This window comes from Prionailurus bengalensis, chromosome A1, assembly GCF_016509475.1.
Source record: "Prionailurus bengalensis isolate Pbe53 chromosome A1, Fcat_Pben_1.1_paternal_pri, whole genome shotgun sequence".
NCBI lineage: Eukaryota > Metazoa > Chordata > Mammalia > Carnivora > Felidae > Prionailurus > Prionailurus bengalensis.
This window is the reverse complement of record NC_057343.1, coordinates 137,237,280-137,309,368: the sequence shown is the minus strand read 5'-3', so window position 1 is coordinate 137,309,368 and position 72,089 is coordinate 137,237,280.

Sequence of the window (72,089 nt, the reverse complement as noted above, 5' to 3'; positions counted from 1 at the left end):
CCCAGAATGCTGAACATTAAGACAAAAAGGCAAAGAAGAGAGACAGAGACAGAGAGAGAAGGTACGCAGGAACAATCCAACTAATAGGATTTCCAGAAAGAGAGAAGAGAGGTAACGTCAGGATGGAGATAATCAGCAAAGTAACAAGATAATTTCCCAAAGCTGACGAGGTACAGAAGCGTTTAGTTTAAAAGGTCTCATTTATTTTTTTTTTTTTTTTATTAAATTTTTTTTTTTCAACGTTTATTTATTTTTTGGGACAGAGAGAGACAGAGCATGAACGGGGGAGGGGCAGAGAGAGAGGGAGACACAGAATCGGAAACAGGCTCCAGGCTCTGAGCCATCAGCCCAGAGCCTGACGCGGGGCTCGAACTCACGGACCGCGAGATCGTGACCTGGCTGAAGTCGGACGCTCAACCGACTGCGCCACCCAGGCGCCCCTAAAAGGTCTCATTTAATGTTCAGAACAGGCCATTTTTAAAAGTCCTCTGTTAAATCACATCACTGTGGAATTTTGGAACATAAAGGACAACAATAAAACCCTTAAATGCATCCAGAAACAAAAAAAAGAAAAGAGAGAGAGAGAGAGAAAGAACAGGTTCTTGGTTGCAACAAAAACGATCAGTCTGGCTAACTTACACAGAACAGAAATGTGCTGGAAAGATGTTGAGCCACTATATATTGATGGAATAGCTGTAGAAAGAGGCCCAGAAAACAGAAACAAAGAAAGGCCAAAAAACAACAATACAGTCAAGGTCATGCTACACAAACAGCCTGGTTACTATAGAGCTGCCATTCTTGCTGGGTCCTGCATACCAATTCCAAGGTCAGCCCCACCACCCCCACCACGGAACTCTGAACACTTCCCCCACCAGCAAAATGAATTTTTGCACCATTCATTCGAGATACAAAGTCCCACATGGGAGTGTCTGATTGGCTACGCTTAGGCATACGTCACTACCCCGGTTTTTAGAAGTCAGAAAAACTGTCTGGCCTCCTGCATGCAAGTTGGAACCCTGCATCCCAACACGACTCACACAAAGGGAGACTCCTCAAGTTTCACAAGAGGCTAGGGCTGCCAAGCAGTTAACACCACCAAAACAATAAATGTGCACCACAGTTCATCCCTCTGACTTCACCATCCTTTGCATATATACCTCTCTCCATACTTAAAACTGCAAAACATATATTAAAATGTCAAACCTACCATATTCAACTATCTTCACATTCGCTCCCTTCATAAGAACAAAGTCTCATGAGTTGACGCATCCAGTAACAATTCAAGACTTTCTAAGTGATGTCCATTTTTCTTCTAGCTCTATCACAGTCCCCAGTGATTTGCACAACTTTTAGACTTATATGCCTTGTATAGGACAATGAGATGAAGAGAGGTAGGAAAAAAATATTTAAATACACACACACACACACACACACACACACATGAAATCTGGATAAATATTAGTCTGCATTTCTGCAACTAACCGCAAGGCCCTGTGAACTTTACTCCTCCTCAGCTGGTAATGGTAGGAGGTACAATGTAGGAATAAAAAATAAATCTAAACTTAAGAATTTATTCCAATTAAGACCAATCACTGCCTTCCCACATGTGCCTGGCTGCCCCTCTTTGAGCACCATAGCAGAGTCTCAGGGTTGTACTGTCCAATTGCACGCTAAGAAGCGGCAGTCAGCAGGGCGCCTGGGTGGCTCAGTCGGTTAAGGGCCCAACTTCGGCTCAGGTCATGATCCCACAGTTTGTGGCTTCAGGCCCCTCATCAGGCTCTGGGCTCACATCTCAGAGTCTGGACCCTGCTTCAGATTCTGTGTGTGTGTGTCTCTCTCTCTGCCCCTTCCCCGCCCACCTGTCTATCTGACTCTCTCTCTCTCAAAAATGAATAAACTTTTAAAAAAATTAATAAATAAATAAAAGAAGTGGCAGTCGGCAGATCAGCCTTTGTGAATAAAAGAGCTTCTATTCATCTGATTATTAAACCTCCCTCGCAACCAGGAGGCTTTGGTAAGCAGCCTCACGAAATACAAATATTCTCACACTTTGTTCACTCGGAGAAGCCAGTTCATGTAACTCTTCTCCAAATCTCCTGCCCTCCTGTCTTCCAGAACCTGAACCAGGGGCCAAACAATGTACCAGGGGCCATAAAGCAATGTACGTTCTTTCCTCAGGACACTCTCTTTCCATGCAAATGGACAATGAGAGGTACTATTCAAAACTCTGCCCACTAGGAGGATTTCTATTCCTCAATGTCCTTCAGGTGACCCCAAATGCTCCAGCCTACTTCTGAATGATGCTAGAGCATTCAGCGGTTTGCTTAGTGCTCAGTTTTCAATACTTGCTAAAAACCTTTCCCTCTGCAGCCATAGATATCCAGAGAGTAAGTTCTATCATTTTTCAGCCTCAGCTCCAGTCCCTGAGCACTAGGGACAAGATCCCCCTTTATGAATATAAATATATTGGTAGAGACACAATATTGAGGTTGCTGACTGGCTGACCTGGAAAGATGGATACCTATGGCCCCAGATGTTGGAGGTCCTAGAAACCCCCAGCATTTATTATACCATTTAAAAATAGATATATTATAGCAGGTTGGGTGCCCAGGAAGCAGATTCTGACATGGGTGTTGGTGGGCAGAACGATTATTGAAGAAAACTCTTTGAATTAATATTTAAGGAAGGGAAGAAAAAGATGCAGGATTGGGCTGAAGGAACACATGGACTGTGATACAGTATCAATAAAGGTTTCAGCAACCCCACTGGGGAGCTTAGCAGCTGCAATCGCCCTTCAGACTTGTCCTCAGTTGGAGTTCGGCAAGAAATTTTCACTGGAACTCACGGATCTATATTTAGATTGTATAAAATTTAACAATTTCCAAGTAGATTCATCTACCCACATTGTTCCAAACACACTTAAAAGTTTTCCAATAACTAAACTGCATATCAGTTTTTAAATTTAAATTGAGTCTGGGGCGCCTGGGTGGCGCAGTTGGTTAAGCGTCCGACTTCAGCCAGGTCATGATCTCGCGGTCCGTGAGTTCGAGCCCCGCGTCAGGCTCTGGGCTGATGGCTCAGAGCCTGGAGCCTGTTTCCGATTCTGTGTCTCCCTCTCTCTCTGCCCCCTCCCCCGTTCATGCTCTGTCTCTCTCTGTCCCAAAAATAAATAAATGTTGAAAAAAAAATTTTTTAATTTAAATCGAGTCGAGGGGCTCCTGGGTGGCATAGTCGGCTAAGCGTCCGACGCGTGATCTCTGCTCAGGTCATGATCTCACGGATCGTGAGTTCCAGCCCCACGTCAGGCTCTGCACTGATAATGTACTGTCTCTCCTTCCCTCCACCCCTCCCCCTCTTGTGTGTGCACTCTCGCGCTTTCTCTCTCAAAATAAATAAATAAAACAAAAAAAAAAATAAGTTGAGTTTATAAAATTTAAAATTCAGCTCCTCAACTGCGTTAGCCCCACTTAACATGTGGCAAGTGGCTGCCATAATGGAAAGTGCAGGTCTGTACTATGAAAGTCATATTCATGTACTACTTGTGCTCAAAAGGATATGGTGTTAGTCCCTAAGTGCCTCGATTTCCTCATCTTCAATTTGGGGCCAAAAATGTCGAGTATATATGCAGGTGGTTACCAACTCAACAAGAACCAATTTACAAAAACAAATGGAGACAGGTGGCTACCTCTGCCATCATACGTTTTAGACAGTCTGTGGTTTTAGAAATAGAAAAAAGATGAACTGAAGAGTGAGGCCAGCCCACAGGAGTGGACCATGGCAGAATCCAAGCAGTGTCATAGGCAAGACAGGCTTACCTATAGGGTTTGTCCCTAACCAAAGATCTCAACCCCCAATTCCCAAAGGTCAGAATGGCCTGCTTTGCTTTTTTGGGGTGCTCACAGTTCTACCAATCAGAGATTCCTCTGTTCAATGTCAACACTTTAAAGAACTCTAAACAATACAAGATTATTAGCCATTCATATCTTAAAAATACTTTGATCAGATGGTTTTCCTCTTAACATCTAAATGCAATTGGCAGTGAATTCAAGATCTTTCAGAAATGAAAGGAAACTATAGATTGGGGGCATAAAGCACATCCTGGGGGTGAGCGAACTTGGGTACAGTGCCTCCCTGGGGAGCTCAGAGCAGCCTGGGAGCACTGGGGAATCTAGGACAGGGACCTCAGGAGATGGAAGGGCACAGAAATACAGGAGAAGCAGCCAGGGAAATGTCAGGGAGAACAGGGCTACCTACAGTAGGAAAGAAAACAAGAGATGCTTTTTCCTCCTTTGCCTCTTCACTGGCTTCCTTCTCCTTCTCCTTTTTCCTCTTCCACCTCCTCTTCCTTTCCTATCCTCTCCTTCATCCTTTCCCCCTTTCACATTTCCTCCTCTTCTCTGTCTTCCCCTGCCCTGGCCCCCACCTGCCTCCTCTAAATGCTTCCTCCTCCCCGGAACCAGGAACCATGCTAGTATTTGCAACAATGCATAGTACAGCTACATACTGAATTGAATGGCTTTTTTTTTCCCCACTATCCTGGCAAACTACTACTGCATGTATTATTATTAGTGTAAGAAAATGAGTTGCTAATTCCAAGCAACTATTTGCTTAGCTGGCAACTGCCTATGTATAGACATTGGTACGCAGTGCCTCGCCCATAGTAAATCTCAGTAAATATTAATCTATAGGAAATAAGTAAAAGTGTTAACATCCTCAGACATGAGTATATTCCATCATGAAGAAGCATGTCAAATGCATTCTGCTATGTTTAGTGGCCATGTTTAGACAAGACTGCAATTAAAATATTCATCCATCAACTCAGAAGCCACCTTTTGTTATAACAACAAAAATCTTCCCAATAGCTGGAGGCCATATGTTAAATAAATTTACAGAAATATTTTCAGCAGTAAATGTCGGCTCCTTACCTCTAAACCTGTCAAAATGATGAGTTCTAAAACTTGATTTAAATCCAGTTTCAGATTTATAAATGGAAGGTTATTTTTCTGTTTCTGACACATGAAAATAAGCAAATATCACATTCAAATTTGACCAAATTCCCTGGTGAAATTTTCAAATTAGTGAAGAAATGCCTCTGTATAATTTGCCTAAAATGCTGGTTCGAGTTTTTTTTTAATCTGAATATACATGTGGTGAAAATAATTCTTCTGTTGTTTGGGGAAGAGTGCTTTGGTTTGTTTGAATTGTTATTATTAATTACATAAACAAAAGAGTTACAACAATATTAACAGAAAAATTTGGTCACAATTTCACCACCTCTGCAAATCCCAATGTTTTTATTTCTTTAACTTTACAACTAAAACTTCCATCTGGATAGAGGCAAGACTGTCATACACACTGACGTCATTAACAATTTAATTATGCAAACAAGTCCTCCTCAATTATTACCACGTGCATCACCATTCTCATAGCTTTGTAGCTGAGGAAGTAAGTAATATGGTTAAGGTGGACCCAGAGTACAATTCTCCCCAGGTTCAGGCTTGACCCTGCCTCCCAACCACCCAAACTCACCGGGGTCTCAGCAAGTACCAAGTCCCGCTTCTAGATTGGCAGAGTCAGACACGTGAATCAAGGAGAGTCACTCCAGCTTTGGAGCAGAAGCCTCCCTACCATCATCAGTGTAATTGTCTTTGGAAATTTAAATGTGGCACAGAAAATGGTCATGCACTGGAAAGTACTAACAATGGACTCTGCCAATCAAAATGATTGAACGTGTCTGGCTGAAGCCTGACGGGGCCCCACTTTCCGCTCTCACAAAGGACTTGCAGAGCCTGGCTGTACTCATTTACTGTACTGTCCCTTGAACCAATCAGTAAGAATGGACCTCTTCCATCCACGTGAGACTGACAAAGGGGTGAAAGGAAGAAAGAACACAGTGCCTAACACAATCTTACATACACACACAAGGTGCTAGTTGATCTACGTGGAGAAAAGTTCATCATCAATGAACTCAATAAATTATTCCAGAGTAATGACATCCCAGTCACCCCAATTCAATCAAGAAATAGAACATTATCAAAAACCCAGAAGCTCCCCTGCCCCGTAGTCCATACCTTCTTTCCAAAGGTAAACACTATTCTCATTTCTAACCCCAAAGTTTTTATAGCCATGGTACCTTGGAGACAAATACTTATTCTAACACCATAATTTAGATTTGCATGTTTTTAAGCTTTATATAAATGCAACTGAACAATATACATGTTTGTGAAACTCACCCACGTCGAGGAGTATAGTTATAGTTGACTCACCTTTTACCTATGTATTCAGTTGAATGCATTTATCACGAAACATACATGTACCTCTTCTACCATTTGGGCTACCAACAGACATTTGGACTGTTTCCAGCTTCGGACTAAAATAATGCGGCAATGAGCATTCTCTTTCATGTCTTTCGGTGTATATATGTATGCATTTGTTGTGTATATATTTAGGAGTAAACTGCTAGGTGCCAGAGTACTTGAAAATTCAACTTTAGTGGAAATTGCCAATCTTTTCCAAAGTGGTTTTATCAGATTGCACTCCCACCAGGAGTATATGAGAGTTGCAGTGGTTCTACATTCCTAACATTTGGAATTGCCAGTCTTTTCAGTATTCGTTATTCCGGCAAGTGTGGAAATACGTCATTATGATTTTTAATTTAAACATCTCTTGGGGCGCCTGGGTGGCGCAGTCGGTTAAGCGTCCGACTTCAGCCAGGTCACGATCTCGCGGTCCGTGAGTTCGAGCCCCGCGTCAGGCTCTGGGCTGATGGCTCGGAGCCTGGAGCCTGTTTCCGATTCTGTGTCTCCCTCTCTCTCTGCCCCTCCCCCGTTCATGCTCTGTCTCTCTTTGTCCCAAAAATAAATAAACGTTGAAAAAAAAAATTAAACATCTCTGACCACTAAAATAACCAAGCAGCTTTTCATATGTTTAATGGAGATTGAATATTCTCATTTGCAAAGTTCCTGTTGCCCATTTTTTATTAGACTGACTTTTTCCTTTTGCTTTGAGTCTATCTTTTTATATTCTGCAAATGATCCCTTTGCTATATACCCTGCAGATATCTTCTGCCACTCTGTGACTTGCCTCTTTCTTTTTAAAAAAATTTTTTTAAATGTTTTTATTTTTGAGACAGAGAGAGACAGAGCATGAGCAGGGAAGGGTCAGAGAGAGGGAGACACAGAATCTGAAGCAGGCTCCAGGCTTCGAGCTGTCAGCACAGAGCCTGACACGGGGCTCAAACTCATGGGTTGTGAGATTATGACCTGAGCTAAAGTTGGATGCTCAACTGACTGAGCCACCCAGGCTCCCCTTTCCTAACTCTTAATGGTATCTTCTGATGAACAAAAGATGCTAATGTTAATGTGGTCCAATTAATGAATCTTTATTTTCCGATTAATGCTTTTGTGTCCTGTTTATTTTTAACTTCCCGAGATCATGGGGACACTCTCAAATGTAATCTTTGGAAAGATTATCGTTTTACTTTTCACATTCAGTATACAATCCATCTGCAATTTGTTTTGTGAAATTAAAAAAAATTATTTTTTAATGACTATTTAATTGGCCCAGCACCATTTATTCAAAACATCATCTTTTTTCTTCTTTTTAAGTTTATTCATTTATTTTGAGACAGAAAGAGTGTGAGCAGGGAAGGTGCAGAGAGAGAGAATCACAAGCAGGCTCCACACTGTCAGGGCAGAGCCCAACACAGAGCTTGAACCCACAAACTGTGAGATCATGACCTAAGCTGAAATCCAGAGTCAGATGCTTAACTGACTCAACCACCCAGGTGCCCCAACACCATTTTTTTTCTATTGCTCTAGAGTCCCACCTTTGTCATAAACTAGGCGTCCATATACTTGTATGTATATTTCTAAAGTATATTCTATACCATTTACTTTTTTTAAGCTGGGGGGTAGACTATCATTGGACTAATACACTGCTTTTTATATTACTGACACTTAAATAAGATAAAAACAGAGGGGGAGGCAAATGATAAGAGATTCTTCTTTTTTAATGTTTATTTATTTTGAGAGAGAGAATGCCAGTGGGGTGAGGACAAAGAGAGAGGGAGAGAGAGAATCAAACAGGCTCCATGCTGTCAGCACAGAGCCAGACACATGGCTTGATGTCACGAACCATGAGATCATGACATGAGCTGAAACCAAGAGTCAGACGCTTAACCAACTGAGCCACCCAGGCTCAGCCCTGAACCATAAGAGATTCTGAACTACAGAGAACAAGCAGAGGGTTGATGGAAGGAAGTGGGGTGGGGGGAGGTGGGCTAAATGGGTGATGGACATTAAGGAGGGCACTCATTGGGATGAGCATTGCATGTTTTTTGTAAGTGATGAATCACTGGGTTTTTATCCAAAGGATATTTATCCAAAGATACTCCTGAAACCAAGACTATACTATATGTTAACTAACTTGAATTTAAATAAATTGTTGGAAAGAAAAAGAAATTATGTGTGAAAAATAAAATGAGACTTGGCATCCATTAAAGTAAGACCTCCAACTATCTTCTTCAAAATTAAATTGGTTATTCTTGGCCCTGTGCAATTCCACATAAATTTTAGAGTCAAGTTTGTCAATTTCTACCTGAACAGCTGCTGGAATATTGAATGGGACTATACTGAATTTATAGAGCAATGTGCAAAGAATTGCCATCTTTGTTAAATTGAGTTATTTAGTCCATAAGCATAGTGTATCCTTCCACTTACCTAGGTTTTAATTGATTTCCATCAAGAATATTTTGTGGTTTTCATTGGTGAACTCTTACACATATTTTATTAGATTACCAGGTATCTGATACATTTTGATGTTACTATAAATGACATAATTTTTAAAATTAATTTTCTAATTCTTTGTTCTTGGAATAAATATATTTTTACATCTTTACCAGAGCTTTTTAAATTCATTTATTAATGCCAATAGTTTATATGTAGATTCTTTTGTGTTTCCTATATACACAGTTATATCATCTATAATAATGATAGTTCCATCCATTTACCCCTTATTAAAAATTGTGTTGCTTTATTTCACTACCTAGAACTTCCAATACAATGTTGAAGAGATGTGCTCATATCAAACATACTTATTCCCAATTCCTGAAAGAAAAAATTTAGTATTTCACCATCCATATAATGTTTGCTCTAGGTTTTTGTACATACTTTTTGTCTGGTTAAAAATATTTTCTTCCAGGGGTGCCTGGGTGGCTCAGTCAGTAAAGTGTCGGACTCTTGATTTCAGCTCATGTCATGATCTCACGGTCAGGAGATCAAGCCCCGCATCTGACCCTGCTGGACATTGCAGAGCCTGCTTGACATTCTCCCTCTCCTTCTGCCACTCCCCTCTCTAAAAAAATATTTTTTCCACTCTTAGTTTTCTCAAAAGTTATTATTTTAGGTATAAATGGATATTGAATTATATCAGATTATTTTTATGCCTATGAGATAGCTATACAATTGTTCTCTATTTTGTTAATGATGTGAATTTCATTGATTTTGAATGAAAAATCAGTACCATATTAATAAAGTACAGTCAGGATATATTATCTTTTCTGTACATCAGTAAATTCACTTTGCTGATATTTTGCTTAGGATTTTTTATTTCTATTCATGAAAGGGATTGCTTTGCAATTTTTATTTTTTGTAAAGAAATTGTCAGGTTTTCAATATCTTAAAATGAGTCAAAAAGTTCTTTTTCTGTATGCTGAAAACTATAGAAAGCTTATGAAGGTAATTGAAGAAGATATAAAGAAATGGAAAGACATTCCCTGCTCATGGATTGGAAGAATAAATATTGTCAAAATGTCAATACTACCCAAAGCTATCTACACATTCAATGCAATCCCAATCAAAATTGCACCAGCATTCTTCTCGAAACTAGAACAAGCAATCCTAAAATTCATATGGAACCACAAAAGGCCCCGAATAGCCAAAGGAATTTTGAAGAAGAAGACCAAAGCAGGAGGCATCACAATCCCAGACTTTAGCCTCTACTACAAAGCTGTCATCATCAAGACAGCATGGTATTGGCACCAAAACAGACACATAGACCAATGGAATAGAATAGAAACCCCAGAACTAGACCCACAAACGTATGGCCAACTCATCTTTGACAAAGCAGGAAAGAACATCCAATGGAAAAAAGACAGCCTCTTTAACAAATGGTGCTGGGAGAACTGGACAGCAACATGCAGAAGGTTGAAACTAGACCACTTTCTCACACCATTCACAAAAATAAACTCAAAATGGATAAAGGACCTGAATGTGAGACAGGAAACCATCAAAACCTTAGAGGAGAAAGCAGGAAAAGACCTCTCTGACCTCAGCCGTAGCAATCTCTTACTCGACACATCCCCAAAGGCAAGGGAATTAAAAGCAAAAGTGAATTACTGGGACCTTATGAAGATAAAAAGCTTCTGCACAGCAAAGGAAACAACCAACAAAACTAAAAGGCAACCAACGGAATGGGAAAAGATATTTGCAAATGACATATCGGACAAAGGGCTAGTATCCAAAATCTATAAAGAGCTCACCAAACTCCACACCCGAAAAACAAATAACCCAGTGAAGAAATGGGCAGAAAACATGAATAGACACTTCTCTAAAGAAGACATCCGGATGGCCAACAGGCACATGAAAAGATGCTCAACGTCGCTCCTCATCAGGGAAATACAAATCAAAACCACACTCAGATATCACCTCACGCCAGTCAGAGTGGCCAAAATGAACAAATCAGGAGACTATAGATGCTGGAGAGGATGTGGAGAAACGGGAACCCTCTTGCACTGTTGGTGGGAATGCAAATTGGTGCAGCCGCTCTGGAAAGCAGTGTGGAGGTTCCTCAGAAAATTAAAAATAGACCTACCCTATGACCCAGCAATAGCACTGCTAGGAATTTATCCAAGGGATACAGGAGTGCTGATGCATAGGGGCACTTGTACCCCAATGTTTATAGCAGCACTCTCAATAACAGCCCAATTATGGAAAGAGCCTAAATGTCCATCAACTGATGAATGGATAAAGAAATTGTGGTTTATATACACAATGGAATACTACGTGGCAATGAGAAAGAATGAAATGTGGCCTTTTGTAGCAACGTGGATGGAACTGGAGAGTGTGATGCTAAGTGAAATAAGCCATACAGAGAAAGACAGATACCATATGGTTTCACTCTTATGTGGATCCTAAGAAACTTAACAGAAACCCATGGGGGACGGGAAGGGAAAAAAAAAAAAAAAAAGAGCTTAGAGTGGGAGAGAGCCAAAACATAAGAGACTGTTAAAAACTGAGAACAAACTGAGGGTTGATGGGGGGTGGGAGGGAGGGGAGGGTGGGTGATGGGTACTGAGGAGGGCACCTTTTGGTGATGAGCACTGGGTGTTGTATGGAAACCAATTTGACAATAAATTTCATATATTAAAAAAAAAGTTCTTCTTTTATTCTCTAGAAGAGTTTATGTAAGAGCAGTGTTAATTTTTTTTCTTTTAAAGTAACTTAGAACTTTTCTGACAAAGCCATTTCGGCTTAGAGTTTCCTTTGTAGGAAGTTTTTCTTTATGGATTCAATTTCTTTAGATGTATAGGACTATTCAGATATTTTATTTCTTCTGTCACTTTTGGTAAGTTTTTTTTTTCCTAGCAATTTGTCAATTTCAACTAAGTTGTCAAATGTATTGGCAAAAGGTAGCTCATTAGATTCTTTTATTATCTTCTGAAAGTCTGTAATTTTGTAGTTTTATCCTCTTTTGCACTTCTGATATTATTACATTGTACCATCTTTCTTTGTGTTTGGCCTTGCCAAGGGTTTGTCAATTTTACCAGTCTTCTTTTAATCAGGCTTCTCAATCCTGTCTTGTAAATTTTTTTCCTATATCATTCATTTCAGCTCTTAACTTTTATACATTCTTACTTCTGTACTCCTGGGGTTTAACTTGGTATTATGTTCCTACTTATTAACATGGATTCATGGATGCCTGGGGGGCTCAGTTGGTTAGGTGTTTGACTTTGGCTCAGGTCATGATCTCAGGTCTTTGAGTTTGAGCCCCACATCAGGTTCTGTGCTGACAGCTCAGAGCCTGGAGCCTGCTTCCAATTCTGTGTTTCCCTCTCTCTCTGCCCCTCCCCCACTCACACTCTCTTTTTCTCTCTCAAAAAATAAATAAAACATTTAAAAAAAAAGATGTATTGAGATGATTGATTTTTCAGCCTCTCTTTCCAAATATATACATTTAATACCAAAAAATTTCCCCTAAGCATACTTTAACTGCATCACATATTTCAATATGTCGTATTTTAATTATCATTCTGGTAAACATATTTTCTTACTTCCGTTGCTATTTTTTTCTTTGACCCATTGGTCAATTAGAAATTACTGCTTAACCTCCAATCACTTAGGGATTTTCTAGTAAATTTTGTTATGGGTTTCCAGCTAAGTTTCAGTGTGGTCACAGAACACAGTTTATATTACTTTCATTCTTTGATGTTTACTGAAACTTGATTTACTGCTCATCTCATAATCAATTTTGGTAAATGTTTTATGTGCACATGAAAATAATGTGCATTCTGTAATTGTTGGGTACCATATTCTATACATGTCAATTAGGTGAAAGTAGTCAATCATGCTGCTTACTAATTTTTTTGTGTACTTGTTTTACCAATTACTGAGAAAGATGTGCTAAAAATGTCCGCTATGAGAAAGGGGAACACTTTTGCACTATTGGTGGGAATGCAAACTAGTGCACTACTCTGTGAAACAGTATGGAGGCTCCTCAAAAAATTAAAAATAGAACTACCCTATAACCCAGAAACTGTACTATTAAGTATTTATCCAAAGGATACAAAAATGCTGATTCAAAGGGGCACATGCCCCCCAACATTTAAAGCAGCACTATCAACAATAGCCAAATTATGGAAAGAACCCAAATGTCCATTGACAGATGAATGGATAACACATACATACAATGGAATACTACTCAGCAATAAAAAAGAATGAAAGCACGCCATTTGCAACAACATGGACAGAACTAGAGTATATTATGCTAAGTGAAATAAATCAGAGAAAGACAAATATATGATGTCACTCATAAGTGGAATTTAAACATAGGGGAAGGGAAGGAAAGATAAGATAAAAACAAAAAGGGAAGCAAACCATTAAGAGACTCTTTATTTATTTAAATACATTGAAAAAAACAATAAAAAATAAAATTTCTCACTTTGTGGACTTGTCTAATTCTCATTTTGTTTTTGTCAATTTTTACTGGAACTCTAGCCAATAAGAAGCAAATAAAAAAAGAATTTAAGACCTAAAAACTGAGAGGAAGAAACAAAACTAACCTATTTGCAGGGGATATTGTTGTTTACTTGGAAAACCCAAGGAAGTCAATTTTTGAAAAGACTACCAAAGAAAATGTAAAATTATAAGGTAGAAAACTAAGTAAATAGTCAATAGCTAGAAGCTAGAAGATTATAGCAGAAGGAAAGATTCCATTTACATGAGCAATAGTTACAACAAAAAAGATAAATGTCTTAGGAATAAATTCAGTGATAAATGTACAAGACATACACTAAAAAGAATCTTTCAAGCATTACAGAAAAACACAGCAGAACTCATCAACAACTGGCAAAGCATAACCATACTTTTGGACAAAGATGCCTCAATGTCATTATCCCTTCTTGTATCATGATTATGCCAATCTTTCTAATTTGATTTTTAAAATTAGCAAAATCTCATTACATTTGTATATAGCTTTTTTTCAGCTAGATGAAGGAATTTTAAGGCCATATTGGGAAATAAGCCAAGAAGATTTGCAAGGAAGGCTTTGATAAAGAGACCAAACAAGAAGGATTATCAGATATAAAAATATTCACCAAAGCTCATAATTAAAGCAACATAGCACTGGTTCATAAATAGATTAACCAATAGAATAAAAACGAAAGTCCAGAAAAAGAACACAAATACCAAATCAGTGGATAAAACTGAACTAGTGAATAATGTTGGGAAGACTAGATAGCTATCTGGGAAATATTAATGTTGGACTCATATATCATTCTGTGTTCCATATGTTCCAAATAGATCAAGTCTTCAAATATAAAAAATAAAACAATGAAAGTAGTAAATGAATACATGGAATAGTGTTCAATAATCTTAGAGTGTAGAAAGCTTTTTAACTGTCACCCAAAATCCAGAAACCATGGAAATATATCAATAAATCCAACTATATAAATTTTTTAAATCTCTGCCTGACAAAAGTAAATGCCACCATTAAAAAAAAAAAAAAAAAAAAAAAAAAACCTGACAAACTGGGAAGCATCATTACAACTAATCATAAACAGAGAAAAATCTTCTTACTGTATGAAAGCCTTGGAGATTGATAAAAGGCCAATAACTCACTAGAAAAATGGCCAAGTATTATAAACAGCAATTCAAAGAATATGCAAATTGTTCTTAAATATATTTTTACATGCTCGATTTCACTCATAGTAAAAAACATGCAAATTAAAACTTCCCTAAGATATCATTTTTCACCATAAAATTGGCAAAAATCCAAAATTCGATATCGTGTTCTGTTGCCAAGGCTATAGGAAACAGGCACTTTCATCCTTTCTGATGGGAGTAAAAAATTTGTACAGCCCAGATGGAAGGCAATTTAGCAATAGCTATCAAAATTCCAAATGTATGTGCTCTTAGACTTAGTAACTCCACCCTGGGGAGTTTACCCTACAGATATATTTGCATATCTACAAAATGGCACACATAAAGTTTATTTATTGCAGCATTGCAGTCAACGGTGAAAGATTGGAGAGAACCTGGATACTTGTCAGTGGAAAACTAGTTAAAGAAATTCAATGAAATATTCTGTAGTTAGAGAAAGAAATAAGAAAGCTCTTTATATATTGATATGGAAAACTCTAAAATGTATTATTACATGAAAAAAGCGAGGTGCAGAATGATGTATACAGCATGCAAACATTTGTGTTACAAAAGAGGGAAAACAATACATTGGTATTGTGAGTTATATTTCTTTTATATTATTTTCAACATCTTGGAAGGGTAAATAAAAGACTAAAAACAGAGGTTGTCTGGCCATTGAGGCCTGGGAACTGCGAACATGAATGACCAATGTGGGAAGGAGATTTTCATCAGAAGGTTTTTCATACTTTTTGATGTCTTTATCATGGGAGAATATTACTGTTCAAAAATTTTTAAAAATAATTTAAAGCAAAGAACCATTCTTTTTTAAGTTTTTTTAATGTTTATTTATTATTGAGAGACCGAGAGAGAGAGACAGAGCTTGAGCATGGGAGGGGCAGAGAGAGGGGGAGACACAGAATCTGATGCAGGCTCCAGGCTGTGAGCTGTCAGCACAGAGCCCAACCCAAGTCTCAAACCCACAAACCACAAGATCATGACCTGAGCTGAAGTCGGATGCTTAACCCACTGAGCCACCCAAAAGCAAAGAACCAAAAGCAAAGTATTCTAACAATACTGTCAAATACATTTAATTCCACACACAGCTTAAATACGCTGCAACTCAAGCAACCCTCTGTGCCATTAATATAAGGTACATAAGTTCGGATGTTTTTGACTGTAAGTGGTAGAAGGCTTAAACAACGAAACAATTATTATCCCTAATAACAAAATATCCAAAGTCAGACTGTCCCAGGGTCTGAACTGTATCTGCAATTTCAGGCATCACCTGACCATGATCAGTCAAAATGGACAATGTCCATAACCTCCTGTGCATTGCCCAGAAAACCCCACTACATTTTGTCTCAGGTACAATTGGCCAGGAAGGTGTAGGTAGTATGTCCATACTTGAGCTTCAGGAGAGACTAGGACATAATAGCAGTAGTAACAACAGTTATCACTAACATTAATTGAGCATTTAATATGTGCCAGCTACTGTCATAAGCACTTTACATGCATTAACTCATTTGCTCTTCAAAGCCATCTATGAGGGAGGTAGTATTTTTATACTTATTTTACAGTTGAGGAAACTGAAGCATGAGAGAAGTTAAATAAGTCATAGTACATGGTGAAGCTGAGATAGCGCTTTGGAAATCTGGATCCAAAGCCACTGATCCCAACTACCATGCATGTTACTGGAGAATAAGTCTTCAATATATATCTTCAGTGGAAGAAGGCTGATTCTGCCAGCAACGGGTGCAAAGAAAAGCTATTGGATATCCTACCTGTAGTGTTTCTCCCTAGGAACAAATTGCCCAAATTTCAGCCCTTGACTGGTACCCACCAAGCCATCAGTGACAGACACTGGCCATGTTGTGAACACCTCCCATGGTCTCTTTAAACCTGTGTCTCCAGTTAACAGGAGCAAACCTTAGGATCTTTCTGGAAGGAACTTTAACAGCAGCTCTACCTACAGAAATCTCTAAACCAATCATCACTGTGCCTACCAGAGCACATCAGGAAGGGCTCCAGGGAACAGACAGCCTTCCACCCAAGGAGAAGATAACAACAGGGGGTGAGGACTGCCAAGGAAGATTCTGGGGTGTTCTTATGGGCTGTCACATACCCACAGCTCACCTACAGGCCAAGTGTCAGTGCTTCTTTCTACCCAAGCTAAAGTGGTGCTAGACAGGCGACCCAGTATTTTCCTTGTACCAGCAGAACTGCATCTTGGGAATCAAATGGCAGTTTTTGGCTTGTGAGAAAACAAGTCTTGCCTGGTTTTTCACAGACAAATCCCTGGGCCAGTCTACTCTGCTGTTGATAAGATCAATGCAGAGTATTTTCCTAATGTACAAGCTTCCCCCATCTCTGTGCCTCACTTACCACTCGAGAGCTCCCACTGCTAAATATGTCTAAAACATTCAAGACAAAAAGCTCGTGTTTCAAATCTAAGCTTCTACCTTCTAGGACTTTCCAGCAGCTAACTCTGCCCTCATGTGCTAAAAATAAAGATTTTTTCCCCCTGTCATTAATCCAGTACTTTTTTCATATATTTGTCGTTTCATAGAGTCAGAGACATGGTGAGTCAGTTTCCTCCCCTCCCAGGCACATCGCCCAAAGAAAGGGGTGGATATATTCTTAGCCTGAGGGCACTTTGCTCTGCCTTATGTAAATCCCCAGGAGCTGGAGTCTCTATACTCTGACAAAGAGGAGCTCAGGGTGAGCAGAGGAAACAAGAGAACAAAGCCTGTGAACAAGGAGCCCATCTCCCTACTGAGCTCACTTGCTGCCTGCAGATCTGAAATGGAGCCACCAGCCTGTGGGCTGCCTGGCTTCTCTGAGAGAGGAGTAGGTAGAGGAGGAATTCCTCTCCAGATTTCCTCCCCCAGAAGAGTCACAACAGTTCACATGGTGGGCCCCATGGCTTCTCAGCCTGGGAGGTCGAGGTGGGGGCTATGCCACCGAGGGATGAAGGGATCTGGCCGCCTGGACACCTGGGACTACCAACTAGAAAATATAAGAATTGTTACAACAAGATGGAGCATGTCTTGCTGCATCACGACCAACTACCTCAGGTTACAGAGAGGCCAGAGTCATGCTCATACATGCCCCCACCTACAGTGTTACTGATTTTGATTTCCTAGAGTCAAGAAGCTACAGTCAGTTTTGTCTTCAAGACCGCACAGTCTGGTTGATCCACCTGCCTTTGCAGGCTAAGTGCAAGAAGGCCAAAGATCCAAGAGACAAGCCCATGTTCTGAAAAGCCCCGGTCAAGTTTTATAATAGCTGCTTTCAGAACTCTTCAGCTCTGGTGTGGCCGCTGACCTTGGCCAAGTCATGTCACTTCTCTGGGCCTCCATTGCCTCATCCTGAGGGAAGGTGCAGATGCTGATCTCCACAAGCCTGTGCAGTTCAAAAGTTCTAAACTTCATAAAAAAATCTTGTTTCCCTTTGGACAGTGAAAGTGTCTTATGTCCACCCCTGCACCTGGCTCCAGTTTCCTTCACTTTCTCTATTCAGCTCTGCCCCACATCTAGTGGAAATGGTAGGCAGATCCATTGACAAATGCTGCAATAGCTTCTCACCCTTGGGTGGCCAAGACAATCAATGAATTATTTATAGACTGTGGTAGGCCAAATGCCCCCCCTCCAACATGTCCATGCCCTAATCCATAGAACCTGTGAATGTTTGGGGATTCACAAAAGGGACTTTGAAGATGAAATTAAGGTTATTAATCAGTGATGTAGAGTAGGGAGAATATTCTGGATTATCCAGGTTGGCCCAATCTAATCATATGAGCTCTTAAAAGCAGAGAGCTTACTTTGGCTGGAGTGCACCGAGATGCTGCAAAAAGGAAAATCAGACAGATTTGAAGCATTAGAGGGGACCACATAGAAAGCCTGGAATGGAAAATGGGCAGTCTTCAGGTGCAAAAGACCAGGCCCTGGTTGACAGCCACCAAGGAAACAAACCTTATTCCAACAACCGTGAATAACCAAATTCAGCAAACAACTCAAATGAGCTTGGAAACAGATTCATTCCCAGAGCTTCCAGAAAGGAACACAGCCCTACCAGTACCTGTGAGAATATAAGCAGATGACCCACTGAACTATCCTATACCCAGACTTGTGACCTGTAAACAGGTATTGTTTTAAACCATTAAATTTGTGGTAATTTGTTATATAGCAATAGAAAACTAACACACAGGCTATCCCCTGACAACTACATTACTTTAACATGGAAAGCTTGTCCTTCCAGAAAACCTTCTTCTGCATCTAGAAGCAGGATGGCAAATCCTGGTCCAGGCCACTGAGCTCTGTTTTACCTTCAGGAATTAATATATCTCAAAAGCTTGAAAGGAGGAGAACAGAATGAATGGAAAGAGGCAGGCAGAAAGGGAGAGAGGGAGGAAAAGAAGGAGGGAGGGAAAGAACTCACCCTGATAATGTTACTCCTATAACTCCCAGAGGCATCAAAGCCCCAAAAATGCCCTCTTCATAATTAAGAAATGTAAAGTTGGCTGCAGTGACCATATGGCAGAAGAGAACCAGGAGTGCCCTGGGGATGTTTTGGAATCCAGCAACTTAAATATCTGCAGAAAACATCTTGTGAGCAGCCCTTTGGCTGTGAAAATGCAAATGACCCAAGCTAGCTGCCAAGCATCACCTGGGAAGCCCAGCTGATAAGGAGTTCCCAGCTCCATTGTCAATGCTCTCTCCCGTAGAGCCAGAATAGTAGGACACTCAGCCCAGAGCCTGCCCAGAGATGCTCAGCCAGGGAGGCAGGGCACCCTCACAGGTTTGGAGCTGCCCACCTCACTTCTAGAAGGAGTGTGATGATATGAGGTCCCTCTCTCACTCTCTCTCTCTCCTCCCTCTCTCACCTTCAAGTTCTAAAATGAAAACCAAAACTAACCCCACCTTCTCCAGCTATCCTTACTCCAATATCCTCTCAAATTTATATAGGGAGATTGTAATATTAATTTCTATTCTTTACTAACAAGCAAAAGAGAAAAGATAAAATTTAAGAGGTCATTCAAAAGTCATCTTTCTCTAGCTCTGAATGTCACCCCATGCCTATATAGAACCATGCATCTCCAGTCACACTCACCCTGCACTTCTGATCCCTTTCCTAGCAAACTCCCACTGCCAGTCCATTCTGTAGGGAAGCAGACAGCTGAGGGAGCAGAGCAAGGCTGACCACAGATAATCTACAATGGAAAAAAAAAATTCTGAGATCAACAGTCTTTAGACCCTGAGAGAGGCTGAGAGTTCTTCCCATCTGGTAAAATAATTATAATGACTGAACTCATTCTCCAAACAGCCTAAGCACCCAGCAGGGACCTGTCCTCCATTTTAAAGGTCACAAAGATTGGGAATAACAGTCCATGACCTAAGTCAATGTTTCCTGAACTTTCAGTGGATGATTTGTTCATGAACTTCAGAGAGAGTAAAGAGAATATGATAGGAATTGGGAAACAGGACAAGGTTCACTTCCCTGGATATTCCTCTGTGCAGATAAATAGCACTTCACTCACTCATTCTTCCAAGTATTCCATCACCCTATATGCATGTGTGTGCACACGTGCATGCAGATACACACACACACACACACACACACACACACACATATTCCTGTCATACCTGGATCCAGTACCACCATGCAATGGGATTTAATCTTGACTCAATGAATTATCAAGGCTGCAGGGACACAGACCATTTTCCTTACCTTATTACCTTATGCTCTTGGGTATTTTAATGGTTCAATTTATGTGTCAACTTGGCTATGCCACACTATTACTGTTATGTCTATGACTGAGTAACAGAGGCTCTGACAGTCCCAAGAGGCCACATTTTCCTTTGAAACCAGAATTTGTGCTTCAAATACAGAAAGAAGGCAAAGGCATTCAAATGAACACAAGCCACCAAGGAACTCCATCATATCCTTTACGTCCCTACAGGTTATTTCTCCATATTAATTGACCACTTATTCCAAAAATGCTGGCATACAAGGAAGAAGATAGGCCCAACAATCCATTGTTCCTTTGTCTTTAGACCATACCTTCTCACTGGTAGACAAAGGTAGAGAGTGTTGGGAGCATATGTACATATGAAATGAAAACCATGGGGCTCATTTTGTGTAGCATTTCCATTGTTCTGGTAAGAATACAATGCATATGCATGTATGAGCTATGAAATACAATTGTGTGATTTCAGAGACTATATGGGAGTTAAATGTTCTTACATTTGAATTTAAAACTAGGATTGCACCATATAAAGATGAACTGTAAAATTCACGCTAACAATTTGAAATTTTAATCTTTCTTCACTTAGAATGACACTAAATAGGAAAAAAAAAAAAAACTAGGATGAGAGAGACTGTGAAAGAAAGGAAAAGCTTTATATTTTAGCATATACCTTTTTTTAAATGTTTTATTTATCTTTGAGAGAGAGAGAGAGTGTGTGTGTGTGTACGCACAAATGGGGAAGGGGCAGAGAGAGGACCCAAAGCCAGCTCACACTGACACCAGCAAGCCTGATATGGGGAACTGCGAGATCAAGTCAGACATTCAACTAAGTCACCCAGGTGCCTCAACATATACCTTTAACAACACGCTTTTTCTGCTTTTTGAACAAAGGACCCCCCCCCATTTCTACTTTGTACTGGGGCCCCCAAATCATGTCGCTGGCCTTGAGGAAATGTAGTCTATTCTACAATGATGTAATAATTGAAATAATTATAATTCCTAAGAACTCACATGTAATCAAAACAATGTATTATTAAAAGTAGTTGCTTCGAAGACCATTGCACCATGTGAGGACACAGCTAGAAGTTGCCGACTATGAACCAGGAAGAGGCTCTTGTCAGAATGTGACCATGCAGACACCTTGATCTTGGACTTACAGCTTCCAGAATTGTGAGCAATAAATTTCTATTTTTTTTTCAATGTGTATTTATTTTTAAGAGACAGAGCATGGACAGGGAAAGGGCAGAGAGAGAGGGAGAGACAGAATCCGAAGCAGGCTCCAAGCTCTGAGCGGTCAGCACAGAGCCTGGATGTGGGGCTCAAACTCACTAGCTGTGAGATCATGACGTGAGCCAAAGTCAGATGTTAAACCAATTAAGCCACCCAGGTGCCCCAATTTCTGTTGTTTATTAAACAAACAAATTTGCTTCACAGGAAATAATGAAACCACTTAGGAGCAATAAAGTTAAAGAAAAATCAAAATGGCTGCACTAATGCTTCAGCGAAGCTGGATTTTAAGTAAACTTTTTCCTCTCTTCCACAAACCTTCCTTCTTCTCCTTAGCCTTTTGGGTCAGGAACCTGGTATGTTGGCAGCACATACACAATTCCTGTCAAAACCAGCTAGATTCTGTCTTTCCCTAGATCCTGTATTTCCTTCCTGCGGGCAGGCTTGCAGTTTTGAAGGCCCAGCCTGCCAAGCCTCCTTTGCCCTGCAAAGCAATGAAGCCATTGTTCCTCTTTATCCCAAACTGTCTTCACATTATATTTTCGTTCCAAAGCACAGAGGTTGATTTTCAACAACAATAAGAGAATTTCACACTCATCAAAGACATTTTCTTGTGGAATTTTTAGTACTAGAGGGAGGTTTTATAAGTGTATGGCTATAACACCTAAGCCCCTAGCAAATCCAGTATATGAATACATCAACCTTTTGCTCAACAGCAATGGCCTTTCTTTTTCTATTGCCACCAGCATTATCGTCAGTAAGAGCTTCTCTCCTGTTCTTACCACCTTTTCTACCCACTGTCATGTTAAACAAAGCATGAAATTCAAACAAGGCAGCTGTGTCTCCTTCATGGCTTGTTTCCTTTCCCTGTGGGTGCTACTTTCTTGTTGCTATTTATTCCCTTTCCTGATAGCTTTATCATCTACCTCTCTCAGTACCGCAAATCATGATCCTGAAATAGCAGACGACTTATATCCAATTCTTATCATGATACACTGAGGGAAAAATGCCTGTAATTATGACGCTTCAAAATCTTGACAGATTGAAAAGTAAGAATACATCAAAAATTGAGAACCTAGAAATCAAGGTACTATCTGGAAAACAGCAACCCAGAAACTCAAAGAAACTTTAAATGGCTTCCCTCATGTTACAGTTGGGAGGTGGTTTACTGTACCAAGTCAATGTCTCTCATCTAACAACAGGGGAACTTGAAGACTGGGGCATCAAACAACTCCAAGGTCTTGAACTCATGGGTAGCAGAGTTAGAATACATATACAGTTAACTTGATCCCTGACTGAGATCCTTTACCAGACCTCAATAAAACACTATCTGCAAAAACTAATTCCTTGAGTTAACCACTCTAGAAGGGGGCCCAAATCATTGAGAGGAAAATTCTGGAGTCTCTTTCTAACTAAATTTAATTGGAAATGAAGCAGATATTTCCATTGGAAGAGGTTAAAACTGTTAAAACTACGCTAAAAAAGCATTCATTTGGATCTCCAGTCAGCACCTGGACAAAGGAAGAGAACCTTCATTTTGAGTTTCTTAAATTTAATAATATGCACTGGGTTTGTTAAGTTCCTTTCCTCTGTGTCCTTTTAGTGACTCAAGTTCAGCTAATGAGGCAGCTTTGCACCTGGAAACAAGCACATACCCTCAATACTTTAAATGGAAAATTGCCATTTTCTGTGAGTTGATTTTAATAACTATCACTTGCAGTGTGACTAGCCACGTGCCAAATACTACCTACGCTTCAAGATTACACACTGACAGATGAAAAAGAAGACACCGCCCCCTTGCTCTTCAAAACCAAGCTGAGAAAAGGACTCCAACAGTTAAGCAGGATATGATGAGGGGAGGGCCACACCCTGTCCAGAAGCTGAGTGCAGTCATCACTCACAAATGAGGAGGAATCATAGCTTGTTTATTTACTTAGCTTATTTATTTTACCTCCAGATATTTCAGCATCATTGAGTGTGTCAGAGATCAGAGATATGGGGCCCTGAGGACAAGTAAGGAAAGGGAAAGAAACCAGAAAATGGGCAAAAAAAAAAAAAAAAAAAAAAAAAAAAAAGGTTAAGCCAGTTCTGAAAAAATAAACAGACACTTACTCTCTGACAAAACTTTTCTCCTTGACCAAACATTAGGCCCCCTGAGCCATCTTCTCAACTAGTACTCAACCTTGGCCCCAGTCCTTGGTGGGTTGCATAGGCCAGTCTTGGAAAATAACCTCCCAAATCAGTTTAGCAAGAATCCCCTTCCTCCTGATCTCTCTCTTAGTAATCCTAGATACACTCACACCCCCATTCTGATTGCTGGCTATAAAACCTCAGTTATCTTTGCTGTATTTGGACTTTAGCCCAATAGTCTCTACTATTGTGATAGTCATTTTTTAATGTTTTATTTTTGAGACAGAGACAAACAGAGCATGACCAGGCGAGGGACAGAGAGAGAGGGAGACACAGAATCTGAAGCAGAGTCCAGGATCTGAGCTGTCAGCACAGAGTCCAACTTGGGGCTAGAACTCACGGACCATGAGATCATGACCTGAGCCAAAGTTGGATGCCTTAACCAACTGAGCCACGCAGGTGCCCCATCCTCTACTGTAATAATCTTGACATCTATTGCAATAGTCCTGAATAAAGCCTTCCTACTGTTTTGATAAGTGTCGGAATAATTTTTTCTTTAACACTACTTTCAAAATCACCAAATCCTGAATATCCTTTTACCTCTCACCAAAACTTAGAGCAGTGGTTTTTCAACGAAAGTAACAAAGTGCACTATCTTGATGAGCTGTGAAATAGGAGGCAAATTATAAATATGGAGTCACAAGCAAATATAAGTTCCTGGTATGATTTCCCAAACAGCCCTTGTGATCAACAAGCTCCCCGGTCTCCCAGCACCTGCATGCCTATGTGCCCCTTAGGTAAGACCCCATGGGGCTTAATAAAACCCCACCTATTTGGTTTAAATTGAGCAATCCATCCCTAGCCTGGGAACCCCAAAGCACCCTACCTCTGGAGCCTAACAATAGCATGTGCCTCAGGTCCTATCTCTTTCTCTGTTGACACTCTACCTTGACTTCCCTGTGTGGCTCCCTGACGCATACCATGTACTTCCTCCAGGACCTGTGAGTAATAAACTCTTCTTTTTCAATTTCCCCTGTGGTCTGTTGTTGAATCAGAGATCACCATCCAGGACTGCTTTGTTTAACAAATGTTAACAAAGTTATAACAGCCATTTATGATAAGACTACAGCTAGTCAATACTCAAGACTCAAGCATATCATACTCAATGATGAAAAGCTAAAAGATTTTCCTCTAAGGCCAGGAACCAGCCAAGGATGACCATTCTTACCATGTTTACTCAACATAGTCCTGGAATTCCTAGCACAGCAATTAGCCAAGTAAAAGAAATAAAAGGCATTGAAATCAGAAAAGAAGTCAAATTGTCTCTGTTTTAAGATGACATGTATTATATACAGAAAACCTTAAAAAAAATCAACCCCAAAACTGTTGGAATAAATGAATTCAGCAAATTTGCAGGATACAAAATCAATACACAAAAAGCAGTTATGTTTCTACACACTTACAAACCACGAAAAAGAGAAACTAAGAAATCAATCCCACTTATAATAGCATCAAAAAGAGTAAAATACTTACGAATGAGTATAACCACGGAGGTAAAGTTCTACACAGTGAAAACTATAAGACATTGATGAAAATAATTGCGGAAGTCACAAGATAAATGGAAAGACAGTCCATGTTCATGCATTGAAAGAACTAATACTGTTAAAATATCCATACTACCCAAAGTGATCTACATATTCAGTGCAATCCCTATCAAAATTTCAATGATATTTTTTACAGAAATAGAAAAGACAATCCTAAAATTCATATGGAGCCCAAAAGACCCCAAAAAACTAAAGCAATTTGAGAGGAAGAACAAAACCGGAGGTATTATGCTTCTGATTTCAAACTATGTTACAAAGCTACAGCAATCAAAACAGTTTGGTATCCAAAATATACAAGAAACTCAAACACCTTAATAGTGAAAAACAGATAAACCGATTAAAAAATGGGTAAAGGACATAAACAGATATTTTTCCAAAGAAGACATATACATGGCCAACAGGTACATGAAAAGGTGCTCAACATCACTCATCACCTGGGAAATACAAATCAAAACCATCATGAGACAGTACCTCACACCTGTTAGGTTATCTGTTATCAAAAAGACAAGAAATAAATGCTGGAGAGGATATGCAAAAAAGGCAACACTCGTGTGCACTGCTGGTGGGAACACACACCTCTAGGAAAAAGAGTGTGACATTCCCTTAAAAAAATTAAACTAGACCTACCATGTGATTCAACAATCCCATGTTGGGGTATATATCCACAAGAAATGAAATCATGATCTCAAAGAAATGTCTGTACTTTCATGTTCATTATAACATTACTCACAATAGCCAAGTGTCTGTCGACAGATGAATGGAGTTTTTTAATAAGTGGTACACACACACACACACACACACACACACACACACACAGGAATATTATTCAGCCATTAAAAAGAAGGAAATCCTGCCAAAGGTGACATGGATAAGCCCACAGGTTATTATGCTGAGTGAAAAAAGTCAGACAGAGAAAGACAAATACAGTACTGCATGGTATCACTTATTTGTGGAATCTAAAAATAAAAAAATAAATAAAAAATAAAAATAAATTCAAAAAAAAGCTGAACTCCTAGAAAGAGAGAAAAGAATGATTAATGCCAGAGGCTCAAGGGTGGGGAAATCAGAGGCTGGTAAAAGTGTATAAACTTTCAGTTCTAAGTTGAGTAAGTTCTGAGGATCTAATGTATAACAAGCTGACTATAGCTGAAAATACTATAATGTAAAGGGATATCTGGGTGGCTCAGTTGGTGAAGCCTCGGACTTTGGCTTAGGTCGTGATCTCATGGTTCGTGAGTTCAAGCCCCACATCCGGGACTCTGCTATCAGCGTGGAGCCTGCTTTGGATCCTCTGTCCCTCCATCTCTCTGCCCTTCCCCCAATCTCTCTGTCCAAAAATAAATAAATAAATAAAATTTTTTAAAAAGAAAATACTATGCTATATAATTGAAATCTGCTAAGAAAATAGAACCTAAGTTCTCACCAAATAAAAAGATAAATAGGTGAGGTGATAGTGATGTTAATTAACTCGATGCTGGCAATGATTTCATGATGTGTATGTATGTCAAATCATTACATTGGGTAATTTAAATATATCACAATTTATCTGTCAATTACACTTCAGTAAAGATGGAGATGGGGGAGACGGCAGAAAATAACAAGTGTTTAAAAGGATATGTAGAAATCAGAACACTTTTGCATTGTTAGTGGGAATGTAAAATGGTACAGCCACTATAGAAAACATTATAGAGGTTCCTGAAAAAATTAAAAATAAAACTCCCACATGGTCCAGCAATCCCAACTCTGGATTTTTTAAATACATCGAAAAGAATGGAAAGCAGGATCTCAAAGGATATTTTCACACTCATGTTCATAGCAGCTATTCCCAATAGCCAAGGGGTAGAAACAACCCTAATGTCCACCAGTGAATGAACGAATAAACACAATGTGGTATATACAGACAACAGAATATTATCATCAAACTTGGAAAGGAAAGAAATTCTGTCATGTGGTACAACATGGGTGAACCTTGAGGATGTTACACCAGGTGAAATAAGCCAATCACAAAAGCACAAATACAGTATGATTACACTTGTAGGAGGGATCTAACTACAGTTGTCAAATTCACCAACAGAAAGTAGAATGATGGCTGCCAAGGGCTGAAGGGAGGGGGAAATCGGGAGTCGTTTAATAGACCGAGATGGAAAAACCCTGGAAACCTCTTGCACAATGTGAATATACTTAACATACTGAATTGTACACTTAAAAAAATGGTTAACAAGGGGGATTTTGTGTCATGTGCTCTTTTACATTTAAGAAAATTTTTAATGAAAGAAATTAAACAGTACCTGAAATAAATATATTGTTACTATTCCTGGCTGCAAAATGTAATTCAAGCACTAATTTTGGCGATTTTCTGAAAGCAGTCAGGCCGGATATGATCACTTAATTCTTCGCAGCTACTTAGTATGCCTCTTCCCCTCCCCCCCACCAGCACTTATTCCTATCTCTGGTCCCCAAATCTACTGTACACAAGGAGCCCCTATCTACAGGGGCTTCTTGAACCCTTGAAATCGTAAGCCAAATAATATATGATGCGATTTTTTCCTGTGGGAAATCACCCAATGACTAAAGGAAAACAACAGCATTGGGGCGCCTGGGTGGCTCAATTGGTTAAGCGTTCAACTTCAGCTCAGGTCATGATCTCACAGTTCGTGGGTTTGAGTCCCACGTCGGGCTCTGTGCTGACAGCTCAGAGCCTGGAGCCTGCTTCGGGTTCTGTGTCTCCCTCTCTCTCTGCCCCGCCCCCACTCACACTCTATCTCTCTTTCAAAAACAAGTAAACATTTAAAAATATATAATTATTAATAAATAAATAAAATAATAATAATAATAATTTATGCAAGGTCCCACAGTTGAGTTCACAGATGGGGACAGAGCTAGGATGGAAACACAGCTCTGTTTGGGTCTGTGCATTGGGTCTTAGCCCAAACCCCCAATGCTAAGTCACCCCAACAGCAAAGCGGAGCCGGTAAGCCTTAGGGTAGGATAACAAGGTCATGGGAAGAGAACACAAGGCACAGATAATAAGCTGTCACTAAACTGTTAGGAAGACCACGCGAGGATGGTGGTCAAAGGCCTGGGATATTGTTGGTACCCTTTCACCCCCGCTCTCCATTGGAAGACTCCAACCTTAGTGGGATACCTTAGTGGGAATTGGGCCAAACTGTTGCCCTTCCCAGGAATGTCTGCATTTTAAGTAAAAGACACAGAATTTCAGTCACCTACTCGGTTGCAAGATAATTTGGGATGCAAGGCTCCGTTCAGATCCTCAGGTCATGGAAGGAAGCCATATTCAACTCTTCGTACTCCAAAAAAGCAGCCAAACTCAGCACTCCCATCCTCCTGGAGCATCCCCTCCAGGTTTTACTGGGGGAAGGAATTCCTTGCTCTGTGTCCTGGGGAACAATAGCAGACTGGCACTGGTTTCAGGGCTAACTAATGCCTCTTAATAAGCTCCTTGCTGGGGCGAGGCCTGGGCCTACATCTGCTCTGAGGTCTGCTTCCGCAAGCCCACTTGGGGAGTGTCATTTAAAATCTGTCCATCTCCGAAGACAGTATCTTGTCACATGACAGCTGAGCCCAGACAAGCAGGATGCTACAGACAGAAGTGTCCTTTCTAATGACACATGCAGAGCAGCAGGAAGAGCTTGCCAGGGAAGAGGCCACGGAAGTGAGCAGTGAATAACACAGCGGCCGGGGGAATACAGGCTCCAAGACCAAGTTGCATTGAAGAACAGCCTCCCAGGGGCCGTGAAGAGGAGCTGCGGATTAACAATTTAATTGCATGACTCAGACCTTGTTTCCCAGTGGTTTATTCTATAATTTGTCCAAACTTCTGTTATAAAAGGAAAGCAATTCTGCATTCAGGAAGCACTATCGATCCTGGCTAATCTGCTCTATAAGGGGCAATTTAAACAGACAGGCAGGTTGCCGTGGTAACGTTCCTGTTTTATTTATAGTAACAAGTTCAAGGTATGGGATGGGAGAGGCAGTGCATCTCACCGCTGTGATTTCCGAGCTGTGTTCTGAGGGCTGGGAGGTTGGGGAAAGATTCTAAAAACGGTGAGATAGAGCATGGGTTCTGTCTTCTACTTCCGTCGCACCTCCAGCGGCCTTGCTTTGATCTCCTACACTTTAGAATTCTGCAGCTTAAAAAAAAAAAAGATGAAGAAAAGAAGACCAGAGAACTGTTGCAAAGAGCACTGGACCTAGTCCCAGTCCCTTCCTACCCCAGAAAGGCACAGACTAGCACCCAAGGCTTTTCCTGGCCCTCATGGCCATCACTGTTGCTCTCACGCAGGCCTGCACAGAGGCCCGTGCACCCTGCTGAACCACTGCTCTGGGCTGGCTCCCAGGTCTGTGGGTCTGCCCGAACCACATCACTCGTCCTCCAGCAGAAGGACACGTGTGCACATCCCAATACCCTGTAAGGTCACATTCACTTGTGTGTGCACAGCCCCCAGAGTCGGTTTTCCTGCCATCTCTGTTTGTGAGGGAGAATCTTGAGATTCCAGGGTGAGCTGTTATAAGATCTGCTTCCTTTCAAGTGTTTATCCATGTGATCAGGATGTCCTTGATACCGGAGAAGAGGAGGAAAAAGAGGGGGGCGGGGGGGAGGGTGGGTGGAGGGAAGAAAAAGCCTCAGCAGCTAAGGCTGATGGAAGAAAAGCCGTGGTTACCATTCACGGGCCTCTGTACACTATACTCTGATGTGACACGAGCTGTACTCAGATGTGTGTATTAAGCACACTGATTTAGGTTCTTCCCTTTGTTGTTTCTCTCCCCGCATCCTCTCTGTCATTTCAGTCCCAGGGAAGGTGGAGGGGAATGCCCCCACAGGAGGGAAGAGAACACGGCATAAGAGAGGGCCCTGCCCGACTGGAAGAAGGGGAAAGACCACCCTATGCCGCCTTTGAGGAGTGGTGAAGGGAAGAGAGAAAAAGGGAGGCAAGGACTGCACATGTGAACACCTCTGGGACCAAACCCAGAGGGAAAGGTGTGGTGTTAGATGGGCTGAAGTTCTGGCCAAAAGCATAGAGGAGGCTTTATGTCCCACTGTCTGTCTAAAACTCTCCAGGGAGAATGCTGCCAGGTTACCCAGCTAGCTAGAGTGACTGTAGCAGAGTCAAACAGGAGGCATGGGTGGATGGGGAAAGAGCCTGAGTTTGCCTCTACGGAAGCTTCGACAGCCAAATGCCTGTCTCACATGTCAGGGAAAGGGCCCAGAAGTTCTTCCCTGCCTGGAGGGCAGCTGATAGTAGTTGGTTTCCTTGCCAGCAGAGACTGGGATGGAAGGGAAGATTGAGACTACAGCCAGGGACCTTAGGAAAGGCCACTTCTTGAGTCAGGAATCAACCCAGAATGATCAACGGTACTAGGCAAGAATCAAAGCAGGAAGGAAAAAAATCAAGCAAGATGGACCATTCAAGTTCACCAGCCACAGATTTCAGCAGCAGCCAATCCAGTCACCTCAAAGCAGAGAGTAGTGAGGGTCTAAGGATCACTGGGTCTAAGGATCACTCTACCCCTATACCCAGACACTCCCGAGGAAGAGGGGAAGTGGAACGGAATCAGGGAAAAACAATTTTGAGAGCCTTGCAAGTACTCTGAATTGACTAAATTGACCCCAAAAAAGACCGTTTTAAAGTAGAGACTCTACAATGGTTAACTGCCAACTTTGGGTCTCCTCCATCATCACCCATCCCCCTACCAGTGGTGTACTGGTAAATGTTTCACAACCACCTCTCCAGGGAGGGATGGAGCTCTGATCTGTAGTGTTTGCCAACTTCTGTGGTATAAATATTCCTACCATGGTTAATTCCAATATGATGTTACCAAACGTGGAGTGGGGAAGAGATGTGCAGTAGTAAATCATTCTACAGTAATTCTACCACAGATATAGAGTAGATGGAAATAACTCCAAGAGCATAGATAACAGTAAAGGTAGAAACAATTATGAAGTGATGTTTTATATATTTATTATCTGTATTTCAATAGCATTTAGTTGTAAGTTTATATAATTTATATAATTTTATATTAATTTCTAATAGCTGGGTTTAACAACTGACTCACAAGATTCATGGAAATGTAACGACTCGCTCTGATGAGGTGGTTTGAACTTCCTCCAGGATATCATTGCCCCCACCTTAACCCTATTTCCCAGTCTTATCTCAAGGTGGAATTCATGAGGAAACCCTCTATCTCAATCATTTAAAAACAAACAAACAAAAAAAGAACACAAAGGTACAGTTCTTTGCAAATCTAAAGAGATGCTATAGTAATTTTTCACCTGTGATGCATGATCCTGAGTTTGGCCTGCTTTTTTGTCCCAAGCATCTCAGTGACATCTCTTTCAGCTTCACCTCACACCTGGGCAATCAACCTCTGCCCTGTACCCTACACTTTGGAAGGCCCTGCTCTGGCTCTACTTCATCTTTGCCTCTCCTCCGTGGATAAGAAGTTTGGGGGTGGGGGGGGGAGAAAGGTAGGTGCCCACAAGAATCTTGGGCCTCCCCTTCTAGCCTTTTCTCCAGGTATGCAGGATTCCCTTACCCAGTAGCCATGAGCCATGAGTCCTCCCAAGGGAAACTCTACTGATACTTGTGTGCTTACCCAGAGGCCTGAGTGGCAACCAAGGGTAGGTTCTTTGTGGCAGTGGATGGAGGTTGGATGTTCAAGCTGGAATGTCCTTGACTAAATATACAATGCCTACATGGTGCCAGATAGAACTAGGGATGGCATGAGAATAGGGTCTCTATGTGCATTCTTGCCCTGGTCCCCATGGGCAGAAATGGGCTCTGTGCTCTAGTCCCTAGCTCCACAGAGTCCATCGTTCTTTCTTCCTGACCCTCTCATGACTACCAGGCTAGCTCCACAAATATTATGGAAGAAGTCTCAGCCAAAAGCTGAATTTGATCATTTCTTTGATATGAGAGTCTTATCCAAACCTTAGCAGAGCAAACAGCACTGCCCTTGAAGAACAGACAATGACAAGTCTTACCAGTGCTGTGACAAGATGTCTTAACTAGGCCTGCAACTCTCATAAGCCTGAAGAATCTTCCCTAAAGTCTCCAGGTCCTCCAGCAGGGCAAGAAATTGAAAACTCTATTCAGTTCAAAGAGCATTTGCTAAGTACCTATTAAGGGCAAGACACCTGTGTTGGTGCTTTATGCTTAGTCATGTAAGACAGACATTAGGCTCTGTCATCAGGGAATGGATCATATAATATAACAGAGGAAGTAGGGCCTGATGAAATTGCAATAAAAAAGACTATAATAGCAGGTACATTTTTGTCAGTATAATAACAGGTTAAAAAGTGCATGAGAAAGTGCCAAAAACTGGAAGCAACCAAGATGTCCTTCAGTGAATGAAGGGATACCTGGTACCTTCAGGTTACCAGGATGAAAAAGTTTGGGAGGTAGATGGTGGTGAGGGTTACACAACAGTGTGACTGTACTAAATACCACATAAAACTACACTTAAAAAGTATTAAAGTGGTAAATTTTTTTTTAATTTTTTTTTCAACGTTTATTTATTTTTGGGACAGAGAGAGACAGAGCATGAACAGAGGAGGGGCAGAGAGAGAGGGAGACACAGAATCAGAAACAGGCTCCAGGCTCTGAGCCATCAGCCCAAAGCCTGACGTGGGGCTCGAACTCACGGACCGCAAGATCGTGACCTGGCTGAAGTCGGACGCTTACCCGACTGCGCCACCCAGGCGCCCCTAAAGTGGTAAATTTTATATGTATTTTATCACAATAAATAATAATAATAGGGAAAACTGTGCACACAGGTGCAGAAGACATGGGAACTCTCTATACTATCTGCTTAATATGTAATAATATAATATAATATAATATAATATAATATAATATAATATAAAGATAAACCCGTTCCCAAAAAAATGAAGTTCTTGGGGCACCTGGGTGGCTCCATGGGTTAAGCATCTGACTCTTCATTTCAGGTCAGGCAGATCATGATCTCACAATTCAGGAGATCAAGCCCTGTGTCAGGCTCTGTGCTGATGGTGCAGAGCCTGCTTGAGATTCTCTCTCCCCCTCTCTCTCTGCCCCTTCCCCTCTCTCTCTCTCTCTCTCTCTCTCTCTCTCTGTCTCTCTCTCTCTCTCTCACACACACACACACACACATACACACTCTCTCTATCAAAATAAATATTTTTAAGTTTATAAATGAAGTTATTAATTTTTTTTTAAAGTATGTAAGAGTTCAAAGATCCTATCCAATGGAGAGTGTGGGCCTGGGAAGACCTGTGGGTAGTTTCTGAGACAAGCCTTAAAACATGTTAGGATTTCAAGAGAGGAAGATGCAGAAGTGGGAAGGAGTTACAAAGAAAGACAATAATATGGGCAAATGTATAGAAAGCACAAAGGACAGATGGTTGGGATGGATAATCACCCAACGTGACTAGAGTCTATAGGGATGTAGGTGAACAAAGAGAAAAATATTTAGCAACATAAGTACGTTCATTAATTAAACAATCATTATTTTAAAACTTGCTACATTCCAAGCCCAGTTAGGGCTGGTGGGGAAGGAATGTGAAAGTCCTGGTCTGCACAGAGCTCACATTCTAGTGGACTACACTAAAGAGGTCTTGATTGCCAGGTGAGGTGTCTGTACTTAATTCATCAGGCAGCAGGGGGCCAGAGAAGGTTTTTGAGCAGAAAAACTAATACACATTCTTTTCTGTGCAGTTTCTATGTAATCTAAGCGCCAACAAGGTTACAGATGATTTTACTGCAATGTAAATTCATGAAGGGTACTGGCCCTTGAAGACTGTGACCTCCCGAGAAATCGCATTCTGCCTCTCTTTTAATCTTACTATGAAAGCCCCAAATTATTATACCGGTGATTCTCAACTGCTGATGAGGGGAAACTGTTTCCCCACTCCTCAGAAATCTGAGGGCAATCTCAGATGGGTTGGACTGAAAACTAACATACTTATCGAGATTCTGAGATGTGTCTCTAGGAGGCAATGACACCTCTACTCATACACTTTCACACAAAGCAGGATCTGGTCAGAAAAACAGGAACTACTCAAGGTATTTCAAGGAAGGGATTTAATTCAGGGAACTGGAGGGTTACAGAATGGTCGGTTAGGCTGAGGAAATAGAGGTCAGGGAAACATGTCATTAGCCTCCAAAAAGTCTGGAATTATGAGAGGTTCAGAAAGCCACCACTGATGATCTTGGCTTCCTATGACACCAGCAGAGACAATTTGCAGGGAGACACCCAGGAGTTATTGCACAACCTCACATCTGCCATCTCTTGGGGCCAACATGTTTCCCTGCTGCTACCACAGGAAAAATAACATCATTTTCATTGTACAGTGCTTCTTACTGGCAGAAAATAAACCAGAACTCTGATACCCAGGGAGAATGAAGAACATAGTTCTCAGGCTTCCAGCCTCTGCAATACAGAAAAAATATAGGAACTAGGGATGGGTGCTGGCTGCCAAAAAACACCCCCTGTTGTGGGATGAACGGTGACTCCCAAAAAGATATGTTCAAGTCCTAACCCCCAGACATCTATGAACGTGATTTTTATTTGGAAACACGGTTTTTGCAAATATAAGCAAGTTAAAATGAGTTCATACCAAATTAGAGTGGGTCCTAATCCAATCAATAGTGTCGTTATAAGAAGAAGGAAGTTCAGACACAGACAGGGGAGAATGCCAAGGGAAGATGCAGGCAGAAAGCATTGTAGCTACACGCTGAGGAGTGTCAAAAGCTGAAGGGAGACCCTGTAAGAGGTGAGCAAAGACCCTTCCCTTCAGAGGGAACACGACCCTGGGGACACCTTAGTTTCAGACTTCTAGCTGCCAGAATTGGGAGGCAATGAATTTCTCCTGTTTTAAACCAGTCATTTGTGGGAATTTGTTAGAGCAGTCCTAGGACACTAATCTACCAGTCCTGCCTACCCCCGCCCCCCCCCCCATACACATTATATACAGTTCAGTGCCCTCGTGAGCTGCTGTTACAGACAGGACTGTGCTAGGGAGCAAAGGCTAGCAGTGTGAAGACAAGGAGGTAAACAGCTACTGTTTGGGATGGGGTTCCCCTACACTTGGAAACAGGTGCCACTGAAGGAAGCAGGAAGATAACAACTCTTCTCCAAAGCCATAGTCCAAGCTGGACAGGAGTACCTAAAAGATCATCTTGATTTCCAGATATGGAAAGCTGGTGACGTTCTTGCAATTGATAACTGCCAAAGGAGCTATGTATTTCTGGCATAAATTGGCACACAAGGTATTTTTCATTCACTTATTTTGTGTATAGCTATGCTGGGTTTTTTTCATGTTTATTTTTGAGAGAAAGCGAGCAGGGGCACACAAGTCGGGGAGGGGCGGAGAGAGAGGGGACAGAGGATCAGAAGCAGGCTCCATGCTGACAGCAGAGAGCCAGATGCCAAGCTCAAACGTGTGAACCATGAGATCATGACCCGAGCCGAAGTTAGATGTACCACCAACTGAGCCACCCAGGTGCCCCGGGCCATGTTGCTTTTTAAACCAGGTAGAAAATCCATCTGCAGATGGCAAGGGCTGTCTTCTAAAAGCATCCCTAGTCACCAGATTTGTGATGTTCTGGGACCAAAGGAGTTTTAGAAGGGAAAGAAGGGCCTGCCTTATTTCTCCATCTTTTCCCTCAAGCAGTGATCGAGGCATCTTTTTGGCTCACTCTTCAGACAACCGCTACCCAGGCCATATTAGCCTATTGGTTGCTTCTAGGCTCTTGCTTTCTTGAATACGTTTCCCAGAATTAAACAGAAAAATCCTGGGAGCCAGCAGTTCGGCAGAAGCAAGAGGGAAGGTCTGTTTGGTTGTGTCACGTGGATGGAGGTAAGAAATAAGATGATGGCAGCAACCTGCAAAAACTGTAAGATTTTAAACCCTCGCTCTTATTTAAAAAAATTTTTTTTCCTAGACTGGTATCAAAAAGACTATTCTCTCCCCATTTCCCTGGGCAGTATCTCTCCCGTAGAGTAAATCTGAGAAATTACAAAATATGGATACATAGCAGCTGGAATCCTCGTCTTGGGAAATCTGGGCTGATCGCCCCTTTTTATCTGGTTATCAGGGAGGGTGACCTAAGATATAGAAATGAACTTTGCACGTTTGGCCAAGTCTGAAAACAAAGTTGCCGGGAGGCAGGAGATGGAAGCTACTGACGGCTGGGATAACCTTCCAGAAGACTGTGATGTGTGTTGGATCATCTAGTGGTTTCTTCTTTGTCTTTAGCAGCAGGGAAGCTTACACATGTGCTAGGACCACCTCCTCATTCACAGGGTTAGTCATGTTCGGAGTTATTCCCATGAGGAGAAAACCTTACTCCACTTTCCAATTACATAAAACTCACGTCAAAAGACTGTCAGAGGTGAGGCTTTTAGTTGCCGGATTTTCCTACTAAAACCTGGCAAGGCTTACCATCCTGACCTGTCTCTGGAGGGCTGGAGGGAAAAAGCAGCCCACCAATGAGCTCTGTGACACTGACATGTTCTGCCCTAAGCCACACTCTCAGATACTATGGCTTCAGGGCTCATCTTTACATGACATTTATCCAGGTTTAAGCGCGGAGTCTCCTCTTTGACACCAGCCCAGGAAAATGCAGACGCAACAACCAGGCAGGCAGCGCACATTGGCAGGTGTTAGCCAGAGGTGATTTCTCCTTCCTAATCAGAATTCATTACCATCAAGAGGGGAGGTTTTCTCATTAATAACCATGACAGTGACCAGCCCTCCTCATTTATCAACTTATTGCTCATCCAAAAATGTCAAGTGATCTAATATGATTAGGTAGCTGTATACCAGTGGTTTTTTTTTTTTTGTTTTTTTTTTTATCTCAGGCCCCTTCTGGACAGTTTTAAAGACAACCTGGCTTGGCCTTTCATAAACCTGAATAATCATTAGTTTTCATAGAACAATGGAATTGTAGGATGGCCCAGATCACGACACCCCAAAATGTGCCACAATGGCACATTATTTTGAATTGAAACTACTTGAGAAACCAGTGGTTCAAGAATACTGAGCCTCTCCTCTGTCCCCCTAAAAGGGGCAAACAAATCTCCCCTATGAAAAATACTTTCCCTTTACTAAGATGTAAAGAGACATCCTTATCACCAGAGACAGGAGCTTTCAAGTCAAGACGGCTGCAAAAACAAACCTTGTTGCTTTTCTCAAATCTACTACCTGAGTCTAAATTCTGTTTGGATCTCCCAAACACCTGTTTTCTCTATCCTCTCAATTCCTCACAAATTTATCATCCCTTTGTCCAAAATGTGTAAAAACCTCCTGCCTCGGTCACTTCTTTGGGTCTCAATTTCATCACTGGACCTCCGTGCACATATAATAAAGCTTTGTTTCTTTAATCCTGTTAATCTGTCTCTTACCCGTTTAATTCCTAAACCCGACAGGAGAACCGTGGTGGAGAAGAGGCAAATTTCCCCTCCCCTTCAAAATCACAGAGCTCAAAAGAATCTCAAGATGTCAGTCTTCCTTCCAGGCACAAGTGCATGCAAGCCATTTAGGAGAGCACTCCTTTCCAATCCATAACCACAAGGCATAGATATATATATATCTCACTAAAGGAATGGTGTCTCACTGTACTGAGTACTTTACATGCATTATAATGACTCTGTGTGGTATTATTATTATTCCCAGTCCATGAAAGTGTAAATTAAGGCTGAGAAAGATCAAATAACTCATTCAGATCAGTGGCATAGGTGACATTTAAACACAGGCATCCCTATTACCCCTGAGGGTCCTTTACTTTTGTGCTTTGTTTTGTTTTGTTTTCAAGTAGAAGTCGGGGTGGAGGGAGGGAGGAGAGATAAGGAAAGATGAAATACTTTTTTTTAATTAAAAATTTTTTTAAGGCTACAATAACATGGAAGCAACAAGGCAATTGCCCAGATCCCATATCTGCCTTATTCCTCCTGGGTCATAGTCCCCAGGGAGGAATTTCGGCCTTGGGCCAACCAGAGCTACAAGCCAGGCTCACTCAGGACTATTTATAGTGCTGGGCTGTTGGGTAGATCTCTTCCAAAGTGGTTATTTCCAGCCTTTTCCAATTCAAAACAGCCCTAGACAGCCCGGGGCAATAACTGTGTGTTTAAGTGCTTTTATGTATCAAGATCTTGGGTCTCACTGGATGCATAGATTAAAACAATATTAGTCATCCTGGTTTACTCGTAAAATAAATTACTAGTAGCCACACTTTTTTCTGCTTTGTATGGTAAGAGAAAGAGCTTCTGCAGTCACTGCTTTTTTTCTCTGTCCCTTGGAAAGCTAAAACCTAACTGTAACAATGGCTTCGGCTGTGCTTGTTTTAAGCCTATTCTAAGATTCCTCTTCCCCCTCAATAAGAATTCTGAGATTACAGTGTGTCCTGTCTCCAATATAGAAGGCATTATGAATTATGTATATATACCCCATCCGCTATGAGGCCACCAGTCACTGGTATTGAACAGTTCTGATGAAATACCGCAGCCAGCTTACATTGTTTTCCAAAGACTCAGACTATTGACAAAATAACTCCAGCTGCCAAAGCAAGCTTCTAGTGAGGAGTGTGTCTTTATTTGGTGAGAAAGTCTGAGTTTGGTAGGGCAGCCTTGGATGACCACCAAAAATGAATTGGGCAATGGAGGTGGAGAGCAAGGCTATGGGATCCAGAATAGGAGGGCCTTAAATGCTATTTCTTGGGGTTTATCTTATACTAGGATGAATTTGGGGGTAGGGGAAGAATGACAGTTATTCTCAACTTTTTCATTCTGGCTACTTAAAATAAAAATCTGTATTCATACAAAAGTCGATGAGTAGTCAACCAAATGACATCAAAATGAATTTTTTAATAGAAAGGACTGTACTGAAAAGGGTTTTTCAGAAGAGTGGCCTAGAATCTCATGGGACTTTACACAGTTCTCTGGTACAGCATACGACAGTGCCACAATGTTGGGCTATGCTACATACTTGCTAGTTTCTCTATTTTTCTAGAACTGCCATGTAAACTTGAGACCCAGGATCTGAGAGTAGGAGTTAGCCAAGTCATAGAGTCCTCAGTTTTCCTGCATGTTGTCCTCATATTTTGTTTCCTTTTCCAATTACAAAACTGATATGTTTTCAGTGTAGAAAATTTGGAAAACATAATAAGTATAAAGAAAAGAATTACCCATAATCCCACCATTGTTAACCCTGTATGTCCCTCTTGTCTTTTCTCTTTACACATACATACAGGCATACAAATGGACATACACACACATACACACAAACATACACACACACACACACACACACACACATACAGACATACCTCATTTTATTGCATTTTGCTTTGTAGAACTTCACACACAGTGTTTTTTACAAAGTGAAGTTTGGTAGCAATGCTGCATAGAACAAGTCTATCAGCACCATTTTTCCACCAGCATTTGCTCACTTTGTTGTCTTTGTCACATTTTGGTAATTCTCGCAATATTTCAGAGTATCATTAGGCTTATATTTGTAACAGTGATCCGTGATTAGTGATTATAACTCATTGGAAGCTCAGATGATGGTTAACATTTTTCAGAAATAATTTTCAATTAAGGCACATACATTGTTTTTTAAGACATAAAGCTATTACACACTTAATAGACTACAGTATAGTGTAACAATAACTTTTATATGCACTGGGAAACCAAAAAATTCATTTGAGTCACTTTATTGCAGTATTTGCTTAATTGTATGGTCTGGAACCAAATCCTGTGAGGTATGCCTCAATATGTGCATTTTCTACAAAATTGATGACATACTATATACTTTCTTTTATACGTTACTTTTGTCACTTAGCAAGTTACCATAAACATTTTCCTGAGATGGTAAACTTAATTTTTAATGGCTGTATTCTATCACAAGATATGTATCAAAACTTACTTAAACCCACCATAATTGCATATATTAGGTTATTTCCCTATTATAAAAATTCTATGAGGGACATTTTTTTTTTGCATATCTATTTGGCCGTACTACTGGTTTCTTCAGGATGGACTCTATAAGTCATACTTTTAAAGCTTTTAGTCATAGTCTCAAAATTATCTCCAAAAATGATGCACCCATTAACCCTCCCCAACTATATATGGACGTATCTCTTTTGCCAACACCCTCACCGTCACTGGATATTTTCATTTTTAAATAATTTATTTTTGATATCGAAATTAACAAATAAAAATGTTTTCACTTCCATTTTTGATTCTTAAACAGTTTTCTTATACATACCATTCATATTTGTTCTTATGACTCTTGCATTTGTGCTATTTGCCATTTTCATACTGAGCTGTTTATACCTTTCCCATAAATTTGTTTTAATTTCTTATTAAGTTTATTCATTTTTAGGAGAAAGAGAGAGAGAGAGAGAGAGAGAGAAAGAGAGACAGAGTGTGAGTGGGGGAGGGGCAGAGAGAGGGAGACACAATCTGAAGCAGGATTCAGGCTCTGAGCTGTCAGCACAGAGCCAGACATGGGGCTCGAACCCACGAACTGTGAGATCATGACCTAAGCCGAAATCGGCTGCTTAACTGACTGAGCCAACCAGGCACCCCAGTTTGTTTTTTTTTTAATATTTACTTTGAGAAAGAGAGAAAAAGCACGAACAGGGGAGGGGCAGAGAGAGAGGGAGAGAGAGAATCCCAAACAGGCTCCACACTGTCAGCACAGAGCCAATATGCTATACTAGAAGGGTAAGGAGACTTGTCCTTCCTGCTAGCTTCATGTTCCCATCATCATCATCTTAGGCTCATTCCTCACCGTCATCTTGGCAGTTTGCTATATCACAGAGGTTGAGTCTGGTCTTCAGTTTTTCCCATACGTGCAGGACCAGCCCCATCGTGGCCCTCAAAAACACCAGCACCAGCTGCTGAGGACTTTCTCAAAGTTCTGGACCACAGCCTCAAGGACCCTCCTTCAAGCTCAGAGTCATTAGGACAACCTGAGTAGTAGTCCCTTTTAGAGGCCTGACTTCCAGCTTCTACTCCAAGCTTCCAAGTGGAAAAAAATCCAACTTCTTCCCCTATCCCCCAGCAACAGAATGGTAGCTGCTACCGCAGCTTCTGAGGGACCTCAACATTCTCCCTTTGCCTTTGCAGTTTTTCAACAATGACTTAACAATTATTTACATTAAATTCTCTCTGTTAAAATACAATGTGTGGTATCTGTCTCCTGACAGGACCCAGACTGAAACATTGAAAAGCAGGTAAAAACCTTGATATTGCCCCCATCTGCCACTGACAAGACAATCAGAAACAAGTCTCCTTAAGAGGTAAAAAGGCAGGGATTGGGGCCACTCTCAAAGACTTAAAGGAGGCTGAGATGATGGTCCCTGTGACATTTCCGTTTAGTTCATTAGTCTGTCCCCTAGAAAAGTTAACTGGATCATTCGGTTGTTGGTGGACTACCATATACTTAACCCAGTACTAAGCCCAACCACAGCCACTGCTCAGATGCAGTATCTTGATTTATTACAATAGATCAGCGTGGCCTCTGGCACTTGGTATGAAGCTACTGAATTGGAAAATTTGTTCTTTTCAACCCCCACTAGAAAGGAGGAAAAAAGGGGGGAAAAGATCAGCTTGCTGTCACTTGAACAAAGAGAAATATACATTCACTGCCATGTCCTCTGGGCTATGTTAACCTCTCTGCTCTATGTCACAATGGAGTTTAACAGGATCTTGATCATCTGGTTAATCTGTGAAAGGTCTTATGCATTCATTATAATAATGACATCATTTATTCATGCATGGGCAGCAGGAAGCAGTAATACTCTGGATGCAAGGATCAGATACATGTGGATCAGAGAGTAGGAGAGAAACCTCGCAAACAACCAAGACTTTCCTTTGTTCAGTAGTTTTCAGGTGGGACACTGGTCTGGGACATGACAGTTCACTCCAAGAAAAGAACAGATGAGTATACTTTGCACCTCTTACCACTAAGAAAGTGACACAATGCTTTGTAGAGTTCCAAATTTTGAAGACTGCATTCATCATACTTGAAAACTGTTCCAACCCATTTATTAGTGAGTCAGAAGGCTATCGGTTTGGGGTGGGTATAGTGGGTTGCACTGCATACCCCAACTTTGAACCCCTAAACTTCAGTACCTGAGAATGTGACTATATTTGAAGACAGGATGTTCAAAGAGGTGATTAAGTTAAAATAAGAATCACTAGGGTGGGCCCTCATCTGACGGTTATGTTTATTTGAAGAGGAGCTGTGAACACGCAAAGAGACACCAGGGGCTCACACACACAGAGGAAAGGCCGTGTGAGGACACAGAGACAAAGTGGCCTCCTGCAAACTAAGGCGAGAGGCCTCAGAGGAAACCAAACCTGCTGACACCTTGATCTTAGACTTCTAGGCTCCAGAACTGTGAGACAATAAATTTCTGCTGTTCAAGACACCCAGTCGGTGGTATTTGGTGACAGCAGCCTTAGCAACCAAATACCGTGGGCATGGAGCAAGACTGCTCTGTAGCAGATCCAGGTGTGGTATAAGCAACTCTAGTGTGTAGGCTTTATGACCAGAGCATCCCACGGTGCTAGACTCTGTAGAAGCTTTGACAAGCCTTAATAGGGGGAATCAATGCAGACACCTGAAGTTCTGGAGCGAGCCCATGCCAACGGCAGCAGAGCCTTCGCTACAAAGAAGACAGCTCCTGAATGCTTCTGAGCCCACGCAGTGACCAAGCACCAGGGCATGGTACAATGAGTGACCACACAACCGGCGCCATGTTTTATGGTGTGGGTATTACCAGACCTACCCGGTCATAAGGGTTGCACAGAAGAAATTTATCATAACCTGGGACTTAGACCTCTGAGAGACAAAGGTCTAGATTACTCCACCAGGCAAGCAATCTAAACCTGCAGACGTGCTGAATGCGGAAGAGGGGCTTTCACAAAGGGTGGAACAGAAGGAAAATGGTAGATGAGCATCTTGACATAAACTTTAAGAGCACACAGTGAGACTCACCAATCTTCCTATTGTAGGTTCTTTTTTTTTTTTTTTTTTTTTTTTTTACTTTGTGACTTTGAAGAATCACTGCTAAGGTAAACTAGCCTAACATGGGGCAGAGGACATGTGAGTGGTACAGAGTCTGGACTGTAGTAGGTGCTGATGGCAGTCTGCCTAGACCCCTTCAACTTCAACACTTCAGAGCACACCACCTTCCTCCTGTCAGCACCTAGATTTATTTGTCTGGGTTTTTTTTCCTGGCATACAGAGCAACTCTACTCCTTTGCACAACACCTAGATGTGCCAGAGAAATCACACCATGTCCCCAGGAGTCACCTTTAAAAAAGATGAAAACTAGTGTATAAATTTCTCATCTCCCTCACCTCCTAGGTGGGATGACTCTGAGGTCCCTGTTTCAGACAAGCACAGAGTTGCCCAGAGGGATTACACTCCAGTCACGTACAGTGCTATCTTGCCTGAGAGAAACCTTTATTTACTGCCCTCTCTTCCCTGGGGTACTTAATCCCTTAATACCCCTTCTTGTGGTCATTTTCAAAGTAAATGATTCATTGTACTGTCTCAATGTAAGCCTCTGGGGGAACCTAACCTAAAAGAAGACATTGTGCCTATCAAATAGAGACACTCTCTAACCAATAACACATCCCCAATTCTTTCTCACTGGTGTCCAAGATTTCCTTCTCCTATGTATGCAGAAAAATGAGGTTGTGATGGGAAAAGAATACTTTGGCCACTTCGTGGTCCACCTTGCAACATAAGGCCACTTCTCGTTTTTCTGGGGGATACAAACCCTGGGTCTCTGTATAGAGACAGAGAGTGGAGACTGTCTCATCTCCCTACATTTTTCAGTTGTCATTCTTGTGTGATCTAAAATCTGGGCATGCCATAGTATTCCTTGAATCTATTCCATTTGCCTTTTATATAATGAGAAGGGACTCCCCCAAGATTCTGGCATTTGCCACCAGTGTTCTTTCTGTTATCATTGTATATTTCCACATCTTCCCTTGTACTCATTTTCTGTGCTGTCACACGCATTTTCATGAAAGTTACAAGGGACTTCAAGGAGGGGGTGCTACTGCTGGCCACGTGATACTTTAATCTGAACATGTATCTATTCTGTCTCAAGAAGCATTGAAGATGGAAGATGGAATTCTAAAGGCTAATGGAGGCCATCTTCCTGGAATGGGCCATCTTTCCATGGAGAGCCACAATAGAAATACACAGTCACCAGTAATACACAGCAGTAGGTACAGTACTGGAAATTCAAGTCCTCATTAGCATGGTTCCTCAAATGATTCTGAAGAAAATTTTTCATGAACTAGGTGTGATAAAGAAAGAGAGAGAGCTGGGTCTACATTTCAAAGAGGCCTTAAGTCGTAATTATTTCTCCAGGGACCTAACCTTGCCATTCAATAATGCTTGGAATATTTTGAGAAAAATTAAAAAACTATTTCACTTGAAGTCAGCATTCCCAACTATTCATTTCTGCAAGTGACATTTTAATGGCCAAACAATCACAACACTGTGGTAAATTCCGGAAGGTGTAGTGGTTACTTTCCTTTTGGATGCAGTCATGATTTGAGTGATTTTTTTACTGTTTGACTTTCATTATCATCTGGGTGACACTTCTTGTAATAATAACCTTGCTTTGCTCCCTGTCTTGTTGTATTTATCTTTCCTGACCAGATGCCATTCATGCTATGACCCTGTGATAGTAGCCAGTCTGCCCTGACCTTTGCAGCTATTAAGCCCAAGGGAGCTAATAAGCACTCCACACCAACCCTATTAGCTATTTCCAACAGCTGTAGGAGAGAGACCATTCTGGGTGATCTTTCCATCTTAAAAATTGAGAGAAAGTTAACTTAAGCTGGAAAGGAAAAACCAAAAGGAAAGCACCTTGGAAAACCCAAGAAGCTTCTCAGCCAGACTGAAATCCCATTTTAGCACTACCAAAGCCTTCCACTGTGACTCTCAACACTTATCTGGAGATGATGATACTGGTTGAAAGATTCAAACACGTATTCAGTGTGATGTATCCAAAAGGTGCTAGGAGCTGAAGAATCATGATCTTTAAAAGATCTGAGCTAGCAAACAAGACACCTTACACATTTCAGTATAAAACATTTGGGTCACCGAGACATCTAATCTTTCCGAATCCTCCATTTATTATTGTCTGGGCATATGCTTTGAAGTCAAACATAATCGCATCTTTTTATTTAGCAATGAAAACCCCATAGGACAGTGTTTAACTTTAATGTTTTATTAAGATGACCTGGAGAGGTCATCTCCAGCATCAGATGGTCTAGGATGGGACCTAATGATCTATATTTTAAACAAATATGGACCAAATTTATCCTTAATTCTACTTTTAAAACTTTTGGTGAATAAATGTCAAAACAGGATTGTGGTAAAACCCAAAGCTTCACCATGATTTAATATCATCACCAATGGGGAACACATAAACAAATAAAGCATCTGAGATCCTGGAAGGAGACAAATTAATCCAGCTCATAAGCCTTATGGTTATTGGAGTTTATCACATTTTTCAACTAGCCCTTTTTTGTGCTTTTATTTAAATTCCAGTTAGTTAACATACAATACAATATTACTTTCAGGTATATAGTATAGTAATTCAACACTTTCACACAACACCCAGTGCTTATCATAAAAAGCGCATTCCTTAATCCCTTTCACCTATTTCACGCATCCCCCCCCCCACCCCCTCTGGTAACCATCAGTTTGTTCTCTACAGTTAAAATTCCATTTCTTGGTTTGCTTCTCTCTCTTTTTTCCCCTTTGCTTGTTTTGTTTCTTAAGTTCCACATATGAGTGAAATCGTACAGTATTTCTCAGACTGATTTATTTCACTTAGCTTAATACTCTCCAGCTTCATCTATGTCATTGTAAAATGGGAGATTTCATTTTTTTTAGACTGAGCAATATTCCATTATATATATATGTATGTGTGTGTATGTATGTGTATATATATATATATATATGTATATACATACATATGTGTGTGTGTATATATATACATACATACACATACACACACACACATACACCCCACAGCCTCTTTATCCATTCATCCATCTCTGGACACTTGGGCTGTTTCCATAATTTGGCGGTTGTAGATAATGCTACTATAAACATTAGAGCACATGTATCCTGTGAATTAGTATTTTTCCTCAGTTGGCCCTTTTATATCCATACTGCTTTCAATGTAAAAAATTATTTCCAGATCTAAGAAGGCAAACTTACCCAGTCAGCATTTAGTTTGCTTAAAACTGTTCAGGAGATTATAGAGAAGTGAGAAGTAGAGAAAGACATCCCCCTGTCTGCAAGGAAATAGGAAAGATTACCACATCCCCATAAAACCAGGAGAAAGCAATGAGATTCTAAATCGGTCCCTGACCTTACCAAGAGATCCATGCAGGCTACAATGTTGCAGAGGGCTTCATGGGGGGGGGGGGGGGGGGAGGGGGGCAGAAGTTATAATGGAACTTGACTTAGGATAAAAACTGGATAGGATTGGGGGAAAGAAGTAACAGGAGCAATTATCCAATATCTGGAATGAATAGACACATTGGAAGTCTAAGCCAAAAGCATCAGATTCCACCAGCTGACCAGCTTGACAGAGACTTCAGGTTGCAAGTAACTTTAGAAGTAAAGAAGTTGGGGCGCCTGGGTAGCTCAGTAGGTTAAGTGTCAAACTCTTGCTTTCTCCTGGTTTGTGATATCATGCTACAGTGATCAGGCTGTGCTGACAGCACGGAGCCTGCTTTGGATTCTCCCTCTGCCTCTCTCTCTCTCTCGCTTTCTCAATAAATACATAAACTTAAAAAAAAAAGTCAAGGGGCGCCTGGGTGGCTCAGTTGGTTAAGCGTCCGACTTTGGCTTGGGTCATGATTTCACGGTCCGTGGGTTTGAGCCCTGCCTTGGGCTCTGTGCTTACAGCTCAGAGCCTGGAGCCTGTTTCAGATTCTGTGTCTCCCTCTTTCTCTGACCCTCCCCTATTCATGCTCTCTCTCTGTCTCAAAAATAAATAAATGTTAAAAAAAATTTTTTTTTTAAAGTCAAGAACTCCTAAGATATGGAAGTTGTACTAAAATTGCAACCTTTGGAGTAATTTGGGGGGAGAAAACACAAGTAAATAGCTGGGATGAAGACTGAATCAGGCTAGCCCTGAAACCAAAGCCTGGATTTGCTGCTGCCTGCCACACTGCATGGATCCTGAACTACTCTGTGGTTTGGTCTCCTTTCCCCCTGATCCTCCAAGATGGGGTCAACGCTGTTTACATCATCAAGATCTCCTTGAGTTCTGAGTAAATGAGAGAGGTACCTGCAAAGGACTGAGGAGTAAACCATAAAAAGGAAGTTTGAAAATGTACAAAAACAACAGTAAATAGTAAGGGTAACCAGTAACCACAGGGAAGAGTTCCCTTAAGCAGTGCAGCTGCTGTAGCTGACAGCACCTGAGGCGTCAGGGCTGGGATCAGAAGACAGAGCTGGGATCAGAAAGTGCCCCACTCCTCAGGATCAGCTACCTAAGAGGAAGGAGGCCCCACTAAGAATCAGAAGTACAGGCCCCAGAAATGAGCAGACGTGTACAAAAGCAACACTTTGTCAATCTATTAAGGGGCCTCAAGACTACAGTCTAATCAGACTGAAAGGAGACAGGACGTGTTTGATACCCAGTGGTGCAAAGGCACCCTAATGTTTGCTGCCAACCTCCAACTCCCCATGGAGGGATCTTTTCTCTTCCCCTTTTGCACAGCATTTTCACATGCTATTTCCATCAGTGCCAAATCAGACTTAATCCCACCCCTGCTCCACTCCTATCTGGAAATACAGATCCAAAAGTATTTAAGTAGCTAGTACAAAACCAATCATACAAATGCCTTTATAAGAAAAAGGCTGTGTCTCCCAATGTAAATCTCAAAGAAGGTACATCAAGCAAGAAACTTTGATTTTTTCTTTCCATCTTAAGCCCAAAACATTTTTAATGCTAGCTTTCTAAACAAATCTGCAGGAGAAAGCCATAGGCAGCAACATGGTGATATCTGTCGTCATTTTAGAGGTTACTTCCTCTGAAATGCTGTGTTTGCAACTGGCATTTTAACCAGGTGAGTGGTGGTACGTGGGTTAATTATATCTTATGAGCAGACAAAGACTCAGTATGTGTAGAAATGAGTCCCTCATTTGTCCTTGTAAATCTTAGCTGCAGTGAGATCCATCAGCAACGGTTTGACAGGCTTTTGCAGGGAGTAGACTTCACCTATCCATACATTTCTGGATGGCCAAAGACTCTAGCCTTCCAGCAAAAGACCTCCCCACAAATTGTCAGTTGACTAGCTGATGAGCCCTGACCCAGAGCACTTGGGGTTTAGGGCCTTCACACAACTTTATCAAGCTGTCTGCTGATCTCAGGGCCAAAGAAAGAAGCCCCAGACTAAAGACTGGTGCTTATTCCACCATTTATTTGCTCAATAAGCTTGTGGGCATGTGCTCTATGTCTTGCATTTTGCTACACGCTGGAAACACCATGGGAGACAAGCAGTATTCATGACTGTGTTTTACCCTAAGAGCAATGGGAAATCACTGAAGGATTTCAGGCTATAGAAGTGAGAAAAGGCTAAGTGCTGCGGCAGTAACAAAAACCTTAGCGAATTAACCCAATTAAGGTTTATTTCTCACTCACACAAAGTCCTCTGTGAGTGTATGTCAGTTCCCCAGGGCAGTTTCTTTCTGAGAAACAACTTGGGGTCCCAGGCTGATGGAGACCTTACTATTTTGTAGCCACATCATTTGGGACATGAACCTTCCACATTAACTATGGTGGAGGAAGGAAAGTTGGAGAGTCATAAAGGAGTTTTTCACTGCCTTAGCCAGGAAGTGACATGTCACATTTCATTGGCCAGAAATATTCACAAGGACCCTTCAAACTCCAAGGGGATTGAGAAGTACAATTTCCCTTGTTCCCAGAAGGAGGCACATGAAAATAAATTTGATGAACACATGGCTTTTTCTCTGCCACAGTTGCCAAAGAGCAAAAACTACCAGATGGAAAGAAGCATTTCTGGTTATCAGACCCCCAATTTGAGTTATGAGTGGAAGAGTTCATAAATATTATAGGGCTGGAACTTAGGATGCCAGTCAGTCTCTTCCCCTCTGGAGATCTGGCAGATGAATTGTCTACACAGACTAAGAGATAAATAAAAATGGAGTCTCCACTTATCAAAGACTGGGCAAGCTGTAATACCTCAGACCAAAACTTGATCAGGGCCATATAGAGAAAACACCTTTGGCTGGAGGGTGAAATGGGCTTCATTCTTCCTGGTCCTTCTTCCCTGAACCTCAGTTCCCTTCCCTGGCTTGCCCAGCTGGATGAAGTCCCAACAGAAAGAACTGGGAGGGTTGCCAGGGACTATGGATGGCAGGTGTAAGAAATTCATGTGGGCAGGAATGGAGTAGAGTTTGAAGACAGGAAAAGAAAGTTTTGGGTCTGAACCATGTTTTATGGCATAGGTATATATAGTCAGTTCAATGTCCCAATCAGATTGGCAGCAAAGGAAGATCATCTAAAGGAAAGGATGGGGGTTGACCCCAAGTATTCTCTCCACTTGTTTGAGGGAAGAGATGGAGTAGAAGTTTATTCCCCTGTGAGTGGAAGCCAAAACTTAAGGGGTCGGAAGAGAGGCGGGAGGAGGGAGGAAGAGAAACAGTGGGGGAGAGAGATTAGGAGAGAGACTGGGAGACAGATTGGGAGAGAATAAGAATGGTTTCCCTCCTAAAAAAAAAGTGGGTAAATTTTTTTAAGGCCAATTTGTGTGATTCCCTTGTTAGGTCAAATTCCTTCTTGCACACCAAAGCATCAGACTGCTCCACTCTCCTTGCCACAGCCTCACCTGTTGTAGGCTGACCATTTGGAGACTTCTGGTAGTGGCTCCATCAACACTTCAAGGGCTCTACATTTAGATGTCCAAAGGAAGTACATGAGATTGGTTCTTGTGTCTCCCACCTCTGTGTCTCCAGCACCTAGTCTACAGAGTGTGTATTAGATAATCAATAAAGTATGATCTGAATGAAGAACCAACGGAAGAGAATTATTCTCATCTCAGCCTAGGAAAATTATGTTCTCTGGAGCTTGGACATTATTTTCCCTGTGGAAGATGCACCTTCTGTGCAGCTGACAGTTGGGCCAACTATATAAAAGTAGCTCGAGAATGGTGTCTCCTTGGGACCCTGCAGGCCTGCCTTAACCCAGCCTGTGACACCAGGGTATTCATGAGCCTGGGAATGGCAGCAAGAGCAGAATCCCAACCTTTAACGCCATCCTATCCCTAGTCCAATGCCCTCCTCCTCCTTCTCTGAAGCCTTCTCTGACTCCTCCAGGGATCAGTGAATTTTGAACACCTGAAAATTTTCATCTTTTCTGACCATTTTACCTATGACCTGTTGATATTAGTAGGTTGTACCTATGTTTTGTTTTCATGTTTCCAGATTTTCTCTCTATAACTACAGTTAATACTTCTTGGTACCTACCAAAATGTATAATACATGGAAGATATTTGACAAATATTAGTTGAATAATAACACGAAGAATGGTAACTTTTGAGAGTTTACTGTGTACAGGCACAACAAGTACATTTGTTATATTACTTCATTCTGAAAACAAGGCAATTGCTACTACCCTCATTTTGGGTGAGAAAATGGAGTAAAATAATTTAGCTTGTCGAAATCCATACAGTCAGGATGAAAATCAGCATTAAAGCCACAGCTGTCTGACTCCAGAGCTTACACTCCTAACCATTCCGCAAAAAGACAGAAAGAAAGATTTCCTGCTCGAGATATTCTTGCGTGGTTTGCTCTAAGTACAGGTAGAAATCAGTTCTTTCAGTTTCGTAAGTCAGAGGGAGATGTGCACCAACCTGGGATGGGAAGCCCACACTGACTGGCAAATATGGAGAGAACCTCTGGTCTTAACTTGCCATAAACCTAATCCAGCATCCGGACAACTAAAAAATTGGCCTGAGCCATAACAACCCACATTTCCCAATCTAGCAGTCAAGGGAAATTATTTTTAAAGTCCCAAATCGTTATAATCAAATGAACTAGCATCTACTAGAAAGTATAAAACAAAATATTGTTGGAAAATATAAATATACACATATACCTTGTGCTATCACTGAGTTAATGAGTGCTTCTGCGTTCAAAAGAACCACAGTTTTGGGGCACCTGGGTGGCTCAGTCAGTTGAGCATCCGACTTCGGCTCAGGTCATGATCTCACAGTTTGTGGGTTCAAGCCCCGCATCAGGCTCTGTGATGACTCATGCTCAGAGCCTGGAGCCTGCTTCAGATTCTGTCTCCTTCTCTCTCTGCCCCTCCCCCACTCACACTTTGTCTCAGTCTGTTTCTCAAAAATAAATAAATGTAAAAAAAAAATTTTTTTTAAAAAGAACGACAGTTTTATCTCCCTTCACATCTATGGTTAGCCTGTTTCCTGCCCTGTCCTTCAGGTGGCCAACAGCCCCCAGAATTCACTGGCTGGGAGGCCAGAGACTGAAGCAGCTGCTGCCCACATCTCTGCTGCGGGGGCGAGCACATGCTCATGGTGATGGATCCGTGGATCCCCCACAGTGGGCAGGGAGGGCCAGCTCCCAGCTGCATTTCAGAAGAGTAATAAAATCCAGATGGGGAATAACAGTTTCCAGCTGAGTGAGCTGCCCGATCACTCCACAGCAGGAATGGGTGAAACAAATGACCTCACCCCCGGCCATCTCCGTGGGCCTGGTTACAGACAGTAAGGCAAGGCTGTGACAATGGAAGCCGGCCTCTTTCCCACTCTGGAGGCTCCTTCTGGGTGAAATGCAGACCCATATGTACCCTAAAATGAACATGTGCACTGAGACTCACGTTCACTTCGTATTCACCTCGTCCAAAATTGACCAGGCCCTTAACGATGTGTGATAACCTGCAGGTCACAGGAGGAGCTCCTTGATTCACACAGGCCTGCCTGTGACAGGCCTTCCAAACAGATCTCTAGCAAAATCAAATTAGCCTGATATACTTCATACATATGGCTAGAAACATCTATTCAGAAAAATCTCAGCATAAAAATAAAATGGATTCTTTTTAAACAAGGCAATAGGGGAAAATTGTTTTGGTTTTCAGACAGTAATCTTTTTAGAGAGCAAAATCTTCATCTGTATATTAACATATAATGGACTCAACCAGTGTGGGCCTGATGACTCATCCAGTCCAGTGGGACGGGAGGCAGGACATGAAGCTCCCACTTCTACTTTAGAGGAAGTGAATTCTGATCTGCAGAAAAATTCAATTGTGATTCCATCACCAAGCAAAACCTAATTAGAAGATTTTCATTATCTCCTTGCATGCCTGAAGCTGGGGAGAGTGCCAAGTTAATATATATTTTTTTCCTTTAGGTGTAGCTTTTGGTAGCATTTATGTCATTACAGCACCTTTCATTTTAGAACTCAAAAAGGTTGCTCAATTTTTTACTAGTTACAGGAGAGCTGCTATTGATGATGACAGAGAGAATCAGAACCTTTGCAAAAAAGCAAACCAAAACAAAAAAACCTAAAACCCAATTTCTCAAATACAAAACCTAGTACACAGTTTCAATGGCATACCTAAGTCATGTGCCATGACTTCCTCGCTGAAAACCCTGAGTGTTTCAGGTTCTCAAACTCCATTATGTCCAGAATGCTCTCTGTCCCCTCCCTCCTGACCTTCCACTGTAAGCGCCTTGTCACCCGGTTAACACTTACTCATTCTTCCGATCTCAATTTAAGCATCTCCTTCCCACCTTCATACAAATGGGTACCTATTTTTCATAGCTCTCCCGAAAATGTTTTAAAAACACATTGATTTTTGTGTTTATTTGACCAACACATAGAATACACGCAGAATAACACTCCACTAGCAAATTATAGAAATTCATTGGCTAAGTTTTCAGTTCGTCAGCGATATCTACAACCGTAAGCCTTGGCCACGGAGAGCTGAGCCACACCAAGATATGACAGAATCACCCACAGGACTTCTCAAGTGAGGAAAAATCTCTGAGACTGCACTGTGCCTCAAGAATATTAAGTATGTCCTTACCTTTGATCTTAATGGCTTCAATATCCAAAGACCTCGAATGACAACAGCAATCAGCCAAGTAAGGAAGGTCGCTACAGACAATTCCCAGGAAGGATTTGTAATAGAAGCATCAATGGGAAACATGTATGAGCTTCTGTCTTCCCCGTCTGAGGTAGACTTTCCTATGCCAGATACTGGGCCGGCCTCGTCCCTGACAACCAGGTAAAAGAAGTAAGATGAAAACAAGTAAGAAGTAAGTAAAATTTGAGCTAGATCATCTCCCACCTCTTTCCAGCGACCCTTCCCTCTCACCTTTTTACATTCTCTGTATACCCTTCTGCGGGGAAATACGTTCCACTTGCATAAATGGTTAGAAAAAGCGTCCGACGTTAGCTAGCGAAATACTGTAATGGGATCACGAGTAACTTGTTAAATCACCTGCAGGAAATTACCCTCTGCCTGGCGCCAATGTGCCTTGATCGCAAACTCCTCTTGCCCCCCAAGCCCTTTGCTTCTTACACACACAAGTTAATGATTACTGTCTGATTGTTTTTCTCCACATTCACGTGTGTAAGATCTTGTTTTCCTCACATTTACCACATGGGTAATATCCTGTGAGCTCAATAAATATGGAGACGAAAGCTCTGTTTGGGGCTGCTCTTGCCTTCTCTGGGATATTAGTATCTTTTGTATTCAATTTTGTGTCTGCTTTCTTCCTGGACAAGGGAGAACTCCAGACTTCTGGTCAGAGACACTCTCCCTGTCTGACCTTAGGGCTCAGTGACCCTGCCCCATGGTAAGAATCTCTTCCCACCCCATTCACCCTCCCGCCTAACCTGCTCCCCTGGCCACTAACTAAAGCTTACTCTCTCCGTCTCCATCACTGTCCAGGCCCCTAGGCCTCATCCTCTTTTATCCTTTCCTGAAACACTCAAGTGGTCCCTAGGAAACCAAGCCTTGACCACATATTAAGAATTAGCAACAGGTGAAGTGACACCCATAACTGTATTTTCATTATGAGCAATATCACCCCCAAAGGGTAATGTTGCTAATGCTGCCACATCAAGTGTCAGTTTGAGATAGTAATGTACCACCCTCAATTAGAATAAGCTGAGACCCAATTTTCCTATACTTAAGATGACTTCACCAATCCCAGAAATCATTCTCTCTGGTGTAACAAAGGACCCAAGAGGCTGGAATTACATCATTGTTTTACTTCTGAAGTTTCCAAGACTCTTTCTGAAGCTGCAGGATACCCTGAGAAGATCTACCACTGAAAAATAAAAACAAAAAACCTGCCCATGTCCTCAGCAACTCCCTCCATTCCCCCTGCCACTGAGATGTATCAGCTCCAACTGTTGAAGAGCATAATGGGGGCTTCTCATTTTTATCACCTTAATAGACTTCTGAACTGAAAGGGTACAACACAGCAAAAAAGAGAATTGGCAGTCAGCATTATGCCTTCTGGAAAACAGAAGTCGCTGCTGCTATTTTGCGTGGGTGTGGTTCTTTCATCTGCTTCTGACATCTCTGAAGCTGAAGTCCATTTCAGACAACAGAGAAGAGGGTTCGTGCAAGGTCAGATGAATGGTTCCTCTCTGAGCCCGCCAGTGGTGACTAGACATTCATTCCCAACTGTATCGGTGAGAGAGGCATCTGAGAGTACTTCATTCTTCTCCCCCTCCCTGTCTGCTCCCTGTCCAGACTCCATCCAGACTGTCATCTACAGTAACCTCCTGGCTAATGCCCTGCCACCAAGCTGGGGTCTCTCCCATCAATCCTACTCACTCATGACCAGCATGATCTATCTAAATACAGCAAAGGCATCAACACAATGGAGGGTCTGAGTAGATGTCTATTTGTTGGATGAGAGAATAAATGTGAATGGATAAAATCTTATACCAAACCCTCAGTGCTTTGGTAATCTGGGGAACATCTCTGTCGAGCTGTTGGAAGAAGGAGTTAGCATTGTGAACCAGACATGCATAACAGCACCATGTTTTTAATTACCAAAATAGTATGCAAAACAGATATTCCTCCAGGATAGGGTGATGTTCAGAGAAACCATGCAACAGAAATAGTGTTAGGCCTGAGGTAGGGGGTCTGAGATGGGGTGAAGACATCCGTTGTATATATTACATGGACATTTTTTTAAATAACGTAAATAGGCAAGGAATTCTTCTGGTTCGACTGTTTTCCAAAAAATGAAAAAGGTCTACCTTGAAAAGTCTTCTCACCACCCCTGTCTTCTATCTGCCTGTTTTCTGCCATCCAGGTAGCTACTGTTCTTGTTTTCTTGTGAATTCCTAGAGTTTCTTTATGCAGATGCCAATAATATATATTATCCCCACCACAATGTTTTTAAGCAAAAAGTAGCATGCTATAAACACTGCACTGCTCGTCCATTTTTATTTTTGCACAGTATTTTGTTGTGTGGATAGCCTATGATTTACCAGTCCTCTACTGCTGAACATTTGTGTCGCTTCCAGTCCTTTGTTACCACAGACGGTGCTGCAGTGAATAAGCTTGTACAAAATTCATTTGGCATCTGTGCAAGTATATCTGCAGGATGAATTCACAGAAGTGGAATTACTGTGTCCTTTTTTTGAAGCTACAAGCTTAACCGTTTGCTTCATGGTCATCAAAACATCCACGGGTCAAAATGACTGCATCAAAAGAACCACACTGATGTTGATACAAGACTGGAAAACCATTTTCATGGCATTGGCCAATGTGGGAAAAGAAATTGATCAACTTTCAGCTACTACCAATCCCTTTCTTAAATGTTACAGACGTCTATTGGTTTTTGACCACTTGGAATCAAAACCCTTAAAAATGGCCTGAGTACTAAACTTTAATAGGGCACCTTCTGTTTACATTTCCCAGAAATAGATACGACCTTAGGCAAAAAATCTACATTGAATCACAGCAAAGTGCTTCGTGATTCTTGTTGATTACCAGAGACCTGGCAAGAACAAGATAAGTGATGTTTGGAGGAAAAAGTATACAGATAAACACATCAGATGTAGACCCAGTGTATGAGACTATTTGTGTACCACATGTAAACATGCTCACGAACAGGCATTGGTGTTGGATGTGCTCTGTAATAACCAGCTTGTTTGTGTGTGTTAGAAAAATCAAGGCACGTATATAAAAGGAATATCCAATAAATGGAGAGACAGATGTTATTAGATAAAAAGATAAAATAATGTAACCAGTAATTCAGCCCAATCTCACTCCTGACATCCCGATCCATAATATCCAACTTCCTACTCATCATCTTCATTTGAATGCCTCAAATTTCCCGTGTCTAAAATTGAACTACCTGGGAATGCAAGCTGGTGCAGCCACTCTGGAAAACAGTATGGATGTTCCTCAAAAAACTAAAAATAGAGCTCCCCTACGACCCAGCAATTGCACTACTAGATATTGATCCAAGGAATACAGGTGTGCTGTTTCGAAGGGACACATGCACCCCCATGTTTATAGCATCACTATCAACAATAGCCAAAGTATGGAAAGAGCCCAAATGTCTGTCGATGGATGAATGGATAAAGAAGATGGGGTATATATACATACCTGTATACACACACACACACACACACACACACACAGTATGGAGTATTACTCAGCAATCAAAAAGAATGAAATCTTGCCACTTGCAACTACATGGGTGGAACTACAGGCTATTATGCTATGTGAAGTTAGTCACTCAGAGAAAGACAAAAATCATATGACTTCACTCATATGAGGACTTTAAGAGACAAAACAGATGAACATAAAGGAAGGGAAACAAAAATAATATAAAAACAGGGAGGGGGACAAAACACAAGAGACTCATAAATATGGAAAACAAACCATGTGTTACTGGAGGGGTTGTGGGAGGGGGGATGGGCTTAATGGGTAAGGGTTACTAAGGAATCTACTTCTGAAATCATTGTTGCACTATATGCTAATTTGGATGTAAATTTTAAAAAATAAAAAATAAAATTAAAAAAGGAAAAAATAAAAGAAAATTAAAATTAAAATTAAATTAAATTAAATTAAATTAAAAAATTGAACTACCAGTATGCCGTTCAAGAATCTCCTCTACCTATAGTAGTCCCCATCACAGTCAAAGGCAAAGCCATTCTTGCAACTGCTCAAGAGAAAACACTTGGAGCCACCTTTTAACTCTTCTTTTTCTTCTATAGCCAATATCTAGTACATCAAAAACCATGTTGGCTCAGAGATTACCCAGAATCCTAGCATTTCTCACCATCCCTAGTGCTACCAGTCTGGTCCAAGCCACTACCATCTCCTCTCACCTGGATCGCTGTGTGAGCCCCCTACCCGGCCTCACTGGTTATACCCCTGCCCCCCACAGTCTATTTTTCACACAGAGAGTAATCCTTTGAAAATATAAAGCTAGGTTATCTGACACTCCCGATCAAACCCTTCCAGTGGCTCCCCATCTCACTCGTGACCTGGTCCCCATTATCTCTCTAATCTCACTATGAGCTCTTCTCTCCCTCACCCACACTCTTCCAGGCACCGGGACCACTGCACAGGCCACTGCCTCTGCCTAAAACATCTTCCCCATCGATGTCCCAAAGACCTACTCCTTCACCTCCTGCAAATCTCTGTTCCACTGTCACTTCTCAGTGAGGCCTATCCCAACCACTCTTTCAAATTAGAAAGCTTCCCCTGCCCCAGCCCCCATTCCCTCTCCTCCTCTCCCTCTCCTGTTTTTCCAATAGTACTTATCATCTTCCAACTTACCAGTTGTGCACTGTGCTCAGTTGTTAAATTCACTATCTCTGTCTCCCCTGCTGGAGTGTGAGCTCTGCAAGGGAGCTCTTTTTGTCTGTTTCACTCACTGCTCTTTGCCAAGCACCTAAACCATGTCTGCCACATAGCAGATATTTCAAAAATATTTGTAGAACACTGGATGCTTGGGTGGCTCCGTCAGTTGAGCGGCCGACTCTTGATTTCAGCTCAGGTCATGAACTCATGGTTTGTGGATTCAAGCCCTGCTATCAGCATAGAGCCTGCCTGGGATCCTCAGGCTCCCTCTCTCTGCCCCTCCCCCATTTGTGCTCTCTTTCTCTCTCAAAAATAAATAAATGTTTAAAAAAATATTTGTGGGGGCACCTGGGTGGCTCAGTCAGTTAAGCATCTGACTTCAGCTCAGTTCATGATCTTGCGGTCCATGAGTTGGAGCCTGGCATTGGGCTCTGTGCTGACAGATCCAAGCCTGGAGCCTGCTTCAGAGTCTGTCTGTCTCTCTCTCTCTCTCTCTCTCTCTCTCAAAATAATAAATAGACATTAAAAAATTAAAAAATATATATTTGTAGAACAAATGAAGGAGTTTCTTCTGTGTAAATTTCTTTAAATTAGACTGTACCATTTTAATAATTAAAAAGTTGAGGCAAATGTAGGATTCAGTATTTCTCTCACTAATCAACTCTTCGATGACTGCTTAAGCCAAGGGGTCTCTCCTTGAACTTAAATACAATTAAATCCATGAGTCTCCTAACTTGATGTTACCACCCTTAAAGTTGATCTCCAGTTCCAGATTCACCAGCTATCCTGGTATCAAAAGTTGTTCAGCTGATTCTTTTCACCCACTGGTGACTTCTCTCCAGCACTAGCCACACGTATTCTCTTCACTCTAATACTGTTAGAGTGATAACAAAGACAGCCTCGTTTAGTCTTTCGAATTCTCCTGAACAAGATACCTGTGAGGTCTCCTCAAAACACTTCATATGTCTTACTTTGTGGCAAATACGGAAAAATCGTTTTTTATAGACAGTGAGAATTCGTGCTTTCCTCTACCACCAGATTCCCTGCCAGCTAGATTTTACCTCTTACATAGACAGCACCTGTGCTACGAGCTAATTTCCAGGCAGTCGGATTTGGACATTTAAATTTTTTGTTTGCTTGCATCTCCAGTAGCTCCAGTGGGTTCTCAGTTCACAGACTGCTTTGGATTCATCCTGTTTTCAGTTATAGACAAAGCGTTTCAGAGTAAACACCTGCTGCTATGAACCTTCAGGCAAGCGGTTTGGGTGGAGGAACTATCCCAGACCCATGATCTCTGTCAGCCACCGTAAACAAGTACGTAATCTAAGTAACAGATAATATGATTGTAAATGAAAGGCAGGGTGGTGTAGTGTCAAACACACAGGGTTTTTTTTTTTTTTTCCCAACGTTTATTTATTTTTGGGGGGACAGAGAGAGACAGAGCATGAACGGGGGAGGGGCAGAGAGAGAGGGAGACACAGAATCGGAAACAGGCTCCAGGCTCTGAGCTGTCAGCACAGAGCCCGACGCGGGGCTCGAACTCATGGACCGCGAGATCACGATCTGAGCTGAAGTCGGACGCTTAACCGACTGAGCCACCCAGCCGCCCCAGTAAATGGCATTTTAAAGTACCACGCAGGGGCGCCTGGGTGGCGCAGTCAGTGAAGCGTCCAGCTTCGGCTCAGGTCATGATCTCGCAGTTTGTGAGTTCGAGTCCTGTGTCAGGCTCTCTGTTGACAGCTCAGAACCTGGAGCCTGCTTTGGATTTTATGTCTCCCTCTCTCTCTCTGCCCCTCCCCTGCTTGTGCTCTGTCTCTCTCTGTCTCTCAAAAATGAATAAATGTTAAAAAAATTTTTTTAATGAAAAATAAAGTACCATGCAAGTTCTGCTACAGAACAAACTCCCTAGTTGTCCACCTTCGAACCAGATCCGTATTGCTGAGCCCCTTTCATTTAGACAGTTTGGGAGAACCTCTAATTTGAGCAGGATTTGCCAAGCAGTTCCTGGTCTCTTTGTCCATGTTACAAAATTACCTGCACACAGAGACACCCTCTACCTGAATTCATGAGCATTCAGTAGAGAACCAAATAACCAGAAAAGCACAGATCATGTTCCACCGAAGGAATCCCCATTCTCTGGTCTGTGAGCAATGGCAAAGTTAGCATTTTCAGCTGGAATCTGGGAGTGAGAAGAAATCAGACATCCTAGGGTCGAAATTTCCATGCCCACCTCAGTCCCACATTTCTACAAACCCAAATATTATTTTCTTCACTGTTGATCCTTGATAAGACTCACCAGTCAAAGCATGCAAAGGCAATTAAGACTTGAGGCATATCCCATTTTCCATTTTAGTCAATGATATCAATGCCAAGCAACGTCTTGAAAAGTCAGAGTTTCCAGTACTCTATGCCCAAATTTTAGATCGCGAGCTGGAAAGTGATGGAAACCCCATGCAATCCTAAAACCACACAATCTACTTGGATTACCAGCATTTAACCCAGTGATATCACCTGGATGGAAGAAAATCGTATTCGTTGCAAAACTGAATTATGTTCTAAATGAATTAAAAGAGAATTTGTTTCCTCTACCATTCTTGCCCTCCAAGAATGCATCTCAGTAAGATAAAGTGGATTGCAAGGCTGATGTTTTGAGCGCTCTGCCAAAATCCAAGAGCCTGGGAGGGGACCTACAGGCACAAAGAAGCAATTCTACTTAGAAATGTCACACTGCGGGTTGCCAATTAAAAACCTTTGTCAAGATGCAGTCAGGCAAGGAAGATGTCATGTGTTATGAGAAGATTTAGAGGCACCTGTGCCCCTGTGGGTAGATTTCTTCCATCAGCTGGGGCATGGGGTGGTATCCAGGCATCTGCTGTGAAGTGAGGGAGGGCATTCCTGCCAGTAATTCTGGGACTCAAAGAGGGAGGGTGGAGAGGATGAAAAACCGCAGGCTGAAAGTCAGATTATCATCCTACTACTAATTCTATTATGAAACTATCAGTTCTCTGGGCCTCAGTTTATCTTCTGCATAGGGATTTGAGCTGGAGGACCTCCCAGGTCTATAATCCCAGCCACAGGAAATGGAAGACTGCTCCCTTCCACAAAGGCTCTTTGTTGTGGAATTTTGAGACCCCATGCAAACACAATCTTCAGAAATTAGCGTTTTATTGATTTTGACATATGCTGTCATTGACACTTCTGCTTTATGTGTTTTAATTAAATGCTATTATTTGCCACTGTGTCCTGAGGCCATGTGTTGGGAGTGCGTGAGATTTCATAAATCAGACCTGTAGTTCTGTGTTGGCAGTCCATTGACTCTTCTCCTGATATCATCGTAATTATTTCCCTTCGATCAATAGAAAAGCTTTGAGGTCCACTTTATAGCTGAGAGCAGGCTTCTTTCCATTTTTCTCCCCCTTTGTTCGAAATGCACAAAGCCCTCGTCCAGAAGTCACCCTCTCGGATACAAAAATGAACATTCTGCTTTGCTGTCAATGTTGCTGCTATCATTAGATGCTTCCATCTCACTCCGAGCCACCTCCACTTGGGGCCTGTGAGCCCATTTTACTCTGTGCCATGTAGTCCCGACCTGGGACTGTGGTTTCTGTCTGGTTCCTGTCTCTGCTTCCATTTTGGTTTCCTCTTTGGGAAAACCAAACCCTACACACTGTGCTCCAGGCTCTGGATCACCATTCATTTGAAACTTCTTCCAGATCCTTATGTCATCAGGATTGTCGTTGTTTATCACCCTCTCCACACTCTGCATATCTACCTTGCACAAAGTTAGTGCTCAGTGCACGTCGCTTGAACTTAATCAAGAGAAGAGAGTAAGGAATTCGTATTTCTCCCAAGTTGAATCATCCTAGACCCAACTGAGATTCACTTCAGAGCCTGTTCTTCATCTAGGACCTTGGCTTGAGGGGAAGAGGCTATGGGTTGTTTACTTTGAAGAGAATCACTGTTATGTGCTAAATCCGAACAATATGAATGCTCTAAAAAAATCCCATTATATATAGTGAGTTCCTAGAATACTTTGGGGGATAGGTGATGGAGGGGTGGGGGAGAATGTCTGTCAATCATTTTCCTCACGCTCAAAAAACCCCTCTTGAATCTATATCTGCACAGCAATTAGGGACCAGAACAAATGCAAACTTTCCCTCCTACTCCCCTGTCTCCCTCAATCCAAACACAATCGAATCCAATCCAGGTTCCTCCAAGAAGCAGGGCCTTTCCCCACACTAACATTTTCCTTTGTCCAAATTTCTACAGTCACAGGGTTTTTGCTTGATTACGCTTTTATGTATTTGACAGTTATTTGTAGAGCGCTCTGCCAGGCAGCATCCAAGCACACCACGCCCATCAGCTCATTTAGTCCTCATAACAATCACATGAGGTGGGCATTACTATTATTATCATTATTATTATTCAACCTACCGATGAGGAAACTGAGGCACAAAAGAGCGAGATAATTTAGCCAAGGTCACACAGCCAGTGGGTATCAGAGTCAGGATGTAAACCCAGGCAGCTAAGCCCCAGGTCTATGTTTTTTAACCACTACTTTAAATATGGCTTCCCTGACTTTTGCCAGGGATTGATCATCAAATGTTTCATGCCAGCCTGGACTTTCCAATGGTACTGGGAGCTTCCTGATGGGTGACACCACACCTCCCATGACCTATCCCATCACTATCACATCTTCCCACCATATTCAATTAATAAATATTTATTAGTCACCTCCTCTGTGTTGGGAGTGTTCTAGGTTCTAGGAATACAGCAATGAACCAGACTGTCAGGATCCCTATCTCATAGAGCTTACATTCTAATGAGAGGGAAAACATAATATCCAGGTAAACAAACCAGCTAATGAATTGAGAACACAGAGATCATCACAAGGGCAAGGAAAAGGATGAAAGAGAGTGATAGGATAAGAAAGACCTGAGGAGCCTTATCAGATCATGTGGCAAGAAAGCGCTGTCTAAGGAGGTCATATCTACACTGGACCCTGAGAAAAAACAGCCAGCCCTGTGAGGATTTGAGGGAAGAGAACTCCAGGCAGAAGATCAGCAGGTGCAAAGGCCCTGAGGTAGAAATGGGCTTAGCAAATTACGGAAAAGGAAAAGTGCCTGAAGAGTGGCAATCAAGCAGGAGAGGGGAGGGAAGCAGAGCTCAGATTGTGCAGGTCTCAGAAGCTTGAATCCTGTGTCCCCGGATGCAAGAAACCATGTGATGTGGCTCAGTGCTGACTCCCACACCTCTATACCTGTGTGTTCTCAGCCCACTGAGCTCCCTGGAACCACTGAGTACTCCCTCCAGGGTGCCCAGTTATCCCCCACAGTCTCTGCTTCAGTGGGCACAGTGGTCCAACATGAGGACGTGGAATCATATTTCTGGATTTCAACCCCTGCTCTAGTTGAGTGACTTTGGGCAGATTATAGAACCTAAGCTCCAATTTTCTGGCCTGAAGAATGTGATGATAGAGTATGTATTCCAGAAGATTATCACAAGGATTAAATGATATGATGAGTGCCTCGTGCTCAGCACCAGCAGTGGCATGCAGGAAGCAAGCCCATAAAGCAGTATTTATGTTGTGGTGGTTATTTTTATTAATCTTGGTAGGAAATCAGCCCTGAAGTATAAACACTGCCTGGTAGAAAGTGCTGGAATCTCTTGCATCAGCTATATTGGCTTCTGAGCTAACTGCAGCAGATTTAGTGAAAAGGATCTAAAAAGGAAAAAAAAAAAAAAGGTATACTCCAAAACACCTACTCTTTTCCAAATAACACGATCTCTAGTATTTTTTTCATGCAACCTACTGGAAAGTTCTAATCTTATTCATTTAAAATCCCCAAGCTCGATTCTGTTTTTCGTTACCAAATATTCCGAGACAACACCAGAAGCAGCAAGATCCAATGATGGAGATTCTCTAACTGAAAATGTAGGGCACCATGACAAGAAACTCAATTCTTTGCCAAATGAAAAGAGATGAGCATTTAACCCGAGGAATGCCAAGGCCAGGGTTTCTGTTCAGATTTCCCGAGAAAGAAAGGTTTTGTCAAAAGACAGACTACACCAAGCATTTTCTTTTCTTTGAGCGCCAAGGATTCATTAAGAACCAAGCCCTAGCGCCATCTCCTGGCAGTCTCCAAAACTGAAAAACAGACGCTTACCACAAGGGACCCCTCCCCCTCCTTGACAGAAATTCAGTTCAGGAGATAAACTGGTAATTTCATAGTAACTTCTGTGTTTTCAACCTCCTGTTAAATATTTGAATTGAGATGAGCAGATGGTAACAGTCCCAGCTACTTACGGTCCCCACAAGGGACAGTCCCTGTTAGGCCACCACTTCCTTTGTTTCTGTAAGAGCTTGTCAACCAACAAGGAACCCAGAGATCAGAGACAGCGTATTTATTGTCAGTGGGCCAGTGCTTAGCCCTGCAACCAATGCGCCCAATCTTAAAAGAGGATCGTCCTCTGCCCAAATTTACGTTCTCCAATACTTCCGCTCGCTGTGGATACTTTACGCAAAGAAATCATGCGTGAAATTGACCCTCAAAGAGCTGGGCTCCCAGCTCACTTCAGGACTGCAAATCTCAGTTTGCCTCAGTACCCAGAATCTCACGGTAAGCCTCAGTTTGGGGTCTTGCTCTCCCTGGAGAAGGAACGGATGGCCACCCTTGGCAGCAGGGCCACTTTCGCTCCCCAAAGATTTGGTGAGGGCAGGTGGCTTCCTGGCCTGGGTCGCTTCAACAGTTTTCACCTAGCTCTGTACTCACCTCCAATCCAGGTAACTTGGTATCCACAAGCACAGAGCCTGAAATGGCTAGGAAAAATAATTCTGCTGGGTTGCTGACTGAGGAGTGAACCAGTATCCCAAAGAATTGTGACTCGTTTCTTAGGGGAGTTGGGGGGCAGGGGGAGCTGGGGTAGAAATAAGCAGGATAGTTTGGGAGGACAGGAAAACTACTGTCTGGACTGGTTCCTCCCTTCTTTACTCAAGCACATGTATTTACTTATTTAAAATGCTTTGAGGGACCTGAGTGGCTCAGTCGGTTAAGGAACCCACTTCAGCTCAGGTCATGATCTCATGGTTCATGAGTTCAAGCCCTGCGTCGGGCTCAGAACCTGGAATCTGCTTGGGATTCTGCCCCTGTCTCTCTCTCTCTTTCTCTCTCTCTCTGCCCCACCCCCACTTGCACTCTGTCTCTCTCTGTCTCTCAAAAATAAGTAAATGTTACAAATTTTAATTAAACAAATCAAATGCTTTTAGGGGCGCCTGGGTGGCCCAGTTGGTTGAGTATCTAACTCATGATTGTGGCTCAGGTAATGCTTTCACAGTCTGTGAGATCAAGCCCCACGTTGGGCCCTGTGGTGACAGCATGGGGCCTCCTTGGGATGCTCTCTCTCTCCCTCTCTGCCTCTCCCCCACTTGCACAGGTGCTCTCTCTCTTTCTCTCTCTCTCTCTCTCTGTCTCTCAAAATAAACATTTAAAAAAATAAAAATAAAAAAATAAAGGGGCACCTGGGTGGCTCAGTCCGTTAAGCATCCGACTTCAGCTCAGGTCATGATCTCACAGTTCATGGGTTTGAGTCCCATGTTGGGCTCTGTGCTGACAGCTCAGAGCCTGGAGCCTGCTTCAGATTCTGTGTCTCCCTCTCTCTCTGCCCCTACCCCACTCGCACTCTGTCTCTCTCTCAAAAATAAATCATAAAAGCATTTTAAAAAATAAACATAAAAAAATAAAGTGCTTTGACCCCTTCCTGTTTGTCAGATAATGTGATAAGCACGTCACCTATAGCTCCTCACTTACACAACAACCCACGCGTTTGGTACCATTTTTTATTTCCATTTAACAGAGAAGAAAACATGCTTAGAGAGAGCTTAAATAACTTGCCCAAGATCTTAGAGCAAGTAACTGGTAGAGGCAGGGTTCAAACACACATATCCTCTTAACCACTATAATGAAGTATCTTTCAGACCCAGGACTCAGGATTTTCTCAGGCACTGCTGAAAACACTCCTTATATTTGCAGGATGAATGAAATGGGATAATTCTGCCAGATAAAGAAGGTGCTGCTCAGAGCCCTCCTGGGTGACTGTGTACGTGGTGAGAAGAAGAGGTGCATTAGCATCAGGCACCACCAAATCTTCCTCCCTCTTGAACAGCACGCACCCAGGGTAAACCCTTTGCCTTAGTCTTCACGCACTTGACGCAGTTACTGACCCATAGTCCTCATTCCCAGCGAGTTTTCAAGAGACTGACGGTAATTTTCTCACACCATCCACGCCTGACAATTGATTTCTCATGGTTATTTGCCAAAGCACCACTACAAATGCCATTAACTGGTTACAAAACTAGCCAGCCGTTTCTAAAGCCCAGTGCTGGCGACAGCTCTGTGGTCCCTGGGGATCCTTGTTTTGCCGCATCTTGCTAAAGCAAACGTTTCTTCTTGATGTTAAATGCCAAAAGAGGAAACGTATCTTTTGCTCTTCCCAAAACTTATAGAACTATGAGAGTCAGGAGTAAAGAGACAGCCTTTTAAAAATCACAGAAAGCATTCAGGATTCCTGACTCTAAAAAACGACCCCTTAGCCTCAATATATAAATTGCATACATTTTGCAGGTAACACTTCTTTTAAAAAAAAAAAAAAAAGTAAGAATTTAATAATCATTCATTAACCATCTTTTGGGTTCCTGACACGGTGCTACACACCGTAAATACAAGAAAAGGTCACTGTGCCTGCCTTCAAGGTGCTTATATTCTAGTTATGGAGACACGACCCACATATGAAGCAACTTAAGAATAAGACAAGGCAAGGGACGCCTGGGTGGCGCAGTCGGTTAAGCGTCCGACTTCAGCCAGGTCACGATCTCCCGGTCCGGGAGTTCGAGCCCCGCGTCAGGTTCTGGGCTGATGGCTCAGAGCCTGGAGCCAGTTTCCGATTCTGTGTCTCCCTCTCTCTCTGACCCTCCCCCGTTCATGCTCTGTCTCTCTCTGTCCCAAAAATAAATAAACGTTGAAAAAAAAATTAAAAAAAAAGAATAAGACAAGGCAAGACACAGTCAGTTGTGAGATGGAGAGGTACAGAGAGTGGGCACTATCATGCTCAGAAATGGAAATGGTCAGCCTCATAGGAGCCATCAGAGCAGAAGCCCGCCAGTGCTCCCACTCGCTAGCCCCTGGCCTTATATACATCCCTGGACCTCAGTGCTCAGATCTGTAAAATGGCAGAGCTGAGCCACCCGTACAACAAATTTGTTTTGAGCACTCACTGTAAGCCAGGCACTATTTGCGGTTCTGGTGATACAGCGGTGAACAAGATAATGGCCCCACCCTAATGGATTTTATGGTCTGGCGGAGGGAAAGGGGAAGGCAGATAGATGAATGTATAAATACATGACATGGCAGGTAGTGATCAGGACTGTGAAGAAAATCAAGAAATCAAGAAAATCAAGAAAATCAAGATAAAGTGATAATGAGTGACAGGGGGCCACGTCAAGAAGGTAATTTGGGAAGGGGTCTCGCCCATCAAGTCACATTGGTGGGTGGGCGTGGAAGATGTGAGGCAGCAACCCAAACTGGTATTAGGAGAGCGTTCCTGGAAGAACGAACAGCAAGACAAGGCCCTGAGATAGGAATGACTCGAAACGTTTGAGGAGCGGCGCGAACACCAGTGTGGCTGAATCACGACGGGAGCCTAGAGAATGGGAAATGAAGAGAAGCCAAGAGCCAGACCATGAAGAGCCATAAAAGCCAAGGTAAGGAGTTCAGGTGAGAAGCCCGGGAAGGCTTAAGAATGTGTACCAGAGGATGCAAACCATCTCTGATCTGAAGGGGTGGGACCTAAGCAAGATGGTCCTGAATGAGTAGGATCTAGAATGGAGGAGTCCAAATGCCAAGTATTCACATTTCAGATGGTGTGGACCCCTGTGCAGATCAGGAGTGATTTAATTAAGGAAGTAACCAGGCTAAGGAGAAAAAATATCAGGGGAAGAAGTCTGGAGACCAAGAAGGGTCCCAGGTATTTCATGGGAAAACGGTAAAATATATGGTGCCTCTGACCATCAGGAGGCAGCCAGTGCCCTGGTGCCATCCCTCTTCTGTCCAAAAACTCCCAATTTGGTGCCCTGTTAGGGCCTCACAAGGCCTCATTGCTCTAAACACCAACCGGCCATTCAAAATGCACTAGTCCTACGGTTCATGGCCAGTGTTAGCTCTACTATAGGTAACAGGTGGGTGCTAATGTTAAATAAATCCATGCTAATTGGTTAGTGCTTCTCAAATTTCTTCCTTTCTATTTACTATTTCTTCCAAAGGCAGGAGAGAGAAAACACGTGGTTCCAGAATGTCTACAAGATATAAAGTGAAGCAGCCCATCACAAGCAAAACGCTTCACTGAAGACTTGCACTTTATCTTAAAATTAGTGTGAATGTTCCTTCGATTCCAGATTTACTTATAAGAACCCAATAACAATGTGTTATATTGTCCAAGGAGCAGATATGAGCCTGGAAGAATATATGCCACATCTGTCGTGTGCTTTGCCAAATGCCTCGCACATCATCCCATATCCCCAGGGCTGGGGAAACTCACCTTGAAAAACGTGAATCACTAAACCCAATTAAAACACTCTCCTCTCTTAGAAGGACCCCGCGTAGTTGCCAATATCTGGGGTTTCAAGGATCATCACTCATTATTAGAGGCAACATACGAGGTAGAGGGCTCCTAAAAGCAGATTTGGATGTCTTCCTAAATGAAATCGCTAATGCCACCCTTATTCTACAGTTGTCCATCTTATAAAAGCACATTACTAACGCAAGCTGGATCCCAACTATCTCTGAATCTCAGCGGACATTAATGGGAATAGCATGTGCCATATAGCCATTCCATAGCCATTACAAAGACTGAGTAAATCCTTCAGTGCCACATGCTCTTAGGAAGTGATGCTCTCACAATGAGTAAGAAAGCATTCCCAAAGAAACTGGCACCTCTCCTGTCACTTAAACGGTAGTTTACAGCATCTCGGTGGGGGAGGCGATGTTTCTCATATTGTGTTTGTTTAATATTTGACAATATCTTGGCTCATACTGTGGTGGGTTTGAGATAAAATGATTATTTGTATATACACAGTTGCCCACACAGATGGGAGAAAATGTTTATTTGGAGGGGGAGAAAAAGAAATTAGAAGGAAAAAAAAACCCTCCATGATACATGCATCAATACTACTATGATTACACAATGCTATATTAACAATATTTTGAGGGAGTCCCTCTAAATAACCATCCTGCCTTCCAACTCAGAATCCACATAATTACAGCTTTCTGGCTACCAGAACAGGAAAGGATGCCATGTTGGATGCTGCCAGTGCTGGGGGGTTGAGCAGGCTACTGCTGCCACCCAGTGGGGACTGCCGAAATGGCAACCGCAGGAAGCTTCAGCTACTTGCAACTAAACAGAAAATTTATGTACTTTCTAAGTAATTCCTATTTTCAATTCTCACATTCGCAGAAATTACAATAAATAACAAACACGGGATGATTTATGTAATTCTAGCTTCATTGTGTAGTACAAAATGTACTGAAGATAAAATACGTATAGAAACATTTCGTTTTGTCATTTTACCCATTCCTTAAATATCTAGTTTATGTTGTATTTACAGTATAGTTACTTTCTTTTTTTATTTTTTAATGTTTATTTATTTTTGAGAGGGGGGGAGGGCAGAGAGAGGGACACACAGAATCTGAAGTAGCCTCCAGGCTCTGAGCTGTCAGCACAAAGCCCGATGGGAGGCTCAAACTGACGAACTGCAAGATCATGACCTGAGGCGAAGTCAAATGCTTAACCGACCAAGCTACTTTCTTTTACATTGGGGTCTGATAAATGGTTTTTATTCTTAATAAAAATGAATATCCCAAATCCAAAGACATTAGTGTTTTTGCTTTACGGTGCAAAAACACATCTGTGATGACAGTTTTTGTTCTTTATTTTTTTAAGTTTATTTATTTTGAGAGAGAGAGAACACAAGTGGGAGAGGGGCAGAGAGCGAGAGGGAGAGAGAGAGAATCCCAAGAAGGCTCTGCACTGCCAGCGCAGAACCTGACATGGGTCTCGAACCCATGAACCATGAAATCATGACCTGAGCCAAAGTCAGAGGCCCAACTGCCTGAGCCACCCAGGCACCCCTATTTTTTATTAAGCTAAGCGTTGATTTTAGGTAGAATCCTCCAACTTAAATATTTTAAGAATCCTTATAAGTTAGAGAAATCTTTGTTTAACATATAAATAAGTTTTCAAACTGGATATTATAAGAATATCCTAATGATGGACTTCACAAATTAACAGAGGCAAATTCAAGGGTGGATTAGTTGGGCAAGTTTCCGGGAAACCAATCAGGATAGTGCTTAAAAATACAACATTTAGTGGGGAAAAAAACCTGTTTTGGAACATTGCATGAAGGATACTACCATTCATATAAGTGTCAAAAATGCACAGCATCATTCCATATTGTTTACAGATTCATAGAAGTATGTACATATGGGCTCGATTCACAGCTAAATTCATGATAGCATTTCCTCTGAGGAGAGTGAGGGGAAATGGGCCTTCACCTTTATGTGTAATATTTTATCCTATTTAAAAGATACAGAGATGGAGCCCCTGGGTGGTACAGTCAGTTAAGCTTCTGACTCTTTATTTTGGCTCAGGTCATGATCTCATGGTTCGTGGGATCGAGCCCCGCGTCAGGCTCTGCACTGATGGCACAGAGTCTACTTGGGTTTCTCTCTCTCCCTCTCTCTCTCTTTCTGCCTCGCCTTCTCCCCCCCCCCTCTGTCTCTCAAAATAAATAAATGAACTTTTTAAAACAAAGAAATAAAAAGAGAGAGAAGATATGAAGCAAATATGACCAAATATTCAAATTTTTTTGTTTCATATGATGGTTCCACAAGTGTTTTTCATTATCTTTTCCTTATTCCATTAAAAAGCAAAAAGTAGTGCTCAAATTCATTGCAAGATCTTTGTTACACTGAGTACCGTATGGAAGTCTGGGATCAGAGCTAAAAAAACTAAACTAAACTAAACTAAACTAAACTAAACTAAAAACAGACAGGGGTCTGAAGTGTCCTCCTTAGTCCACAGAGTGCTCAGCTTTTCCCCTAAATAAATTCAGGTCAAACACTTCAAGAATACTTGGTTTGAAGGTGCATCACTTTCTACCCAAGGCACCGTCATGCCTCCTCCAACCCTTATATTAAAACATTCCTCTCAAAACTTAAGGGAGACATAATCATCAGCTTTTTTGGTCCAGAGTAGCCTGCTGGTATCCTGAAGCTCCTAAGTTAGCAACTTAAATATTCCAATGATAAATTTTCAGAGGCCAAATGAAGAATAAAACAGAAGGGCAAGTGTTTTCCTCTAATACTTTGTACTCCTGTCACTCCTAAACATAGCAGATTTATTAGGAACGGGAACTTGGCACACACTGATGGAGGAAATTTTTATTTAATTCACTACCATAAATTGCAAAAAAACAAATATGTGTTCATGCATTTAGAAACCCCCTAGAGGGAGTATTTCTTCAGAAATAGAAAGAAAATAGGGTTTAAGAGAAATGTGTTTTAGGTTATTATTCCTCTGTGTAAGAACCTAAGCCTTGCCCCAAAATAAATGTAGTCTAGACTGCAATCTAGTGAGAATCAAGACCGCAATCTACTTATTCCTTCTGCTTTCACAATAGAACCACTCACAGTTGTGATGAGAATCATCCCAAATTATAAGGCATAAAAACTGGCACTGCCTCACATATTATTAATCTATTTGCAGATGGCACCACATTTTACAACATGATCCTATTACAAGAAATGCTGATTCTGCAAATGCTCTCTGCTTGCAAGCGAGAATGGAGCAGTTAGAAGTCACGGCAATGCTGTATTTCAAGCTTTCCAAAATGTACACTAAAGCAAAAGTCCTTGAAGGTTGTAGAAAATAACTCCATCGTCTTCAAACCATTGCAAAACTTTTCAGATCAAACGTGGACATAGACCGATAAATATCTTTGTTGGTTCTCTAATCAGAA